A 65,013-nucleotide genomic window follows, 5' to 3' on the forward strand; every position below is an offset into this window, starting at 1 on the left:
AGTGGTTTCCTCTGCATGGGAATCGCCACTCGGATGGCGAGAGAACAGATCTTTCCATTTGCAGTGAAGGAAAAGCCACCAAGCACAGCGTGGTCTGATCCTGGCTCCGCAGCGGGTGCAGGTGTTGGATCCAGTCCCTGTAGGTCAGCAGAGAGATCTTATGCATTAGGAAAATGCAAAAAAGGAGACACCATAAAGAGCCAGACTTTCTTGGTGGGAAAACAGAGCTGCTGCCTAAGTCCTGCTACCTAAAACCCTCTCTCTCTCTCTCCCCTGCAGGCGGACCACATCATCTCGGAGCACCTCCAGCAGCCAGTGTGCTTGGAAGTGGATCCCTCTCACAAAGCCCTGAGGGTAAACGCCTGTGACTCCACAAATCCTTATCAGAAGTGGCAGTTTGGCAATTACTATGCAGACTGAAGGGAACACAGTGGAACCAGGAGCACAGCGTTTTCATCTGTGGATTCTGCAAGGACAGCTGTGTGACTGGTGCTAGCGACCACAGAACTGGAAGTCTGTTTCTAAATGCTAATTGAAATCCGTAATTTAAACCAGCATATTGAGAGGTCAGAACACCGAGAGCAGCACATCTGGTCTGGTGATGTCTGAAACAGCTGTGTTTTTCCCTCACTGTGAGAGACCGGCAAAAACTCAATTTTCTGTATTATTAAATGGAAATATTTTCTCAAGTTCCCTGTCCTACTCCAAGCCAACCTTTCTCAATTCCCCCCTGACAGCAGCATAACCAACAGAGATCCTTCCTGGGCTCTGTAAAGAGCAGATCAGGCTGCGTAGTCTCCCACAGCCTGGGAAATGGAAGTTTATCGACCACACATTACCTGGTCTGCCTGCTGGATCCTGTCCTGTAGGACCTGTTGCCTCACAGAGAGGAGCGTCAGGGTTCCCTTAGGCATCAATTGCTTGTCGATTGCTCATTCTTTTGGTAGCAGGAGGCAAACAGGGCTTGATAAGCTGCCCAGCAGCCAAGAGGCTGTGGAAGAAGCAGTGAGGATGCCTTGCCGGTTCCCTGTGGAGAGTGAGGATGTGTGCCTTGCTTAGCTTGGAGGAGAGGAGCTGCCAGGGAGATGAACCGGAGTTTCTCCTGCTTCTCGCTGGCAGCACAGACCAGGAGCCAGCCGAGGAGCACCTTGTCCAGGGTGGCCAGGCTGTCCCTGCCCCGGGGCTGGTGGGGCACTAGCTGTGTCCCCCAACCTCCATGGCTTTTTTCCCATTTTAGTTGGGAAGTTCCTGCTGTGGAGGCTGCTCGTGGTACAGCTGTGGTGCTGCAGGGGGAAGGCACTGCTTCTCCTCCACCCCTGCTGCCCTGTGCTGGGGATGGAGACTTCTCCAGCACAAGCCACTCTGGGTACGCAGGCTGAGCATTGCACTCATGTCTCATGGACCACAGCTGTGCCTCCACTGTCCCACGTTCACGAGCCTCTCCTACCTCCCCTTTGATTCTCCAGAATGAAAACGGCATAACATCACCTCTCGTGCAGCGGACCAATGCTGACAGTGCCTGACAGGCTCGGGCTGCCAAAATATTGACTGGCCCAACAGATTTTCCCAGTTGGCTCCTATTCCAACTGTCTTCCTGATTTTCCCTGCCTCGCTCAGTGTGGCTACCCTGCAGCCACCATCAGAAGAATGACACAGATGTTGTTTGTGCCGTCAGCTTTGATCAGGAGCGTGAGTTTTGTCGCATTCTGTTTGCTGACATTCAATCACTTCTCACTGAGCAGACACCAATCGGTCATCTGTCACGGTCACATCCCATTGCCAGGACTGTCACTTGCGCTCCGGCTCCCCATTCATGTCGCTGTTCACTTCCATGTCGATGTCGTGTGCTTAAAGACCGGAGCGAGCCGCCGGGGCTGCTGGCAGCGAGCGCTGGCCCCGCTCTCACACGCATCGAGGGGTGCTCAGATGGCACCAGCCAGCCCAGCCTGCCAGAAACAGGAGTGCATTTTCCAGCTCGCTCGGCACACATGGGAGGCACAAACCAGCCCATCCCCAGCACCATCTGGAGAGCAGGAGATCTCCAGGGACTGCGTCACACCTCGGGCTGCTCCGGGGTGTGGGGCTGTGCAGGATTTGAGGGGGGTGAGGAAAGGGAGGAAGGCATCACTGAGTCAGTGATTCTATGACAAGCGATGGGATGAGAGGAAGTGGCCTCAGGCTGTGCCAGGGGAGGTTTAGACTGGATATTAGGAAAAATGTTTTTCTGAAAGAATGAGGAGGCCCTGGCCCAGGCTGCCCAGAGCAGGGGTGGCTGCCCCATCCCTGGAGGGGTTCAATCCAGGTTGATGGGGCTTGGAGCCCCTGATCCAGTGGGAGGTGCCCCTGCCCAGGGCAGGACTGGATGGGCTTTGAGATCCTCAAGCCCTTCTCGGATGCTGTGACTCTGAGATGTGTCGCTCTTACGGGAACCGCAACGGGAGCAGCAGCGGGCGGGCAGCTGTCAGCCGGCAAACAAACCCGCAGTATAAGTTGGTACAAGCAAACCCCAGAACTTACACAAACCAAAGTGCGAATAAACAAGTCTGAATGGCACAATGAGGGCTGTGTCTGGTCTGTACAATACAGACTTGACATTTATTATTATTTTCACGAATAAATAATTGCCTTTATGTAGAACAAGAAAAGTCAAGATTATATTCAGCGCTGCTGGAGATGCAAAACCAATCCTTAAAAAAGTGCTTATGGCTGAAGGAGGCCACTGCGGCTGAAGCTGGCATCTACCTCCGTTCTTACCTCCTCTCCCTTTGTCAGCTGCTCTCAGCTTTCCCAGATGCTTTCTAGGGTGACATTTGCAAAGACAAATCTGTCTGAAAAATAGTTAAAAACAGACTGCTTAAGGAATCCAGCCACCCATGGGAGGTGTCCAGGATGCAGGGTGGGGAACAGGCGCCTTGGTGCCTTCTCATCTTTTCTAATACCTGCACATCAGCATCTGCACATGAATGCCAACATCCCTCCATCCCACCAGCGCGAGGTGGAAATGGGACATCACTAGCAGGAGGTGGCTGCCCGTGCACTGTGAGGTGCCGGCACGGATGGACAGCAAATCAGAGCACGCTGGGGTTGCAAACAAGTCATCTCTTTTATTATTCACACTGCCCTGGACCGTGCTACTGGAGGTGCTGCGCTGCCAACTCATTACCAGCACGGCTGACGGCATGGACCACGTGTGTGTCGGCAGCTCCAGAAGCCCCAGCCAGTTCAAGACACCCTGTTTTTTGAATACAGTTAGAAAAGTCAGATAGAAAATATGAGGATAAACTTGAAATCAAGTGATATTATATTTAGCAAACTGATTATTTATTTTCCTGCTCTATGCATGCCTCTGCCCACTCTCAACGTGAAGATGTTAAATTTTCACAGTGTGTTATGAAATCATATACAAAAAGGAGCAAAAGCCATGACCTCATGTAGTGTGAAGAGCCATGTCTCGGGGGAGAGAAAGGGAAACCCAAAACCAGAGTGAACGCTCGCCCGTTAAGCAATTGCCACCTCAGTTTATAAGTGCATCATGGATTCGAATTCATCGATCCGTTGTTTGGTGTTTCCTTTCCTAATCCTCCGGTAGGAGATTGTGTTGTATCTGGAATAGCTGTGTCTGGAGATATCATTTTTCTTCCCCAGGCTGGGCTGCTCCCCCAGTTTCTCTGCTGGGGAGTTGCAGACGGGGCTGGTCGGGGAAGACGCCTCCTTGCCACTGTCTTGCTGCTTTAGACAGGACGCCTCGCCGTTCTCCTTCTTCATGTCGATCACCTGGACTTCATCCTCTTCGGTGTCGTCATCCTCCTCCTTGACATCCTCCTCCTCGGCTGCGTCCCCTCTGGTGTCGGCGCTGGCTGCGAGGGTCCCTGCCGCCTCCGCTCCGGGGCTGCCTGTGGCCCCCAGCTCTCGCTCCCCGCTGCCCGCAGGCCTCCCCTTGCTGACCAAACCTGCAGCAACACAGAGGCAGCTCGCGTGAGGACGGGCTCAGCATCGCCCTCAGGCCCCCAGCACATGCGATCTTGGTGTAGCATCGTTCTTTGTGACCTACCATCCCCTGCCACCAAAGCCCCCATCCTCTGGAGACCACCCCGATGAGGAGCGCCCTGCGTCTCCAGGCTGAACCCCTCTCACTGTGGATGCTCTAGAAAGACTTCACACATTCCAGCACCTTTCCTTAAGGCCACTTGCCCTCACATTTTTTAACCCCCTTCTGTTTTGCACCTCCTTTGCCGTGGAGCCCTCCCTGCTCGCCTCCTTTAGAAGCAGAGGTGATAGATGCTGGTGGTCCCAAGGAGGAGCAAGCGGCACAGCCTCCCCCCTGCGCCTCCCTGCATGCACTAGATCTGCTCCTGCTCTCTCGGATCCAGGGCTTGCAGAAGTCCTGCTGCAGGGCCTTGCTGTCCCTCCACATGGCTTTTCCAAAGCTCTCCAAGATGCCACCTTGGGCAGGCACTGCACTCGACGTGTCAAACTCCCCAGAGCTGCTGGGTCCCATCTCCCCACGGCTTGGTGCTGGTGCCATGGGAGGGCAAGGGAAGGGGCTCCCACAGGCAGCACCCAGCCGCGCAGTGGGAGCCCAGCACACCCTTTCTGGGGTGCATCCCTCCTTCCGAGGTGGCCGACCAGGCCGAGATGGCCATCACCTATTTGTCCTGTTTGTCTCTTTGTTAAACGATGCTCTGCTGCTGCAACAAATGGTCTATTCATCGTTTTGCCTGTGGGGTCCTGAGTATTAATTAGAGTAAATTGGTTAGGTACTAAAAAGCTGCCTGCAATTTAGAGATAAAGTGCTCGTGGCTGGGGGGGGCCATGCAAGATCGTTTAATAGGTTTTATTGTGCACTCATAAAGCAACACAGCTGGTATACGGATGTCAGCTCTAAATGAGAAAGCCTCCCTCATGATTCAGCTCCTCACAACCCATGCTATGAAATATTATTTTGCCCCTGACAAATGTTCATGTGTTTTGTCCTGTTCCAAATCAAAGTGAAGTTTCCGTTCACAAGGCTTGCCCCACACATCTTTTAGAGCTATGTTCAGCGACACGAGCTTTGCCAGCACCACAACAACTCCTCTGGGTTATTAATCGGCTCTTCTCTGAGCGGGGTTCTCATATTTATGTGGTAGCTGACATATAGAAAAGATTGAGAAATACTCAACAAAATACTCCTCCTTTCTGAATGTATTTAATGATACCCTGCAAAACGCAGCCACTCCAAGGAGTGGCTGCGTTTTGCAGGGTATCATTAAATACATTCATCCACGGTTGTATCTGTTCAACACAATTTAACTCTCAGCTGGGGCTGGGTGGTGAGCACCCATTTTTATCATTTTCCCCTAGGAACAAGTAGAGAGATCGTGGAGCAGGTGTTTGGGAGAGCAGACAAATTTCTGCTTGATACTTGGTCATCAGGGGGATCTAAGCACTTCATGACTCAGGTAGGAAAAGAGTTTGGGTTTGGAGATGCACGTTTTTGACTTACAGGGGTTATCCTCTAAACTGCCCTGCATGGAGAGAAGATAAAGGTCTGTTGGGAGACCTCCTGGTCAAAGACCCACGGTGCTTCGCTCACCTGTGGTCATGGAAATGCACACAAACCTCAGGAAAGAGCACCAGATGTGTTTTTCTGAGGTGCAGCAACGCTACCGATGAGAAACGAGCCACTTCTCTCCAGAATAGAAGGGTCTCACCAAGTTTGACAAAAATCATAACCACCTGTACGTCACTGTCTTTGAAGAGAATTCTCTGTTACCTGCTTCCGATTCCTGGCCCTCCGTCCCCACATCCTGGTTATCGGCCGATCCCTGCGGTAGCATCCCATCGCTCTCCTCTCGCTTTTCTTTAGGAAGCAGAAAGCACAAGAAATGTGTTGATGGAGCAGTTAGTGAACCATAATTAGGTTTTAACGGTTGCAGACTGGCAGCAGATTTTCAGAGCAAATAAAAGAATCGATTGTTTCTTTAGTTGCATACTTCTCATCAGCAGCTCAAATTTATCCATAACTAAATCATTCTATGATTCTATCGTGATCTAGTGGGAGGTGTCCCTGCCCATGGCAGGGGGATAGGAACTGGATGAGCTTTAAGGTTCCTTCCAACCCAAACCACCCTATGATTCTAACTCTTACCCCAAGTCATTGTCAGAACCACCATAGGTGAGGGATTTTGACTAACACACATGGTATATCCCATCATTCACAAGGCTACACATCAAACAGAGCTTTTCATTCCAACCATTTGAAGAAAGGCAGCCTAGTACTTTACCTTCGCATTGCTTCTCTCCATCAAGATCCCCATGTGCCACGTTCTCTGCCGATGAGTTTCTACTTTCCTCCTGACTTTCTTCTGCGAGCGGAGCATCAGGGCTCATTTCTGCATTCGTGTACGGAACCGTCCCGACAGATTTTGCTATTTCGTCGATGACAGCGATGACCTGGAGGGAGCCTTTCTCCGTGGGAACACTCCCGTTGCACTCAGGCATGGTGGATGCCACTGGGGCTTCTTCCATCATGCTTAGGGTCGTGCCGTGCCCCCCGACTGGGGCTCCTGCACCCCAGGGTGGGGAGCGCGACTCCTCGTCCCTTCTTCCCTGGGGATTTCGTTCCCCTGCTCCAATGGCCAAGGTGCGTGTCCCCTTCTGCGGGCGCTGCAGCCGAGCAGGGTCCGCGGCCGCACCATCCGACGTGCTGAGGGCTTGCCAGCGGGCTCTGGCCACGGGGCGATCCAATCAGCACCTCCCTTGTTGCTGAGGCTTGTCCCGTTTCATAATTAAATGCACCATTTTCATTTACATAAACAAACAATCTGAAGCAAGGAAGCTTTTGTGCTGGCTGGAGAGCGGGTCTTTCAGCATGTCAGCCCCGTGGTAATAAACAGGGATTCTGTGCTCGGGCACAATGGCTCTTTGTGTCCCCGCCTGGTCACAGGGATTGTTCTGACCTCTAATCCCCAGAGGGTGACCACCTTCGCCCGCGCTGCTTCCACCTAACCCGCTTAACATTCCCCGTGGGGTTTGGGTGCTGATAAACCTCTCCGGGGCGCTGGGCGGACAATGACCACATTCTGCACTTGTTGGGGAGCCAAGGGGGTGGTTGAAGGGCGGCTGCCCCGCACACGGCACTCGCCGAGCTCCTCTGCCCCATCGCCTGGCGCGGACACGCGGGGTCCGCGGGCAGAGCCAGCTCCTGCCAGGCACTGAGCATCCGCAGCTCCCTGCCGAGGGAAACGCAACCCAAGGACTCAGCCCTCCCAGAGCAGAACTAGAGGATGAGAAGCAAAAGCACCAGCTTTTATGGGGAAAAGCATTTTAGCAGAGCTTGTAGCAACATGACAAGGGATAATGGTTTTAAACTAAAAGGTGTTTAGGCAAGCTAGAAGGAAGAAATTTTGCATGCTGATGGTGGTGAAACAGGTTGCCCAGAGAGGTGGTGGATGCCCCATCTCTGGAAACACTCACGGTCAGGTTGGATGGGTCTCCCAGCAAACTTCTTTAGTCAAAGATGCCCCCGGCTCACTGCAGGGCCTGTAAAGGTCCCTTACAACCCAAACCATCCTATGATTCTCTGGTAAGTTTAAGCAACGTTTTGTGCCAAGGTGTGAATGAGGAGACAGGTTCCTCCCGGGCAGTGGGACACTCGCTGCCTGCTGACAGCCCAGTGGGAGCCCCCCCCGGCGCTTCCCATTCCACATCCACAGAGCAAAGCCCTTCTGCAGAAGCAGCTTCTGGCCCCAGCAGCAGAAATCCTCTTTAAAGGAGCATCAGAGGGGCAAGGGATGAGATCAGCACTTATACCAGTAACGATTAGTCACACCTAAACCTAGCAGGAGAGAGAGGGGCACATGTCACAGAGGGGAGCAGGAGCATCACCCGAGCAGTAACGCGGCATTTTCTGACCGTGCTGAACTTGCCTCAACCCTGGCACCCAAAGCCAGGTTTACATAAGAGCATAATCTCCTGCTGTGAATGACTTCTTGTGTTTGCACAATACATTTTTGACATCCTTGGGCTTTAGGATTTGGAAATCCTCTTTTGGAGTTCAGAACTTAATTAGAAATGGACCCAAAGCCTTTCCACTTGTTTTGTTCATCAGTGAATTTGCATCCTTAAACCAACAACTTTCCATCATTGTTATGGGAATGAGTTTGTCCTCATTGATTCAGAAAAATAAATCTTTTGCTGGAAAAATTTGTCCAAGAAGAATGGATGAGGAGGTTTGAAAGTGAGTTGACAACGTGCAACTGTAGGTGCGTTTAGGAGGAGAAGGTGGGTGCCCAGCACGGGCTGATGGCGAGAGGCTGGGTACCTGGCATGGGATGATATTAGAGGCCAAGTACGTGGCACAGAGGAAGGTCACTTCCTATTCTTATCGAACTATTTCTGTATCCCTGAAATAACCCAAAGGGCCCTGCGGGTGATTTCTCATTTGACAGGTCCTGTCCACAGGCTTCTCTCAGTGTGGAAACTCTACCAATAAGGGTTTTAAGGCTGGGACTTACCTGAGCATCCCCGCTGTGCCGTTGGCTCGGGGCTGCACTGCTGAGGGTCCCCAGGAGAGCTGCGGGTGACAGAGGCAGCGCTGACACCGGCGCAGCGGCCGAGATGTAGCCGGGTGCCCGCACTGCCCACCGACGCCGTCATGCCTTGCGTTGTGCGGCTCCGCGCCCACGGGCAGGGGAGATGAGCATCCTCAGCCACCCTGCGCTGGGCAAAGCCCCTGCTGGGTGCAGCTGGCACAAATCCCACCCCAGCTCTCGACTGTGGGGCAAGCTCCCAGCCAGGAGTCACCTTTGGAATAACTTGGAGCTGAAAACGTGGCACCAGGGTTGAGAAATGGGGAGCCCTGCTGACCTGGGAGCCTTGGCAGCTCCCATGGTGATGGGGACAGGGATGGGGATTCCCATCTACCCAGGAACATCCTGCCTAATTTCTTGGGTGCGATATTAAAAGAGTTTTCGGTATTTCCTGGTGCCACCTATTGGACCCACAACCCGTTCTCGAAAGCTCCCGTTTTCCCCGGAGGACACCTCGTGGTCGAAGCACCATTTGCATGAATCTGTAATAAGTCATTTTCCGTGTGACCTTTAAAGCAAGAAGTTTCTGTTTGAGCCATCCTTTGTTAAAATTTCAGAAACAGCATCTGGGATTTCAGAGCCACTGGGGCACAACAGGGATTTGAAAGCAGAGAGATAAATCACTAGAGCCACAGCAATTCAAATTCCTTCCAGAAGTAGGAAGAGGCTGGTGGTGGCTGGGTGCCCCCAGGCTGTTTGTGTTGGATCATCTCTCAGATCCCCAGTTCCTGCTCTGCTCGCGGGTCTCTGGGAGCAGCTCATGCTGCCCACACACCGCCCAGGGGCACCGGAGCAGCTCTGGAGCAGAAGCCACAGAGCACAGGGTCGCCCTGGGTCACGGTGACTGAGAGCCTGGACGCTGCTCGGATGCTGCAGCATCCCCACCGGTATTTTTAGGCAGATAGAGCTGACACCTGGACTTGGGAAAAGGAAAAAGCAGCTGCAGATTTCTCCCACCTCAGGCAGCTATTGATAAACCCAGCTGGGCAAAAACACCTCTGGAGGCTAGGGAAACAATTCATTTCCACTGAAGGTGGTCTGATTTCTGCCTCTTTAAGCTTTTTAAAAATAAAAAGCGATTCAGGCTGCAGCTCTTTCCCCAAGCTGGGCATCACCAAAACAACCCCGCTCCCTGCTCTCCAGCTGCTGGTCGCGCTGCAATAATGATTTCAGTGACCGATACGGTGAGTTTGCTTTACTTTTGGTTATCTGTGCGTGGCTCAGCCACGGTTCTGTGCAGCCAGCAGTTCTCAGCTTTATCTACGTGTAACGTGTCACTTCCCTTTTGCAGGCAGGACAAACTGTGTCACCCACGCTCACTAAGTTTCGTGATCTTCTTCTCGGTGCTACGAAAGCTGGGTGCAACCAGCTGCGGCACCGGGGAGGTTCTGAAGCACCTGCACGAGAAGGGAAACGCTGGGGTGGGAGCAGCGCTCGGCAGAGCAGCATCACGAGGGCAGAAACAGCCATCCCTGAAAAGCACGCAGAAGAGCAGCCTCTGAAGGCACAGCCGCCTGCTCCGAGCCCCGCTGAAAAGGAGCAAAGCCCAGGGTGTGCAGAAACACAGTCTGAGCTGGAGAACACGGGAACTTCTCACATCTCTCAGCAGCTCCCAGGGCTGGACCTTCAACCTGCGAGGCGAGAGGTTTTGCAGGGTCACGCAGCCTTGAGGACAGAATGGTTTTCCACTGGATTTGAAATGTTCATGGCAGAAGCCACAGCCTGGTTTCATGTGTTTGTGGAAAGAAAATCTTCCGCAGAAATTAAAAGCCAGGAGAGCCCAGCAAAGAAAAATCTCAGAGACAACAAAGGTCATGGAAAAAGGGCAAGGCTAGCCAAAGAGCTGAAAGCCAGCACGAGGAGGGTGAATAGGTACTGGAGCAGCAGAAAAGGCACTTCAAGACCCTTGGAAAACACCTCTGTGATGACCCCAATCGGTGCTGGAGCAGCAGGACCCAGCACGTTTAGAAAAAGGGCCGTGTCTGCCCCCCGGAGCAGCCGAGCATCCTCCAGCCCCACTGCTGCCCCTCCACGGGGGCACAGCCAGCACCGGGAGGATGCACTGCTGCAGCAAAAATACATTTTGCCAGCTCTTGTGCTGCAGGTGCCTCAGCTCACTGCGCTAAATGAAGCTGAGATATTCAGGACCCGAATATTCCTCTCACTTCAAGTGAGTTTTCTCCCCGTTTAACCCAGGAGCGGGGGGCCACGGCTGTCTTGCCCGCGCTTGACACAGGGTCTTGAGTCCAGATCTGCCTCGTTCTGGGCAAGGCCGAGTTAGGCAGTCAGGAACCCTTGCAAGATCAGGCTGCGTAGCATTCAGCAAATTAATTACAGTTTTAAGTTTAAAAAGGAATTGCATTTTTTTTCAGAGCAGTGGCACATCTTTCCACAGTAAACTTGTGTTACCCCCATCATCCACAGAGCATAATAGGAGGAAAGTAATCTCTGGGCTGCCAGGACACCAGCAAACCCTTCCACCCCCTGTAATCAGTGAGAGCACCTCCTCTGCTGAGGGTCCACAGCACCTTCCACACTGACTGCTCGGGGCTCGAGAACCACGGTGTCACCACGTACACCCACCCTTGTTCTGCCACCGCTCCCCAGAGCCAAAGCAGAGATCCTTCCAGAGTGCTCTCTACGAGGAGAAATGCCCTTTTAAGACAGCTTTCTTGTTCAGTTTGCTCTCTGTTTGGTTTGCCTGAGCTCCCTCCTGCCCTGGGATGGCGATGGGGCTGATCTCGGTGCCCCCGGCCGCGGCCCCGCAGAGCTCGCCGGGCGCCCACATCCTGTTTTTGAACACGGCTGAGAACGTGTCGTCCTGTCAGCTTGTAGGAACCAAAATATTCGCTTGCCACCCATAGGAAAGCATTGTTTATTTGGTCTTTCTAATGCTTGTTGGGTGTCCTGGCTCAGTCAGCCTCTCCAAACTAAAAGCAGGCTCCTGTCCTGCCCAGAGCAGGGGTGGCTGCCCCATCCCTGGAGGGGTTCAAGGCCAGGTTGGATGGGGCTTGGAGCCCCTGATCCAGTGGGAGGTGTCCCTGCCCTTGGCTATCAGTTACCGGCAGAGTGCAGCTGGTCAGACCACAGCTGACAAACCAGGTTATTGCAGGGTTTACACAATGGCTGCTGAGAGGGGCAAAAGCAGCAGCAGCCAGCGCCTGCTTTGTTAATCTGTCTAATGATGCTGTCAGCGTGACTGACCATAGAATCATAGAATCACCAGGTTGGAAAAGACCCATCGGATCATCAAGTCCAACCATTCCCATTAATCACTAACCCATGTCCCTCAGCACCTCGTCCACCCGTCCCTTAAACCCCTCCAGGGAAGGCGACTCAACCCCCTCCCTGGGCAGCCTCGGACAGGGACCAATCACCCTTTCCGTGAAAAATTTTTTCCTAATGTCCAGCCTGACCCCCCCCGCCGGTGGAGCTTGAGGCCATTCCCTCTCGTCCTGTCCCCTGTCACTTGGGAGAAGAGCCCAGCTCCCTCCTCTCCACAACCTCCTTTCAGGTAGTTGTAGAGAGCAATGAGGTCTCCCCTCAGCCTCCTCTTCTCCTGGCTAGACCAGGGGGATCCATGCCTGCTTTGGAGACTGGGAAGCAGACTGTGGAGTCCACCCTTTCTTTTTCGGACGCAGCATCAAGGATGCATATCCTCAAGTGGCAACTGTGTCCCGGGGCAGTCACCTTGCACTGGGCAGCCCCAGGGTGGAACGGCTGGGGTGGGTCCCGATGGTCACCAACGTGCCAGGGGAGGTGGCCAACCCAGCCTGACGTCGTACTGCACCCACCGCAAACCACAGTTTGATCCCTGCCCTTCCTTTCAAAGCGGAGCTGCCCGGGGTGTCTCTCTGTTACACGCTCCAGGCTCCATCCACCTTCCAAGGGGATTCTGTCACTGGCTTTAGTAGAAGCACTTGCTTTATTAAAGACCTTTGGAAGACACTGACTTCGGTAACAGGAAATAAATAGCTATCGATTTTGCATTTAATTAAAAACTGTTATTAACGCTAAAGTGTGCTGAGGAAGTTCTGCACGGGCTTTTCACATCTCAGAGCCAGTCATTTTTCACTCTAATGAAGAGGTCCACAGTATGCTCTGATTAAAAATTAAAATAATTAAGAATCTCAGAGCATATTAAATACCATCAGTCACCCTGTTGTGGGGTTGTGCGAGGAAAGGAATAGTGCAGAGCCACCACGTTCCACCCACCAGCTGCTGCTGGGTGAGCCGCTGCCCTCGGACCCAGCCCACATTGTGGTCCCACATGCAGAGCCCAGAGGTCAAGGAGAACACGTGCAACATCAGACCCGACTTTCTTCCTCTTCCACTGCCCGGTGAAGGCCTGGAATGAATTTCAAAAGCTGCTTTCGAACACTGGCTCTTCTGCTTTTCCGTGGGAGGGTCCCAAAGCTACTGGTGCAGCTGCTTCCCTCCCAGAGCGGGGACATGGAGCCGCTGCTGGCCAGGCTGACGCTGCGGTTCCTGCGCAGGGAGGACCTCCAGGCAGCGCCGTCCCCGTCCCTTGGGAAGAAGCAATCATCATCCGTGCTTGACTGGTGGCTCAGGCTCTCTGCTGCTGAATCCTCGAAGGCACCGCTCTGGTAGAAGCTGTCCTCGCTGTCCAGAGTCATCGAGCTCAGCCGGCTGTGAGAGCTGCTCTCGCTGGAGAAGTGAGGCTTCGTCAGAAAGAGGGGTCCTGGCGTGCTGCAGCCACCGAGCAAGCTGGACTCTTCCAGCTCCAGTGCATCCAGCAGGGCATTGTCATTCACCTCCCCTGGGAGCAGAAGCCGAAGAGGAGTGTTATTCACCAGCGCCTGCTCAAGGCCGGAGAGCAGGTGGCAGAGGAACCATCAGCCCTGTTCCCTCATGGGAAGCTGATTCCCAGCTGCGGGGCACTCTCTGCCCTGCCTCCCAACATGCAGAATCAAAACTGCCCCCTGGGCAACCCATACAAAACCAACAAAACATAACTCTCCACTGGTAAGTCCAAAATAAGAATGGGGAAAAAAGACTTTGCCACCCGCACCACCGCATTTCGTAGGACCCATGCAAAGGAGCCTTTGGTCTGCACTAGCCAAGCAGTAGCCAAATTTATCACTCCTGGGGAAAAAAACCTTCCCAGGGGCCAGCCCCACACCTTCATTAACAGAGGGAGAAGAAAACACACAGCAATCAGGTTAAAGAACTGGCTTTTGCTGATCAGAGAGCGTTTCTGCAGGAGGCAGCGGCACTGCGGTTTCCTACTCGGAAAGGAGGACGCACCGTGCAGCAAGCGCTGTTCCTGTAAGAGCAGCGAGCGCAACTCCACCCATCTCTGCTGCAGGGTTTGCTGTGGAGGAGAAAGGGCTGTGTCAGTCACGGGTTTGTGCAGAACCATAAACCGCTTATAAAGAAAACAGCGTATTCAGAAAGTACAGCTCACCCTCAGGAAGCTCACGCGTGTCCCTCTGTTTACTGAGACCTCAGCAGAGTTCTTCCAGAGAGCCCAACCCCACACATGCCCCAGGAGCTTCTGCCGAGGTGCTGTGTGTGTTTGGTTTGAAAAGCAGAAACCTGAAATCTGGAAGGCTCTCCCAGCTGTCCCAACCACCCAAGAGCTGAGAGCCCCCTCCTCCAATCCCCCAAGCCTGTTTTACCAACTTCAGAGAGAAAACAACAGCTAGCTGGAGGGGAGCAGTGCTTAAAACCATCCCACGTATTTCCAAAAGTAATCTGCATCAATTTAGTGAGCCTTGGAGGGGAAACCAAGCTCATGGAGGTCTCCCTTGGGTCTCCTCGCCCCTTCTCATCTTCTAGGCTGACGTGACCAAGCTGCAGCCCCTGCAGACGAGCATTGCCCTCAGCATCCCCGCTGCAGGTTAAATCGTCTACACACCGATGTCTTGCAGCAAATCACCGTGTCCTGATCTCTGCCCTCACAGATGCAGTGCAAACCAAATAAAATAAACTATGGTTTAAAGATGCTAAATACCAAACCTGGAACCCCCCTGTGGCAGGACGTCCCTTGTATGGGCAAGGGCGCGTATGGCACGCTGCCCGTGCTGCTCAGCTCCGCAAGCCTCACCCCTTTGCCATGAGGTCTATTCTGGCATTTTAATCCAGTTTTCAAAGTACCACACTCCTGCGTGGAGGGCTTTGGGGTAGAGTTGCTGCAAGGAAAGAGCCCTCACTCGGGTCAACCAAGTCCTGCCTTTGCTAAGCCCTGGTCCTCGCGGTGCCCGTGGCACTGCGGCTGCAGCAGGGCGAGCGGAGAGGCACGGAGCGGTGCCAGCACCTGGAAACCAGCTCCCAGCCCGGCTGCCTCAGCCTCAGCAGGAGGGAAAAGGAGCTCTAGAGGCTGGAGGTGCTGTCAGCGTTCTGTCCCACAGGAGCCTGAGCTCTGCTTGGGAAAGCCTGACTTTCCTTTTTGCTAAGTAGAGTACATTAAAACAGATTGCTCTGCTTTACAGGGGGGGTGCTGCCAGCCAGATACTGCTGAGACAGGGACAGATCCAACCTGGTTATTCTAGATTGAAATATTTAGAGAGTTACAGAAACTATTGTGCAGAAAACACAAACAAAACAGAAATGATAGAAAATATTACCTGCACTGCAGCCAGGGGTGCCTGCCCCCTGCCAGGACCCACAGCTCCACAGACACCCCCACCTCTATTAGCCATGAACCCTCCAGAGCCCTCTGTGTTCCACAAAGATTTAACTCATGATTTACGTTACCTTCAGCAACTGCAGCTTGGTCTCCAGCTCCATTTTCTTCAGAAACATGGCCCCATTGACAGTCTCTAACCTGGAAAGAACAGGCGATGTTGGCACCAAAGTGAGGAGAAGCACCGAGCGCTGCCAGGGCTGCTGGACCCGGCATCGCCTCGCACCACAGCTTCCATGTGCACTGCATCGCCCTGCATCGCACCACCGCACAGCTTCCACGTGCATCACACCACATCGCGTCCCCACGCATGGCACCACAGTGCATGGAGCTGCGGGGTCCCTGGGCAGCGGCCGCATGCAGGGATGGGGAGCCCCTCGCCCTGCCAACCCCTGTGCGGGTCCTCAGCAACAGCGGTGTGGGTGCAAGAGGAGCGAACACGTGGCAGAGGCAAGAGGGAAAAGGACTGAGGGGGGACACTGGGGCACCTCCCAGAGCTCCTCCTGAGCCCTCAGCTGCTGTGAGAGCACAACTCTGCACTGCCAAAGCCACCCTCAGAGACAGTGTAGGGCTGTGGGGTGGCACGAGAGGCTTTCTTGGCTTCCAACGGGAGAGAATATAGAGCTAAAAATCATTTAAAGGAGGGATGCCTACCTTAAATAGTTCCCAGAAGACTTTATGAGGTCTACTATTTGCTTGTGACTAAAACCATCAGTGTTCACCCCGTTGATACCTGCAAGGATATCGCCTGTTAAAGGAACACAGAGTTAGAAATGAGCACCTGCAGCACACACACACCTCCCACATGCTCTGCTAGAGAAATGACTGGGTGAAGAGCAAGAAAAGGCCCCTTGCAGCAGGAGAAAACAGGAATAGTTACCAATTTGAAGGCCAGAAAGATGGGCAGGACTCTCTTCTTGAATTCTGCAGACGCAAGTGCACGCCTCCAGGGAGCAATCGTCTGGGTGTGGAAATCGGATAGTCTGTAGAGACCAAAGTGACATGAAAATGATTAAAAAATTCACAGTCTGTTTACACATTTACTTAAATAAGAAAGCTGTGATGAGCAGGGTGTTATCATGCAAGCAAGAACGCCAAAATGTTATAACCTAACAATTAGAAATTGCATTCTTATGACAGGCTGAGAGAGTTGGGGTTGTTCAGCCTGGAGAAGACGATCCACTGACTCCTGCTCCTCCTGAATGCCACACCACGTCAGCTGGGGCTGCCACGGGGCTCAGCTCACAATGAGAACTGAAAAGCAGGAAGAGTTGAACCTACTTTTGCTCTTTTGGTCTCTTAAACTCACTATCCACCCATGCCCCTCCACCCCCTCGAAAGTGCTTTTTATTCTTGACTTACACGTTTAAATATCCATTAAGTAATTCTGGGTATCGAGCTGCCATGTGATTATCAGTGCTGAGCTGTGCTTAGAAAAACGCAAAAGCAGGCAATAAAACCTGAAGATCTCACAATGACAGGAAACGTCTTCTTGGTTACATGCAAATATCAGCATTCAGCCACGTCTTCCTACCAAAATCTAAGATTGAAGCTGAGCTTTCTGAAAACCTGTGGCAGCCCCACGTAACCCAGATATAAGAAATCACATTAGATTTCCAAGTGTCGTGGTCAGCATGGAACCGATAGGAATGCAGACGGGGTGAGTTCAGAGCTTCTCTGGCCAGACCACTCCAGCGCGAGGACTTCAGACAAAAGCAGACCAACAATGAAACTTTTGGCTGAATGAAGAGTGCCAAGTGAAACACGACAGGCTCGGAGGACAAGCCTCTGCAGGTCTTGACTTACTTCAGAGCGGTGAGTCTCACCTACCAACACGACAGGCTTGAGCCAGCTTGAGCGTTACGCGCGGGACAAGCAGGATGGGGCTCATCACACTCAGCTGGGGCCACCTGAACAGGGGTGCTTCGGCGTACCTGCCAGGAGAGGCAGACAGCTCCAGGGTGGGACTGATGGCCCCAAGAAAAGCACTCCAACCAGAGGGTGATCTTCCCTCTCACGTACTTTCTTCTCCTCACAGACCGCAGAAGACAACTCAGCCGTGGTTTTGAAGGGGGTACCTTGCTTTTAGGTAGTTGCAGTGAGGGGAGGGAACTGCTCCCAGAACACCTGCTCTGCAAACATCTAGACACGTCGAGAGCCGCATAGTGTCCTTCCCTTCCCGAGACTCTGGTCTACAAATGGGATGTGGCAGAAGAAGCAGCATCACATGAGAAGCTCTGGCATTTGGCTGTCTCTGCAGTTCTCGTGAGCTCCCTGCCGATGGTAGACCTAGAGTTTCACATCATCTTAGTCCTCTTTGCCTAAATTTAGCTTGTAGTAATGAAATTACAGCTCCTAAATAATGGCTTATCCTTCGTATCAGACAGATCCTGCCTTTCCACAGCCTGGACCTTCCAGTGGAGAGCTAATGCTGAATGTATATTCAGGAAGAAAATATGCCAGGAACAATTATTTCTAATCAGAATGTCACATGTAATGAAAATCTACCCTGACCATTTATATGAAAGCCCAATAATTGGCTCAATTATCCTCCCTTCCGAACACTCTCCACTCTCACGAGCTGAACACTCATCCACTCATCAGCCACAGAGCGCAATCGGAAAAAGCTAAGCTTTCCCTAATACTCTATTTTCACTGAAAACACAATTTTCCCTTTGTGCAGAGGTAAGGCAAGTGCTTGGAGGTCCCAGAGACAGGCAGGGCTCTGTGGTACTGCCACAACCTGCTACCCCCAAAACAACATCTGATTACTCCTGGGATCCTTTTTCCTTAGAAATGGGATTTTAGCAGCCCTACTGATCCAAGTTACCTTTCTCTCCCACCTCCCATCAGCTGCACTCCTGATAAGATTCTGATTTTTCTATTTGATGACCCACTGTCTTCTAGATCTAACAGAATTTGTTCAGCCCCTCAGAAGTCGTGCTTAGCAGTTATTTATTAAAAAAAACATAATAATACTGTACATCAGAAATGCCTACGGCTCTCTAGACCTTACAGGAGGTGATAAAATGCTACTACAAGGTATTTTTTTTGGAGAGAGGTTTTTGATCCCCCTTCTCATATGAAGATATTCTCATATAAAGTTCTCCCCAAAAATATTCCTCTATGGAGGTAAGAAGGCATTGCCGTTGTTTCATACATGGATTTGGATGAGATCTCCCTACATTCAACAAGAAGGCCAGAAATCCTCATTTGTGACCTTCGCTATGAAAAAAATCCATCATTGGATCATTCAGATTTCACCAGAACTGACTGCTTCTCTGCTCTGCGCTGTCTTAATCCAGGTCTGAGGACAGGACACTTAAGAGATCGCACTGTATTTTATTTTTAAATGAATCAACTTGTCATGAAGTCTTACCTGGATTTCAAACCCAAATGTCTCTTTATCTTCTTTCAATATAGCAACGAGGTGTCTGCAAGAAGAATACACACAATTCCATAGAAACGCTGGGAAACGACACCGTGTATTTTAACCCAAATGATCACATCCCCATCACTGCCCCTCCCTGAGCTGACTGGGTATCAGCCTCTCGGAGGCTGCAGGGGTGACGCTCGCTCTTTCCTTTCTCAAGCCAAACATCACAGATTCACCCACACGTCCCGGGTGTTGGGTACCACTCCCTGCCTTGCACCCTTACCCCACTAAGGCTGCTGAACGGGATGATTCCCACAAGACACATTGCATGCAGAATAAGTAAATAACAGTGATCACAGGAGAACATCTTCATACCTTTGTGGCCTGGAGGAGTCACCCAAGGAGCTGGATCTCGTTAAGGCAAGCTGCAACCAGAAAATGGAGTGGAAAAAGGGTCAGTAGGTTCATGGTTCATTGAGGTACATGGTTAAAACCAGCAGCCTAGAAAAATGCTAAAGTAGACAGTGGCATCCCACCACCGCCTTGCACCATGACAGCCTTTCCCTGAAAAGAGAACACAGATTTTCAGAGAAAGAGGAGATGCAGTTAGGTCCAGGACGCTGGACTCATTCTCATGCTCAGAGCCACCTGCGAGATGCTGACAGCGAGCTCAGTGGCACAGGCAGAGGCAGCAGCCAAGAGCAACAGGCTCCGGGCACACCGAGCACTGCCTGCAGTGCTTGGAGAAGGTGCTCTCCCCGGCCAAGGAGCCTGCCTCCACCCTCGGGTTCCCTTCCAAGCAAGTTAGAGAGGAAACGGACACAGGAATGGGTCCAACATCAACGCCCGGGGAGGAGGATGTTGAACTGGCAGTGCTGCAAGATGAAGCACCCACACGGGTGGTAATGAACACACGTAACTGTGATATTACAAGGGTTTAGTGATAAACACAACGCGTGACCAAAATCTCTGAAAAGGACCAGCTGAGTTATCCATGCCACATAATCCCCCACATAAACATCATCTTGAATACACATTGGGGTTTTTTTTGCTTTTTCTACTTTAATTGAAAGGTTGCTCCAGAATCTCACTGATTATATTTCATATTAATTATTAAACAATTATTAATTAAATAGTACGAATGTTAATATTAAATGTCTGCATTTCTAGACAATATTTATTCATGGCCAGTTTATAATTATTTACTCTTGCATCAGCATTTGCCTTCACTTTGAGTGTCTTTTGCTCCCCTGAGTCTCCCTGTTGTCCTTGGGACCCCCACGTCTCCTCCCTGGCTTTGTTTTGGTGAGCTTTGTTTCCATTTGTTGAAGGAATCCATGTTTATGTTTATTATGTTGAAAATTAAGCCCTGGAAAATTCAAACTCCTCAGCTCTTCCATTTTCCCAAGCCTTTTAAATGTAAAATTGAGTATTTCCAAAATAAATAAAAAAAAAACAAGTACTCTCAGTACGTCATAACATCGGTATAGTTGTTCACCTCCAGAGAATGTCAGAGCATCCTCAGAACATCCTCAGTGGGAGATAATAGTACAGAAAACACTCCAAGTTTATCAGGAACACTCTTCCGCAGGCTGGCTGGGCAGTCTTGGTGTCAATGACTCTAAACTGAATGCTGAGCTACCACCAACCAATACAAAATCAAGTAATGTAAGGGCTTTTTTTGCATGAAGGTGATAATCACACAGCTTCCCAATTAGGTTTCAGAAACTCAGAAACACCTACTTCAGAGGGAGAGAAAGGTCTAGAACCAAAGTAATTTGGCTGGGAGACCCATGCAGCAATGCCAGCTGGAAGACCCTGTGGCGGGGAAGTGCTTTTCAGGGTGATGGATGTTGCCATGAAGAAGCAAGTGGAAAAACTCAGGTTGTACCCCAAGAAAGGTTTTCTGATGGCAAAAGTGCTTCGAGCAGGGAACTCTTCCCCAAAACTGCTGGAGGTGTAAATACTGGAAGCAGCAGACATGGGAAAGAGAAGAGAAACGACCGCTGAAGAAAAACGCTGCATCCTATAGAGCATTGGAGATGGACCTCGCACTGGTTCTTCCAGTGTCCACAACCCTCCTGTCTCGGTTTGCTTAGACAGAATCACAGAATCATAGAATAACCAGGTTGGAAGAGACCCACTGGATCATCAAGTCCAATCATTCCTATAATGCCCCTAAACCTGCACGGCAGCCCAGTGCTTTGGAACAAGAGAAGGAATATCCCTTCTCCGCAGAGTGAGGAGCGAGGGGCCAGCAGGGCCCGTGCCGTGGGCTGCTCCGTCCCCGCTGTGCGGGGAGCTCACGCCTGATGCCCAGGCTGTAACTCTTCTCTCACAGCCCCAGCAGAGCCGTTCACAGCAGCCTCCCCGGCAGCAAGTGCCCCTCCACGGGCTGCTCCCCGCAGCCGAATGCCCCCCAGCAGGACTGTTCTCAAGATTCACCTGGCTCTGGCTTTCCTTTGACTATCCACACTTGTACAAAGAAAAGGTTTGACTGCGTTTCGGTCACTGAACAAAGAAAAGTCTTAAGCGGGCAGACAAGATTTTTTATAAGACTGTCAGATTAAAACATGTCTCAAAGATTTCCTATTCAGGCTTCTCTGTGCCAGACAAGCAGACTGAAGCTGGAATCGCCCAGCTCTCCACAGCAAAAACAAGAGCTTGGTGGGAATCCAGCTGCAAACAGCAGAGATGTGCAAAACTGCTGTTCCTGCTGGGGGGAAGAGCCCGGAGGAGAGAGACAGCCCAGCCAGACCCAATATTGCAGTGAAACTCTGCAAGATCTGGATGGAAATAGCTCATGGTAGGTGCTTTCCACCAGCATCGCAGAGCAAAGGACAGCCCAGCCAGGCCACTCTGCCGAGGTAACCGCTGGTCCAAAGGAACCCCCCTGTCAGAGAACCCTCTTGACTCACAGCGCTGCAGTGAACAGAGAAGAGACGCAGCCGGGGCAGGATCCCAGCCACGAAAGCACTTCATGCACCCAAGCCCCCGCAGACACAATGTCGTTCTGCTCGCTCCTCTTGGGAGTTTCCCCCGCTCCTGGTGTTGCAAAGAGCTCATTGCAATCCCCAAATCGATCGGGCTAACGGTGCCCAGTGGCACTCCTAGCACCCCGAAATCAGGAGCAGCTCCGCAGCTTGAGTTTCTGCTCGCACCTTCAAGCACAGGCAGCGGGCGGCTCTGGGCACAAAGGAGCTCGAGCGTCGCTGGAGTGACCCCGTACCTGCTTGCGCCCCCGGGGCAGCGTCCCCACCGTGTTGGCCAGGTGCTGGATCCTCCTGTCCATCGGCAGAGCCGGCTCCCCACCATCACCAAACCCAGCGAAGCTCGAGTTCTGGTTCTGCTGAATGAGCCTTCTTAGAGCCATGGTGGCAGAAGAGCATTTGAAACGGTTTTGATAAATGCTGTGGCACGGCTGAGGAAACTAAAAAACGCTCGCTGCACTGAGAGATCAAAAAGTAGGAGGCCGGAAAGGCAGCCACATGACCTGTGGTTTAGGTGCAGGTTACATAAATCTGCTCTAGCAGATCACCAGGGCCCTCGGTATGTGTTGTGCTCACAGCAGAGTGACGAATTAGGCTCAGCAAGTAAAGAAATCTGCTTAGTTTTCCCATTCCTGCACACAACAATTCTCATCAAACTGCTGCTTCGCTCTGCAGTCATAGAATCATGGAATGGTTTGGATTGGAAGGGACCTCAAAGCCCACCCAGTCCCACCCCTGCCATGGGCAGGGACACCTCCCACTGGATCAGGGGCTCCAAGCCCCATCCAGCCTGGCCTTGAACCCCTCCAGGGATGGGGCAGCCACCCCTGCTCTGGGCAGCCTGGGCCAGGGCCTCCCCACCCTCACAGCAAAACATTTCTGCCTAAGATCTCATCTTAATCTCCCCTCTTTCAGCTCAAAATCATTTCCCCTCATCCTCTTGCTGCACTCCCTGATCAAGAGCCCCTCTTAGCCTTCCTGATCTTTACCAAATGATGGGTGCAGGTACACTGAAATGTGTGCAAAACACATTCTCCTATTTGTTCTTTCAGGCGTCTTAGAGCAGTAGAAGGACAGGGGATGGATGGATGGATGGATGGATGGATGGATGGATGGATGGATGGATGGATGGATGGATGGATGGATGGATGGATGGATGGATGGATGTCATTCCTGGCACTGCAGGAGAAGCCAGCGCCTCTCCAGCGCAGAGTATGTGCTGACTGGCAGTGGAGGGAGCAAGAAGGAAGGCAGCTCCTCCCCAGTGAGGTGATGTAGCAACGGGCTGGGCAAGTAGGAGGAAGAAACTAAACTTATTGTGTCAGAAATATGATTAAAATCAGCCATAAAAAAAAAAAAAACCCAAGAAACAAAACCCCAGAAAATTCCTGTTAAATTTTACTCATCTTTTAGCCGAATGGTCCGTCACCACGCTCAGGGTTTTACTTACCCAGAGTCTCTGCCAGGATCGTGATGTCATCTGCCATCCAAACCAGGTTGGTTGCTAGCACAAGAGGAGACACAGGTTTCTTTTTTTAATGACACTTATTTTAAAAACTCATTCTGCTTCTTTCACGTTCCTGCACACAGGAGCTGTCATCCTTTCTGTGGGTGGGCACCCTTGGCTGCGGCCGGACACCCATCCCTGTGCCTCCTCCCCCGCCGCTTCCACAGGCTGAGCCATTATCAAAAGGCACGCAAATCAGCTCTGAATTAACCTGTTGTGACAGCTCGTACCAGACTGCACTGCAGCCACAGGGTTAGCAGAGACAAACCCCCAAGCCCTCCGCTTGCTCTGGCATCTGGGTGGCCCAGGCACGCTAGCGATGCTTCACAAAGGCGCAAAAGAGAGCTTTATGGAGAAAAATGAACGTAACTTGCACGTTTTAATTACTTTTCTGTTTGGAAAGTGATAGCCCTGCTTGGCCATCATGAAGGTTCAGGTGCCAGCTAAGGTTAATTGGGACAAACTCTGGTTCCTTCTTAAAGTCTTCGTCCCCAGTCTTTGCCCAGCCCTCTGAACTGGAATTGACTGTTTCAGACACCAGAATGTGTTCCAGACATTCCTTTGGGATGTGTTCCTCCGTGGTGTTTGTTCAGAAAGTTGAGGGTTTTAAAAGCAATGTATGGCAGGGAGAAAGCTCTACCTTTTTTCCTGAGAAAAGCAAGCTGTATCTCTGTATCTCAGGGATGGCATCTGCTTTACTTGCTGAAGCGTGCTGAGTAATGCAGGGACCACAGTGACTCAAAGCCTCTTCTCCTTTTCCTGCTCACAATCACCCTGCCCGGCGCCTTTGAAAACAAACACAGTGTGTTTCAGTTCCTCAGGCAACCCACTTTGACGTTTCCAAAACCCAGTGACTCATCTCCAGCCAAGGTGACAGGAGAAACAAATAACCTCGCCCAGCCGAGCAGAGAGAAGGACGGTGGTGGGGCTGCCCCAGGAGCCCCAGGCCAGCAGCGCCAGCGGGCTCAGGAAGGATGCTCGGCTCCAGCGCTCGTCCTCTCCGCGTGCCCACGACAGGAGCAGGCAGGAGTCCTGGGAGGGGGCCCTGAAGAAGTTGTTCACAGCCTCCTGGAGAAGCAGAGCTCCTACCCCGCTCTTGGAGCTGCCCTCCACCGGCGCAGCTTCTGCGGCTCCTCAGCCGAGTCCAGCTCAGCCCTAAATTCAAAATAAAATTACACGCAGTGACGGAGAGGTGCCAAGCAGCACTGCCAGTCCATGTTGATCTTGCACTTTCAGCCTCTCTAACCTGCTGTTTCTTTTGGCAGATGGGCAACAGGGCGCTATGAACAAACCATCCTTTCATCCCTCTGCTCTCCTCTGAAAATCCCACAGTGTTGATGCTTTCTGGGCAGACACTGGACCCTGGGTCCTGCATACTGACCGTGATCAGCCCAGGGAGGGCTGATGGGAAAGGGAAGAGAAGAGAAAACACATCGGTGGGGCTCTCCTTTTCTCCTACCACTTTCTGTGGTAGGAGAAGAAAATCCTCACCTTCTGTCCTCAGACTCTAGAGAGCCACTCCTTTGCTTCTCCATGGGGATCTACTCCTCCTCGGTTGGTCGCTGCCTCTGCCCTTCCATTCCCAGAGCTTCCCATCTCTTTACAGGAACCTCAATTCCCAAAATTACCTGCAGAGCTGCTGTGTGCAGAGGCACTCCCTGCCACACATCAGAGGAGGTCCCGACTTCTCTGGCACTTCCCAGGGAGCAGCGCTGGTCCATAATGGAGCCAGGTTTGTGCCGATGACTCCGGTGGAGCTGGTGCACCTAATAACGAGAAAACAAAGAATTAGCCTTTGCTCTTTTGAGCCCAGATCTTCCACGGGGCAGTTTCTCATGAACACCTCTCCCCACGTGAGAGCCCTGGTCATTTTGCTGGGGTGCCAAGTGCCAAGCCTGGTGCCACCCTGGGATGCAGCAGATGGGCCAGCAGCTGCTCCACCTTCCACACGGGTAGGAAATGGGGATACCCAGGGAAGCAGGAATTTCTCAGGCTGCTGGGGTGCAGCGTTTTGCTCTCCAGGGTGACATTCATAGCCAGAGGATGGCAGACAGCGCTCACCGATGAGCTCCTCTCCAAAGCCACCACTTCCCTTACAGCAACCGGAATCCGTGCTCCACAGCCGGCATCACACCTGGCAATTAAAACTGCCTTGGAATGTGCAATTACCAAAAAGTGAGAGCGCACTCACAATCCTGCTGGCTGTCCGAAGGGCCGAACTCACAAGAAACCTCCTAGAATACGATGTGTTTAAGAAAAAAATGAAAGTCCACAGCAGCCTTCGCAAGCCAGGGAAGTCTCAATACTCTTGGGAAGCAGCGTGGTGGGTTTCATTTTGACATGCCTTAAATTCGAATAACACCCAACTTAAATCCCTAGGCTATGGTCACACCTGGGGGGAATTTCAGGCGAGTGAACACTTCAGGTGTGTGTGGGTCTCACTTGGATTTACCCTGCTGAAAACCCAAATAGCTGGAAGAGTGTGATCCAAGGACTTTAGCAAAAGGGAGCTCAGCCAGAGTTCACACGAGCAGGTTCTCCCTACAAGACATCACCCTGTGCCTCAGCAGGGAGAGAAGCTGCTGCTCCCCAGCCAGGGAGGCCCAAGGGCAGAGGGAACGCTCTGGGTCAGCACTGGTGCTTCCCAGCTGCTCATCTCCCTTACAGAACAAGGGTTTGGCGCAGCCGCAAGCAGCAGGGGGATGCTCCGTGCATCAGTGTCTGCTCTGCAGCAGGAAGAGTGCGTGCGGGGAGGAACAGCGAGCTGACTCACCATCAGTGCAGACACCCCAGAGAGAGCAGGCGGGATGCCCCTCCAGACACCACTCACCCCCCACTCTGCAGCACATCAGCCGGGAGCAGCGATGGGACGCGGTGGCCAGCAGGAACCTGTCCTCTCCCAGTCTCTACAGAGATGCAAGAGCCCCAGGCTCGGTGGCAGCTCCCCTCTGGGCAAGGAGCTGGGGGACATGCGATGGCCCAAGGGCTTCTGCTCCTGTTTGCAGCCCCCGCTGCCCGCAGGACAACTCAGACATAGAGCCACTCATAGGGCCACTCTGTCAACAGAGACAACTGTCCTCGCCCCCTTTCCTCTCACCAACAAACATGAACAAGAAAACAGATTTACATTTCACAGGAATGCAAGGGCAGAATGTGCTTCATTTATTAAAATCGCCACGTCTTGCCAAAAGGATACCGGTATGTAAAATATGCATACAAAATACAACATTGAAACAGATCATTTACATCCGAGGCAGCTGTGATTTCCAGCGATAGCTTCAGTGATAGTTTTAAAACCAACTTGCCGCAGTGTCCAGCAGCTCAGGTATTTCACAATACGAAGGCCGAGTTTTATCATGGTGCTGCTCTACTAAGTCCTAAAATATTACACTACGTCCAGACAAAATATTTATGCTTCTTTAAAAAACAGACAACTCGGAACCTGGTTCGTAGATTGACCAAACACTACACATTTCTCTCTGGGGACCGAAAACCACAGCAGATTTAGACACAAATGGAGTAGCTACATACAAAATACAATCAGTCTTTATGCCAAAAATACATTCGGCGCCTTTGGTTACAACTTATTGCACATTTCTCGTACTCTGTAGAAATATATTGTACCTCCTAATGCCGATTTCCCCTACATTCATAAATTGTGTTGTCTATGAAAATACAACACGGGTGTCTTTCCCTAGCAGCTGCACAGGGACCACAAGAAGATCTCCCTCTGCCCAGCTCTGAGCCCTTGCTCAGAGACAAATCTCTAAACCAATTTATTTCTAATTCCTAAATCTATTATCAAAACCAGAAATGACCTAACAGTAACTAAAGTATTATTACAGGGCTCTCCGCAGGGTTCATTACAGGGTTCCATCAGGGAACGATCTTGGCTAAGTGCAAATGACTATAAAAATAGCAAAGTACAAAGAGATTACAGTCTAAATTTCTCATTGGAGGGAGCGTTTAAGGAAACAAAAAAAAAAAAAAAAATCAGGTGCTGGAGAAAAATATTAATTGACCTTCCCTTTCAGTTCAAATTCCATGCGTTAAGTTTTAGGTTGGTATTAGAAGCGAATTAAAGAAAATTAGCACCTCCTCTAAACAAGAAGCATCCCTTAGGAGAGGTTAAATGTAGTGACTGCTCTTGAGCATCCCTAACTTTGAAATTTCCTATGAGATTCAGAAATTGTGCTTTAAATGAAGATTAGCAGGAACATCAGTAACCTCTCAAGAAACCAAAGCCTCCCTAAAACCGCAAAGAAATGCCTCAGTGTAACCTCTGTTCTCAGAACAGAAGTCTATACTGAGGGAAAAGGTTACCAAAACAAAGACTTTTTGGTGCTTTTTAAAGGAGCTTACAGCTATAAATATCTCATAGCCTCGTGCAGCAACACCAGCCCCTTGGCTCAGTTATGTTTAACTTCAGCTCACTAAAATGTGCGCCTGCTCTCAGCAAGGGCAGGAAAAAGGAAACCAGGGCAAAAATATTAATCACAGAATCATTAACATTGGAAAAGATTGTAAAGGATTTTTTTTTTCTATGTTGCAGTCTACAAGAACAAAACTTCTGCTTCCAACTCAGCATCAGGCTTTGGATCAGAGATCTGCAATGATCATACCTCAAACAGCTTCGTACGCATCGACAGAGCTCCCCGGTGTGGTTCATGCAGCCAAAGCACAGGAGAATGACGTCTCTAAAATGACTGATTATGTGTCAGAAAGCATGTTGGGGAAAAAAACCTACTAGCAATCGAGTAGAAATATTCTCCACCACTCAGCTACCAGACCATAACACAAGGCAAAGCCTTGCAGTATTGAACACTAGCAGGAATGATCCAAAGTTCTGCAAACAGCTAAATTCCTTTACAGCCTACTTACAGGGTAATCAACATCCCTAAAGATGTCCGTGACATCCAAGAGCGTGTATATCCAGATGAAACATGGAGTACTGAAACTACCATCCACCCCACTCAGTAAAAGTTTAACCTATTCTAAGAGCCCCAATTCAGAAGGTTTTATCCAAAAGGCTGACTTTAAATACCATAATTCGCTAACAGCTTACTTGCATCGAGCTGCGTGTGCTACGCTGAATTTTTGCAAAGCTTTGCTACTCTGGAAACATCTATGGGCTTGATTTCCACAGACCACCTGGACGTAGAAACATTTAAAGAACTATATTATTATGAAATGTGCAAATTTGGCTATTAAAAACATTAGAATACCATATTCACATGTGCAGACATCTCACAAAATGCCAAAACAGCAGTGAATTTAGAGAAAACTCCCCGCTTATTAGCTTGCAGCATTGTGCAAATATGATTAGAGATGTGAATACTTCTCACCAACCTGGGGCCAGCACAGAAATCCCCACAAAGCCTCTGAACAGGCTGCATTGGCTTCATACAAGGACAGCAGCGCTTTAAATTTACATTTTAACAGGTTGTGACAGACAACAGCAAGCAGTAACCCAGTCCCAAGCACAGGTATGTCTGAAACACTCATTTCAGGTGCCAAAAGCCAGGGTGGTGAAAGCACATTAATCTCCCACAGCCCCAGGCGCTGGTCCAGCATCCAGCCCGGAGCAGGAGCTCTGCCAGCCCCAAACACCGCAGCGGTGTCCCCGGTCGCGAGGACATCCCCGAGTCCTCCACCAGTGCCAGGCAGGCGCACGGTTCCTCACCACTACAAGAAGCTCTCTGCTAGGTTTCAGCTGGTTCCCAAGAACTAATTTTTTTAAAGCTTCCCCCTAATACATCAAAAGGCACTAAAAAACATTAGCAGCGACAGAATGGCAAGATGCTGTTAAAAATATATATACTTCTGCAGTTCAGGTAGAATTTCTCCAATTCCATCCCTACGCATCTATCAGAAAGTATTGCCTCTATTGTTTCTCCTATTAACCATTAAAAATCATCCCTTGATCAAAACATTCAATGAACAAATGAACAGAGTAAAATAACTCCAAATTCTAACTATTACACTGTATATGAAATCAAGACAATAAAAATAAGAGTGAATATAAGATGGACTAGATGCTTTGTTCACAATATACCTGCCAAGTGGAATTTTCACCTTTATTTGCTCAGGTAATGATCAATATAGCATTTAAAATGCATTGCACTGACAGCCCCTTTTCAGATTCCTGTGTAAGAATATGTGAAAAGCTTGACTAAATTTGGCCTTTTACTTGGTTTGAGGATAAAAACATGTGTTTTCTCTCGCAGACGGGCTTTAACCAACACCAGCAATTTCTAACGAGTCCGGGGCTTGACTGGGATAGAAAGTGCAATAGCAAAAGGGATTTTCACACTGTTGCGGTGCCTGAAGCTCCTCTCTGCGATTTGCCCAGTGCCGAATTCACTTTGGAAAACCAAAGTGAGTCAGACTTGCTGTATAAAGTACACACTACAAGTCCAAAGCTGCCCGTTCCAGCGGCCAAAGATGAAGCTCGATGTGAGTGCTCTGGCTCGGGCACTTAAATACTGAACCACGTTATGTGAGGTAGACCGAAAAGAAAAATACTATCACATGTTGAAAGATGAACAGCAGAATTCATTCCCCTCTTGCTCTCCATCAGGCTTTGGAGTCCTCCTGCACGCCGAGCTGTGAAATTGTCTTCTTAATGCGCAGGGCGGTGAGGCGGGCGGCGCTGTTGGCGTACCAGCACTCCCGCATTATCCGGCCCATCACGCGCAGCGCCTGCGAAGCAGAGAGTAACAGAACAGGCTAAGAGTGAAACCATCCCCTCCTGCTTTTAATTTGTTAAGTGCAATACTAAAAAATAAAATACAGCTCTCCCAAACGGTAAGACAAGAGCGATGTCATAAATCAAGATCTATCGTCCAGAGAGCTCACCATTTTGTGCCAAGGCAGGTTTCCAGGTATTGATCTGGGAGCTGGAAAAGAGCTAAATATCTGCAACATGTTCCAATTCAGGAAAGCCTGGGCACTGAGTTCCCTTTGTCCCACTGAAAAATTCAGTCTTAATTTAAACACATTTCATAATGAACTGGAAAACTGCTTTTACCTCACAGCTCTGCCACTGGTTGGGAATATTTGGTCTGAGCTTCTGCTCACAAACCACTTTTCTCATATCTTCTATCGAAGGATCAGAAGGCACAACATCATAGTAAGGCAACTGGTATTCCTCCATGACCCCTACGAAAGATTGTGTGTAGGTGACACAAACTCCAGAATTGTTTGAAAGAGATGAAAGAGAGGAGAGGAATATTTGGGGCCACCTTGAACAATCACTCCACAAAACTTCCACTGCCTCACGGTGCTGAGATATCTGAGAGGGCAGGGACACAAATGATTATTTTTTTTTGTTTTATTGAAGATAAAGGCAGTCTGGATCGTGAAATGAAAATGCCAGAAGCCTCACCTCCAACAGAGCACCTTCGGGCTATCTCCCAGTACACCAGCCCAAGAGAGTATATGTCTGCGCGCTTGAAGGACTCAAAGATGTTCGTGTTCATCACATCATCAAGTATCTCGGGAGCCATGTACCTTCAAAGGACACAGAGGTCAGTTTGCGCAAGGGAGCACATACAAAAGATCACAGCTGTGCTGCTGCACACCAAGGCAGGCAGTGCCAGAACTGCTGGGAAAAGGGGGATAAGGAGGAAAAGGGAAAACCCTTTTGATTCCAAGGGAAAGTGAGAGAGCTGGCCTGGGGGATGAATTTAACGCTGCAGCTGCCTACAGCCGCACATACCGTGCAGCCGCGAGCTCTGCACCAGCCCAGGGCTGGAATCTGCCTTCCACACCCACCCGGCGAGGACGGAGGGTTGTGGTCAGTTGCCAACACTTGACAGATGCCAAAAGCAGAGGGGGAATGTTCTGGTTTGACCTAAACCAATTCTCTAACTTTTCAGCTAAGCCTTTTCTAAGTAATTTCAGTTTCTGCAGGCTAACATGTTTTTCAGACTGTGACTGTCTTGTCAGGTGGGAACGCCTGATGTTTTTAGTTATCACCGAAGTAACAGGGCATCAGTATGCAGGAAGGTCATTGCTTATAGTTAATGCCACGGAGACCAAGGCCATCCTTGAGTTGGTGGAATGCTGTAAGAGGCCAAAAAGGGTCGCACCTGCAGGGAGGAACGGACAGGAAAGGTGACCCAGACTAGTCATTAGCATATTCCATCCCATACATGTCATACTCAGTATAAAGCTAAGGGATCATGAGGGTCGAGCCCTCTTTTTTAATAGCCGGCATCCAGTAAAGACCTTGTCCACCTATTTGCCCCTCATCCTGATCTGTGCATTCCTGAATCCAGCTCTTGCCTGCCACTAAGTCCAGCCCGGGACCTTCCCTGCATCTTCTCTGCAGCATCAGTATGACATAGGCTCATTAGGGAGGGTCGATTTCACATATTTGGATATATTTTACTATTTTTTATTAGTGGAATTGTCTTTTTTATTATTATTGTTTCATTAGAGGTGCTTTAGCTTCTAGCCCAGAGGTCTCTCCCTCATTTCCTTTTCCCTTCTCCCTATTGGGGGGGACCACAACTGCCCTGCGTTTTCCTGCAGAGCCTAAATCAGGACAAGGAGTCACCAGTGGAGCAAAGGGCCAGGAAAGCTGAGAAAGGCAGTCTCTGTTGAGAAAAGCCCATCCTTACCCACCTCCTGGTCCCCACCCTGGGGTTCTGGGGAATGTCAATGGTGTTCAGCACTGAGTCGTGCTTCACCGCCAGCCCCAGGTCTGCGATGGCACAGCTTTCATTCCTCTTCACCAAGATGTTCTTAGATTTCAGATCTCGGTGTGCGATCGCTGGCTTCCCTGATTGAAGGAAAAGAAAGTGCCATCAGTTTGGATAACAGCAGCATAACGTAACACGCAAAAAAGCAAAACCAGTTTTATTCAATTTTGTTACTATGCCCCGTGAAAAACATTACAGCCTATTTTGTGCTAACGAAAGCCCTGCCAAATGCAATGAAACTAAAAAGAAAGCCTTGAGGATGTTTTTGTTCCAGTATCAGAAATAAAACACAAAAAGAAAAACTGTAAGTTCACTCTCCAAATTTATTTAGAAAGTGGTTCATCAGAGCAGCTAATTCAGCACAGCCGCTCCCACTCGAAGGCATGGACAGAGCGCAGAGAGTGAAAGGGGTAAGGTGATATCCCTGCTCTCTGTATACACACACCACATCAGTTATGACAATACTCTTTCTGGCAGTAGAAAAGTTTGTAACATGCTTACAGTACCACGTAACCTATAAACGTTTTGCAAATAACACTGAAGCCCCATCCCTGGAGGGGTTCAAGGCCAGGTTGGATGGGGCTTGGAGCCCCTGATGCAGTGGGAGGTGTCCCTGCCCATGGCACGGGTGGCACTGGACGGGCTTTGAGGTCCCTTCCAACCCAAACTATTCTGTGATTCTATGAATATGCTGGGAGGCCCTGTGGGAGGGCAGCACTTGCCTTGCGTGCCAACAATCTCCATGTGAAGATGCGCCAGCCCACTGGCCACCGACAGCGCCAGCCTGACCATGCCCTCCACTGTCACTGTGCCTCTGTTCAGGTAGTCGAACAGTGACCCTTGCTCGTGGTACTCAGAGACAAGCCAGAGTTGTGTCCACGTCCCGTTATCTGCCCAAAGGAAGCTTGATTAAAACCAACCAGCCAGGAGAAGCCTTCCCCAATTTGTGCTCAACTCAGGCAAAAAAAACCCCAAGTTTGCCGGCTGCCACAGGAGGATGTAGCTCAGGACAGCCACGAGGCTCAGTGTGGTGTTCCAGATGGGAGCAGGGGCAGCAAAAGCAACTCTGAGACAAACGCCCAGGACACAACACGCAATGCAGAGCCTACCCTTGTTATCGGCAGCAATAAAGCCCAGGATGTTTTCGTGCCTCAACATCACCGTCTGATAAATTTCTGCCTCCCGAAACCAGGACCGTTCATCTCTGGAGGAGAAGATTTTCACAGCTACGTCTTCTCCACACCATTTTCCACGCCAGACTTCACCAAATCGGCCTTTTCCTACGATTTCCTGCAGGACAATCGTCCTGGCAATTGTTCTTTGTACCAGCAGAGGCAAACCTGAGTTATAGAGAAGAGACAGGAATTTGTGAAATCATTCAGCAGTGACCTTTAAATCCCAAAGCTTGATATTTTCCAGTGGTCCATATTCATTACTTTGCTTTTGGTTTTCAGCTGAAAGAGTGGGGACTGAGATGAGATTTTGGGAAGAAATGTTTTGCTGTGAGGGTGGGGAGGCCCTGGCCCAGGTTGCCCAGAGCAGGGGTGGCTGCCCCATCCCTGCAGGGGTTCAAGGCCAGGTTGGATGGGGCTTGGAGCCCCTGATCCAGTGGGAGGTGTCCCTGCCCAGGGCAGGGGTGGGACTGGATGGGCTTTGAGGTCCCTTCCAACCCAAACCATTCTATGATTCTACGACTCCCCATCCTAAGAGCATGACCCTGCAAGGGAACACTAATTACCAACTCTCATCTCAGTTTTGCATTTTTTTTGCTTTAACAACTCTTCAATAGCAATGGAGGCATTATAGGAGACAGAATATCAGACATGGGTAAGATATTAAAAAGGCTGGGATTCTGCTCAGAACAAGAATATGGACTAACGTTATTTTGACACCACTATAAAAATGCCAGGAGTTGCATCCTGACTCATTTGGTTAAATTCAGTACATTTTTTAATCAGCTATGCCACGTCAGGCAGCAATGTTCTGTTCCATGCTTGAAAATAACTTCTGAATTAACTTTTTGAACCCTGCCATTCAAACAAGGGACTGAACTTTTGTAATTTGACAGAAAAAGAGCACACAAAGCTCTGTTGCCACTGTAAGGTACAGCCACACATTGGGCCAAAACCTCCCTTAACAGAAAATTCATCATTGGTACAAGAGCCAGAGAAAAGGCTCCTCCATCAGTATCCTCTGCCCAGCAGGCAATGTTCTTTATCGCTCTGCGAGCAAGATGGCATCAAGAACAGTTTTTCTGAAAGTTGGCAGCGAAGCACCTGCAGCCGCTCCCAGGCGAGGGCAGGGCAGCTGGGCAGCCCGCACCTACCAGAGCCGGAGCCGGAGGTCGTCATGTCATAGATGAGATCCTTCAGCGTCTTCCCAGAGTTCACCAGGTTGCACTCGGAGAGGGGCTCCTCCACGTTGGGCTGCTTCATCCTGCCGCGGGCGCAGCGCCGGCCCTGGCACGTGCACGCCGCCAGCACCGCCACGAGGGACAGGACGCAGACTGGCACCGCCACCGTCACCGCCAGCGCCACCGGTCCCGTGCCGGCCCTGCCTGGTGACTCCGATGCTTTTGGAAGATACAAAGGAGAGGAGGATGGAAGGAAAAAGACAGTAAGTGAAGGGCTGTGGAGCGACAATATATTAAGATTTGATGATTTCCCAAAGTCATCCTGATCGGGACTGGCAGGAGTGAGACAGACAACCTTTCTGTAAGTTACGGAGAATCCACACACACACTTTTTCGCAGGTACCTTGGGCTCAGGTTAGCACTGTCATCACCAGTGAACTCCACCACCTCAGACACATCACCCCACGAGCAGTTCCTCAAGGAAACACCACTGAAGCAGAAAGGGCCAGCTCTCCGCAGCCAGCTCTCTACAGTGGCCAATTTGCTGTGGGACAACGCTACACAACTGATTCTCCATGGGACCACTCCACACAGCCACCTCTCCACAGGGACAACTCTCCATAGGGAAGGTTAGGGGCTCGCCATGTAGAGTTGCAGGAAAGCTGGCTGCAGAGAGCTGTCCCACTGGGGGTTGGTAAATGAGAGCTGGCGTAGACTCACAGTGGAGACTTGGAGCAGCACGTGGCTGATGAGAGCACGGCTGGAGGGCAGGTGCAACACAGGCCATCACCCGCACCCAGGGACAGCGCTGGGAAGCTCCTCATAACAGGCTGACATTTCACCCTCCTCACAGGAGTGTCTGATTGTATCCCCACTTTTCTGTTACTAAATCCACACAAACTTCAGTTTTAACTTGTTCACATTGGCAAAATGCTATTCATCTGCAGTTTGCCAATTTCACCCCTCCTGCTGCTGAAGATCAGGAGCTGGGACCAGCAAGCTGTGGGAGCCCGACTGTGGCGCAGCCTGGTGCCAGCACATCCACCACCATCCTGACCATCAGCAACTCACGCTGTGCACCCAGTAGCACGGACAGCAGCTCCATACATGGATAATCCACATCCAGCAACAGACACCGTCCCCACTGTGTAACTGCCTCCTTTTCTCCAGACTAAACAGCCCCAGGTTCCTCAGCCACTCCCGTAACACCCGCGCTCCAGACCCTTCCTCATCTCTGTCCCCCTTCTCCGGACACGCTCCAACCCTTCAGTGTCTTGACAGTCCCACAACTGAACCCAGGATTCAAGGTGCGGCCTCACCAGCACCAAGTCCAGGGGGACGATCCCTTCCCAGCTCCTGCTGGCCACCCCATTTCTGCTGGTGGCCACACATTATCCATTGCCAGGGGCTGTAAAAGGCATACAGACACAAGATATTTATAATAAAATGCAACTCTTTCCAGCAACTGCTTAAAAACTACAGAACATGAAATGAGCAAAACACAGAACTTTATGTTTCTTTGGCCAGTGCAAACAGTTTCAAAAGGAAAACATTCAAGAAGCTCTGAACAGCAAAACCCAAACCAGTGGGAAGAGACTCAAAACAGCATCTTCACAGACCGGCACACCAACCCCACACCCTGAACCGCAGCAGCAGAGTTCCCCGCTGCAACCAGCCGTGACAAGCATCCCTACTGGGAAGTACTTGCTCTTGGCAGCAGGTGCTGCAGGGATCGAACACCAACAGGCAGAGAGCAGGCACAGTCCTGGTGGGACGCCCTTCACCCACAGCATCTTCTGCTGGAGCATCGGTTTGCTTCATCAGCACGGAGCTCACCGCTGGCCACAGCCGCCCTTCTCGCAGCACACAGTAACAGCTGTCCCCTACCTGCTCTGCTCCTGCCACCTCCTTCCTTCTCCTCCCTCTTTTTCTGTACCTCCCTCCATTCCAGAGTAAATTGCTTAAAGTTCTCCCCTTCTGTTCTCTTTTTCTTTACTTCCAAGCCTGTTTGCTTGCAGTCAGGATGTCACCGGCGGCCAACCTGCACAGGCGGAAGAGAATAACAGTTACTCTTGGCTTTCTTTTTACCTTAAAAGCATATATATACCTACAGACATACATGAAAGTTCCCAGCAGCTCCTGAAATGGTGAAGCAGCTCCAGCAGTGCTTCCAACAGCAGAAAAAGCTGGGTTCACTAAGGGCACAACATGTTACTCGGCTTGGCTTTCCCTAGCTGCCCCTGCAGCCCTTGCACACTGCCCCTCACCCTGCCCTCAGGCCACAGTTCCAGACTGGCAGCTCAGGGGCCACAAGCACAAAGCATCAGGGTGCGGAGCAAGGCGAGTGGAGAAATGGGCTTTTCCACAAGCACACCTTTCACTGCAGGACACGCTCCTGACTCAGGATGAACCTAAAACAGTACTTGTTTTGAGCGGGTTTTAATATTAAAGCCGTATTCCTGGCTATGTCTACCCTGCCTTGCCATGCATTCTGCAAATCCAGATTCAGTTCCTGGATTTGCCACCAGAATTAAGTCAGACAAGCACATGGTGTAGGCTTCTGGGAGATGACAATTCGTAACATGTACCATTTGTACGCTGTAAACAGCTGAAACAGCTTTTATGGCAGAGTTTTATAAGGCTCATTAAGAATGTTGTTTGTCTTTTAAAAACGGCAACAAAATTGTTCTTATCAGAAAAAAAGGGTCTCTGGTTTTAACAGCAAAGGGATCTGATCCATTTGCACTGAAAACACACGGGCACAGTTTGCGTCGCTACAGAACCACAGTGCCGCCTTTGCCAGAGAACTGCAGCAGAACTCCATCCCTAGGGATCTTTCCCTCCTGCGAGGCACTTGGGGAGCCAGGGGAGCAGCGGGGCCGGCTGGAGGATGCGGCAGGTCTGGCAGGGCCAGCGAGCTCCTTTCGACAGGAGAAACCTTGGCTGGAGCAAGAGGACAGAGGGGACAAGGACAAAGACACTCATGGCCATTCTGGGGACGCAGAGCGAGACGTCAGAGTGAAGCAGAAGCAAAATTCAAAGACTGGCTCACGCTCACGTGGGAGGTGACACCCTGCATCAGGAATACAAGCAGACACCAACTTTATCACTTATGCAGCAACACCGGTTCAGAATCAAACCAAGATCAGTGATGCTTACAGGCCTCCTCTGAGATGCTGCCAAGTGGAGAGAGCTCGAGCGCAGAAGGCAAGTCAGCGGTGAGGCTGGAAGCTGCGGCGTCCACGTCACTGTGCAGGGGGTCCTGGGGGATGAAGAGATCCTGGCTGTCTAGAAGAGTTTCTTGGAAGTAGTCAACGGGAAACCTCCTTCATCATCCTTTAGTCTACTGGCTGTACCATGCGATCAAGGCTGGTGGCAGCTACTCAAACCATTCCCAGTTCTTCACAGAGTCCACGTGGGAGACTTGAGAAGCTGTGATTCCCGTTTTGCAGTTGGTTGGAGGCTGTTTTCTCTCCCAATTCCTCGCAGCAGGGTGTTCTGCAGCCAGCATCGAGCCATGCCCACTGCTGGGCTTGGAGACCATGACTCCGTGGGAATCCACAGGACTTCCCACAGCACAGACCATGCACGGGGCAGGTGACAAACAGCACAAGTGCAAAATGCACCACACACCAGGTACAAACAGTAATTAAAGGTGACACCACCAGTGAAGTGTAGTAGCTTTTACAGCAGTTGGGCAATGTTAAACTCTTCAGGAATTAAGAAAATCCCTCCTGACTACCTAAAACCATCAAATCAACACCATTAATCACAACATTTTGCAATCCGATTTCAAGTGGACAGTTCAATGACCTACTAATCAAGAATAGAAGCTGAAGGCATGTTGCCATGTATGAAACAGAAATAGCACATCTGCAATGCTTAGCAGTTTCACAAGAAGGTGCATTTATATTCCGGGTCGTGTAAACAAAAGAGTAATTTTAAACAGAGAAGAAAAAAAAAGATATTTTCTTTTCCCCTCCAATGCAAACGACATTCTCACACAACATTTGCCTCACTTTTGACATATAATGGGTACCATAAGACTTCTAAAAGCCCTGAACTTTGCATGTTAAATTCCTAGGTTACTCGGGGGGAAAAAAATTACATATTCTTCCCAATGTAGTACAAAAACATATTGCATCAGATGGGGGGCTCTAGTCAGAGATACAGAACTGGATCTTAGGGAGAAATGTTTTCCTGTGAGGGTGGGGAAGCACTAGCACAGGTTTTCCAGGGAAGCTGTGGCTGCCTCATCCCTGGAGGTGTTCAAGGCCAGATATTCAAACAGTGGAGTTTATTAGTTGAAGGCTGGGTTTTCTCATTTTCTGAGTTAATATACACCTTATAAAACTCCTGGTGCAGTAGAGTCTGACTTCTCTAGCACTAACATATCTGCATACACCATTCTCCTAGGAGAGCTGCAATGTCTTTGGGCATTTTCAAACAGGTAAATGAAGAGGAATTATTTGTTCATGCAAACCCTACAAACAAGATTTAAAAGAAAAAAAAGAAAAAAACCAAAAAAACACAACAAAATATGAGAAGCTTGCCCAACAATTAGTCTAACTGGCACCATTTTTCTCTCTTGGCAACAGAAAAATATCCAAGGGATTATTGTCTTAGGAATTCTATTCTATTTCCCTTTCTTTCATCCCAGTGTGGGTGACAGGAGTGCCAGTTGTGCCTTTGTACAGTTTGGGCAATAGGAATAAAGAAGAGAGCTGGAAATTACTTATTATACAGTGTTAATCCTTCTATTAGCTTAATCTGGTTCCACAAAGCCTCTCTTCTCCTCTGACTCATTTTTCACTACGCAAACGCAGAACAGAAATCACACACTTCTCAGGTGAAGTTCTGGAGCTGCTGCTGTGCCAGGTCACCCAAAACAGAGCAGAGGGGAGACATTCTTGCTGTGCACTGCCTTTTGCTGGAATCACAGAGGTATTTTGGAAGGAAAATCCCTAAAACTTTTAGAATTAAAACTTTTACAGAGAGTTCCTCGACATGCTGCTGTTTCCCACTGACTCCCGGCTGTGGGGCTGCACACACTGAACACATCCACGCATGTTTTCTCAGAGGGGCTGATATTTCCTTTCACCAGTCCCTGAAAACAACCTGGTCAAAAAGCCTAGAACCCTGTACAGAATCGCAAACCCACCCACACCAACCCAGCCTCAATTTTCAGCATCTGCAGAGATGGAGAAACAATATCCAGCACCTCGAGGTATTTTGAGTTCAAGAGTTTATGAGTGGCGGCATGAACTTTTTTCCCTACACACCTACAGGCAGTTTATCAAACCAGACAAAGGCACCTGAGCTCAACAAAGCCCTGTTTACTCTGTCTGGGAATAAACATAAATAGCCTCAACCTTTGGGCTCCAGTTCAACAGCAGCCGAATCACTGCCTCTACTTAAGGAGGTAACTGAGGCCAACATCAACCTTGCTGCTTTGGAGAACAGATGGGAAACAAGTTCCTCAGCCCATCCTTACTCTTCCCAGGGTCAAACACCACTCTGCACCATAAACAAGCGGAAGCATCAGGCTATGAGAAACTCCACCAGTCTCCTCCAGGGCTGGAGGCAAAGGTCTGCCATCTATACAGAGGCTGGTGAGCGGTATAAATCCTGCTCATAAGTGAACTGGGGGCAGAGATCGTAAGCATCACCTCCCAGATCTGAAACACAGCCCGACAATCCTGTGAGACACAAGGCTACAACTGGAAGCCTTCTAGATCTTATTAGCAACTCCTCAAAAGAGTCTGCTCCATGCTGAGGGGCAGCGAGTCGACTTCTCCTACACAGTGATTCACAGAAAGGGTCATTGAGGACGTGGCACACAGGTGCTTTTGTGCAGCCCTGTGACGACGTCCCACTGACAGGAGACACCCTGCCGGGGCAGTCACTACACGAGTTCAAATAGTACAAACCTGGAAATAAAGTCAGGAATGGAGAAGAAAAACAACTACTGCCAACTGATCCTGCACTCGGAAACTCGGCACCTGTCAATGCAAAACTCTAATGACATCCCTGCCAACAACGATGAGGATATAAAAAGCAGATATCCAGGTTGGACCTGTCCTTAAAAATGTATATTTTCACAAATTGCAAAAAAGAAACCAACCAGAACTCCTCAAAGCCAGAGCTATCCGCGGAGGACCAAGAGCTCCGCTGCTGAACGAGGCAGGTAATGCCATCTACAGTTTTACTATGGAAATTCATCCACAGACAATCAAATGAACAGATTGCTTCCTGCTCCCAGAGAGCCTCCTGCTGCAAATCATCCGATTGTTTCCCAGCCACTCCCCGTACCTGTACAAGACAAGCCCACAAAGAAGAGCTGCGGGCCAGCCTTGTGGCCCCAGCTGATGCTGCTGCAGTAACCGGGATGGAAGAGCCAGTTCAAGCTCCAGCCTCACCTGACAGGGATGCACAGCACACTGGACCTTCTCAAGGCTTCTCCTCCTCCACAGGATTCGCTCTTGCCTAAAGGCAAACTTTTCCTATACACATGCTCTACTTTTACACCAGGCTCTGCATAAAGGAGATGTATGCAAATTCCACATTGAGATGTCAAACTGTGGGTATTGTTACTCTTTAAAAGAGGATGGTGGGATGTGGGAGACTTAAACCTGTAGTGTGACAAAGCAGGTACATTTTAAAGATGAGAGAGCCTGTGTGCTGCATCAAGCACTAACAGACCTACAATGGCACGTGGTGATACGCCAGAGGAAGAGGTGACACTACACATGAACCTCTGGCCAAGGAAGCCTTTACGCCAGTGTGGGCCAAACACAGCAAGTCCCAGCTGCGTGAACCCAGCCCATACTCAGTGGTTGGAACAAACTTTTACAGTGTCAGAATGATAATGGACTGATTCCTAAGCCTGGAGCTGCCTCCATGGTGCCAGAGCAGCTGATGGATCCAGTGCTGGTCACTGACTATGGTGCCTCCATTCTTGCCCTGAGACAGAGATGAGCCCAAGACCTCAACTTGGATGCCCAAGTTCCATACAAGATCCAAAGTGAGAGAAGAAGAAACGCGAGCTGAGCAAGGAGCTGCCTAAAAACTCGCTTTGGAAGCAAGTAGTTCTCTATGCAGAGGGACGCACCTACAAACGCAGCCGAGGTAAGGGCATTCCAACTGGCTTTCCTTGCCACGACCACCAGCTCGGCAGAGACCCCCCTGGCTCAAAACATCCTGATGCAAAGGGCACAGGTGCTGCAGCAGCAGCCTGGGATGGTCCCAGCTCATGCAGCCCCACTCCTTCATCTACACATTCAGCAATGGCCCTTAGAAACCTTATTTTTACTGAGACCCAAATAAAGTTTTATATATTAATATATTACTATATTGATGTTGTAATATATTAATATATTAATATAATATGAATTATTACAAGAAGAGCTGGCAGAAAAGACCAGGAAAGAAATAACGTTGGCACCATTAATTATTCATCTAACATGAACTCCCCCCAGATGTTTAGAGCAAAGGGCTAAAAGTTAAGTAATTTTCTCTGGTACTGAAATAGAAACCCAGAGGTTTTGCAACTACCAGTTCAAGTGCTAGGACAAGAGCCACGCGTCCACTACTCCCTTATAAATAGCAGTTTTGACCCAGGATTCCTTAAAAAACTCCAACACTGCTTCTACCTAGGCTGGCTCCTCTGAGAGGCTGTTGGGAACAGACCTCCCTCTGGCAGCACCTGGCATCTGCGTGTCTGCACCAAGAGACGCTGGTTCCACAGCAGCTCCCCCGAAGTCTGCCCTCCTGTACCTTCTAGGATACAGCAAGGCCTCCCAGGAACAGCCTCTTACACTCCGTGACGTACTACATGATAGCAGCTTAAGTGCAATTTATAATTGTTAATTATGTATTAATTTGCATCTTTCTTACCTGCAACATCTCTCACCAGGACAAGTGCATTGAAAGGTATCATCTGATAAAGTAAAACATCTTACAGCTTTTTCAGAGAAGCCTGGATTAAACACAAATCTTGGCAAGCAGAGTCAGATAATTAAACTTTAAATAATATAAATATTTATTTTTTAAGAGCACCAAATCAACTTCATTACACAACTCTGGCAGACTCGAGGACCACACCAGCTGTGTAATGCTCAGAGCTCCTGGAAGCATCAATCTTTTTCCTCCCTCTAATTGGGAGCACGAATCCTACACCTTCTTGTCCCTGCTGGGCAAGAATCAATGACACTAATCGAAAGCCAAAGAAAAGCTGCTAAAATGAACTGCACAACCCCAAAGTTCAAGACAGACTAACAACATTGCTGAAACAGCATCGGCCCGAGACTTCCCCCAGCAACAACTTGGTGTCCTTCAGCCTCTCACCTGCAGCAGAAGGCCCTCTGTGCCGTATGACCCACCTCAACAACTGGGCACACATCTGCCTTCCTGACCACCAAGGAGCCCCTACAGATCCTTTGCTCCTAACGCACAGGCGCCCACACAGTAACTGCTCAGCAAGGCAGATCACGATGCCGTGGCACTCGGTGACACAGACTGGCCAAGGACAAGGAGAAGAGCGGCTCTCGGACACCCGACTGCCCCATCATGGGTCACAGCTCACCACAACCCAGAGACTGGTCTCTCCAAAAACACAGGAGGCATTTTCCATATACAGCTCACAGTGGGTACCTACAACCACCACCTTTCCAGATCCCTCTGGCCTGAGTTCTTACCTGAGCCACCTGAAGCAGGTCTTTTAGATTGCATGCAGAGAGCTTTGAGGCTGTAAAACCGGCCAGTCTAGGTCATCACTATAGCCTTGTGACTTGTGAAGCACCAGTTAATGGCTTTCAGCTCCTCTAATTCCCAGATCATCTCCCTAACATCTAGACTGATGCCAATGCAAAGCACAAACTCCCTTAAGACATTCCAGCCCACAAAACCTGTGAGGTCATAAGCCTGCTTCCTTCAGACATTTCACCTTCGTGGTTTATGCCAATACCTTCAGAAGATGCAATAAATTCACTTTTCCCCAAAGAAAGTTGCGGTTTGGAAAAACATAGCTCCTTTTTCACAGACAGCCTTCAAAACCCCCATCAGCTGGACCTCAGGGCTGCACTCTCTGCACAACATCTGGAGCTGTGACACAAGCCTTTGAACAGCGTTGGGCACTCGGAAAGCACTTACCGACAGGCAGGCGGAGAGTGATGTTGTTGCAGAAGTCAGTGTAGCAGCACTCGGTCTTTGTGATATTCTTGGAACTGTGGCAGAAGACCTGGGCGTTCAGCTCCGGGAGGGAGACGCAGGACTTGATGACCTCCTCGCGCCCGTTGGTCAGCATGACCGAGGCCCAGCAGGCACCTTCCGTCTGGCAGGTGAAGTTGGTGTGCTCGCACAGCTGGCACACGCACTGCAGACCTGAAAGAGAGGGGTCCGGATTTCATAAGAAGACCCAAGGGAATGGCAGGAAGATGTGCCAGGGGAGTGTTAGTGGACATTAGGAGAGGTGATGGAGCACTGGAACAGCTCCTCGGGGGAACAGTCATGGCACCAAGCCTGACAATATGTCAGCATGAATCTGCTTTCTGATTCAGTAACACCATTTGTTTTCTTTACAACAACCTTCCTCTTGTGCTACCCTTCTGAAATAACAGCTTTTGGTGTTTATCTTGAGCTCAGACCTGCAACAAATTCCCTTGGTACCGTATGCTCATGTTTATCCTGGGTGCAGGCTACGCTAGGAACCACACCACTGCCTACCTGCTTCAGCTTGCTCTCAGTACCATCCATCACCCAGCAACCAAGCAGGTGAATCTCTTCCTTAAAGACATTACCGTAGTCCTGGAAGAGATGCCAGGAGCAAGACTCATCAGATCCAAACAAATAAGAGATCTAGCAGAAGAAAAACAGACACATCATCACCAATACTGCAAAATAAAAGTATTACTCGAGGAAATGAATATAAGACTGTCACAAGTGTCTTCAATGTTTCAGGCATGTCATGATGTTGTTTTTCTCTCCTCTTTCTCATGGTCTAAAAATAAAGTGGGAAATGGCCTTTGCAGTGCCATCCACAGCAGGGAACTGACAGTTCCATCCATATTCCCGTAGTTTGCAGATTAGTGGTTGGGCTGGACCGCATTCATTTAAACTCCTGCATCGCCTTTCACCTCACTGATGAACAGAATCACAGACTGGGCTGGGCTGGAAGGGATCTCAAAGCCCACCCAATTCCCTGTCCTGCCCTGGGCAGGGACACCTCCCACTGGATCAGGGGCTCCAAGCCCCATCCAGCCTGGCCTTGAACCCCTCCAGGGATGGGGCAGCCACCCCTGCTCTGGGCAGCCTGGGCCAGGGCCTCACCACTCTCACCATGAAGAATTCCTTCCTAATGTCTAATTTAAATCTTCCCTGTTCCAATTTAAAGCTATTTTACTTTACTGGACATTTTTTTTTCTTTCTACATTACCTACAGAAAGGTTCTGATCCCATTTCTCCTGTTATTTCTGAATACGTTGGTCCAAACTGACTCATCTAATCTACTGCCCACAACCAAAAGGTCACAGCGTGATGGAAGTCATCCCCGTTCCCCACAGAGGTGTTTCTGTAAGATGCCCTACACAAAAAAAGAACAAAAAATAAAAATTGGGGGGGGGTCAAAATTCTCAGTACAACCCAATCACACTCTTACTGCTTCTGAAAGCAGAAGTATTTGGCCACCAGAGGAGAAGCTGGCAGCAGCAGGGAAAGGAGCGTGGGGAGCACCGTACTTCCAGAGTATTTTCACGACCACTGAAGACTAGAAAGTCCTGGAGACCAAGGCAGCTTGACAAGCATTCATTCCCTCTTCTCCTTCAGAAACTCTGAGCTCACAGAAATCATGCGAGACAGGCACACGGACTTCTGACGGGAACACTGCGTTGTGTTTGGAAGAGGTGGAAGATCATACAAAGAAAAACTTGTCCACACCCAAAACATTATATCCTAAAAACTTTTTTATGTGTGTTTGTCCAACTACACTTGAACTGTTGCCTTTTTTAATCATTCCTTTTAAATAAGCTGAGAACTACTCCCCTAGTGGGTACAAAGCCATCAGCCTGGGCTTCCCAACCCTGTTCCTACCAGCTGTCCCATTCCAGTCCCCATCCCCTCATCCTTAGGCAGCTCCAAACACCACTGCCACTCAACCCTAGGAGCACCTACAGCTCCCCTCAGTGCATCCTCTGCTGCCACTGCCACTGCTCCTCACACTCACTATTTATACTGTGCCAGTTCTCAAAGCCCCGTGGACGCATTCTCCCACCCCAAACAGGTCCTCCTTCACCCTCACCCAGCTCCTACTTTACTCCCCTGCTCTTGATCTCACTTTCTTTCCCTGCAGTTGCCTGCACCCAGGATCAGCCACTCTAGACAAGGTTTCCTAAACTCCAGGCTGGAACAATCGTGGACTGTCAGGTGATGGCTGGTGGAAATCAAAAGGGACAATACTGCGAGAGCTGAGAGTAAAACACCGATTGGCAAGAACAAAAACTTTACACATGTCTGGTCCTAACAGGTTCAAAGGGGTCCTACCAAGAGGTGAAACCTGCCCTCCTTCCCCCTTCAGCCTTGTATTTCAGATGTTCCTAGTATTGTGTCTTCTGTCATTGCTCACCCACAGTTAAACACTGGGGAAAAAAACAGAACAGTGTGGCCGAATCCATTCAAAGACAAGAGCAGAGTTTGAGCCATGGGCAAGCCAAGAGTCTCCTCCCAGAAGACTGACATAGACCATTTCGAAATATAATTCTACAAAAAACCTAGCTCCCCAGATACCTGCCTGTGCTAGTGGCTAATTTCTCATGTAGAGAAAAGGACAGAAAACTCAAAACAGATGCAAACACTGAACCATGTTTCCAGAAGCACTTATGTACACCAAAAAGCCCTTGTTAACAGAGAAGAAAGCTGTTCTTAAAATATAACCATGAAAGCACCGTTCTCCTGCACCTGTGCTATTTCAGCCGCCTCACCTCAGCAGAACCAGAAGAGGAGCTTGGATCCTTGGGAATCATAGAATCATAGAATCACCAGGTTGGAAGAGACCCACCGGATCATTGAGTCCAACCATTCCTATCAAACACTAAACCATATCCCTTAGCACCTCGTCCACCCATGCCTTGAACACCTCCGGGGAAGGTGACTCAACCCCCTCCCTGGGCAGCCTGTTCCAGTGCCCAATGACCCTTTCTGTGAAGAATTTTTTCCTAATGTCCAGCCTAAATCTCCCCTGGCGGAGCTTGAGGCCATTCCCTCTTGTCCTCTCCTCAGTTTAGAGACCAGAGGGATAACAGCCCAACAGTGAAAGACCTTCCATGTCTCCCACACTTCTCCAGCCAACACCAACCCACACTTCCCCTCCCAAGGAGCCATTTCGTGGCACGAAGGAAGAGGAAATGTTCGCACATATTGACTGAAATTCTGCAAGTCTCTACACACAGCAAGAAATGCCTGTTTCCCTCCCCACGGCGGGAGCGTCGCTCTTCCCCAGCTCTGGTCCTGGGGATGGTCCCAGCAACCTTAGTAGCAAGGCACAGTCTGGGGACTTCCACCATCATGGAAACTGGAGAAGTGGAATTAGGGGAAAGGATGAGAGTGGCAGGAGGAAAACATCCTCCCAAAGTCTCAAAATGAGGCATTCTTTAATCCAGTAATGAACGTGACTCCTTTATTTACTCAAGGACAACAAGCCACTTAAAGCACTGCATTCTCTGGTTGAGAAATCAGGAGAAAGTGAACAAGTGAAATATGCCAAGGCCTGAGAGGGTGAGCTATGTCAGGCATCCAAACTTGGTTACCAACGGTTACCGCTGTCCAAGCACGTAATTCGCCAGCAGTCATTAACAACCTTGCCCTGCATCTCCCAGAGCAGCGTTAGGGTCCTGCGAGCAGCCGGCTGGGCAGCCGGGGCAGGGCTGGGGCAGAGCGGGAGAGGACGTGCTGCGGGCTGCCCTCCACGGGGACAGCAGCTACAAAGAGACGCCGCACAAGGGAAGGGTGCAGTCCTGTGCCTTCCCAAGAGAAGCCTGGCACTTGCAAGACCCAACTGAACAAGAGGAGGAACCAACAGCCAGCCAGGGCGATTGGGAAGTTGAGAAAGGAAAGCAACTTTCAGACACAGAATCATAGAGTGGTTTGGGTTGGAAGGGACCTCAAAGCCCACCCAGTCCCACCCCTGCCATGGGCAGGGACACCTCCCACTGGATCAGGGGCTCCAAGCCCCATCCAGCCTGGCCTTGAACCCCTCCAGGGATGGGGCAGCCACCCCTGCTCTGGGCAGCCTGGGCCAGGGGCTCCTCATCCTCACAGCAAAACATTTCTGCCCAAGATCTCATCTCAATCTCCCCTCTTTCAGCTGAAAACCATTCCCCTCATCCTGTCCCTGCACTCCCTGACCCAGAGCCCCTCCCCAGCTTCCCTGGAGCCCCTTTCAGCACTGGAAGCTGCTCTAATGTCACTCCACAGCCTTCTCTTCTGCTGGCTGAACAACCCCAATTCTCCCAGCCTGTCCTTGTACAGGAGGTGCTCCAGCCCTCGGATCATCTCCATGGCCTCCTCTGGCCTCACTCAAACAGTTCCATGTCCTCCCTGTGCTGAGGACTCCAGAACTGGACACAGGGCTCCAGGTGAGGACACCAGAGAGAAACAGAGGGGCAGGATCCCCTCCCTCGTCCTGCTGGCCCCACTGCTCTGGATGCAGCCCAGGACACGGCTGGCAACATAGAGCACAATGAGCAGGTCTTCCCTGGTTTTAGCATTTTTAAGACATCAGTACCTCTGAAGGATTTTCTTTCTGCTCCTATTGCAAAGGGAGCTGAGACTTCATTCCAGTTTCTTGGATGAGACCCACTATGACTCAAGGACAAGATGACTTGTTCTTTGAGGTAGAAAATAACCTGCGTGATGTAAAAAGCAACCTTTTTCTCCTTTTCCTTTTCAACGCAACTGTAGGAAAACAGGCAGACCCACTCTGCAATCAACTGACTTAATGGGAGGAACCGAACCAGCATCCCATCCACAAAAATTTAACACAAGGATGCACAACAGAAGAGGGGATTTTGTATGCTTCCATCCCTTTTTCCTACAGTGTCAGTTTTAAATACACGGATCACTAGATAACTAAGGAACAAGAATGACGCTACATGGGAACAACAGATGGAAGAATGAGTTTAGACACCAGCTTAATGAAAGCAGCTAACAATTAAAACAAGCAGATAGATATAGTGCAACGTCAAAAACTAAATGGAAAGAATTGAGCACATAATTGGCATAAGCTGACTCATGCTGCGGGACTAAAGAATAAACTAAAAGATGTGGTGAAAAAAAGCTCAGACTTGCTATCTCGTATAAACCACACACGATTCTGTGTTTCAACACAGACTTTTTACAACGCATTAATTTTCTACTAAGTCATAATCCAGGCCTACTCACAACAGCAGTTTCTTCTTGTGACTACAGGGCAATAGAGCATTTTAAAATTACACTGGAAAGCAAATATCTAAGTGGCCTTACAGCAATTAATTGTCTTAATTAATGGGAAGGAAAGCCGAATACCCAGAAGGTTTCCATCCTCTATCTGTACAGTCATTGTGTACAGCCAATTCTAGACATACTCCCATTTTACTCCCAGATCAAGGGATTTGTGGCTCGTGTGAGCGCAGACACTGCCCATTGCTGGATCTCGTGCCTTGGGCACCCACCTCGGTGTGAGCGAGGAGGCATCACCACACCGCAGGACGCATACGTGGACCCAACTCACCAGCCGAGCCATTGCCAGGAGGCAAAAGCCTTGCTATTGTAAAGAGAGGGCTCAGAGAGACCCTGGGAACTGCAGGCTGGCTGTTGCCCATTGTCTGGTCTGTGGATTGTGATGGAGCTGGAACAAAGTCTGGAGCTGCCGCTGGTAAAGCCACGCAGGGTCGGTGTGGGTTCCTCGGCAGGCATTCCCTGCCCAAGTCTGCACCTGCTGGTCACTAACCACTGCAAAGAAACTTTGCTGCCACGAGGCAGAACTGTTTCCATCTTAACCTGAGGTCAGAACCCGTTTGTCTGGCAGCAGCTCAGAGAAAGGTAGGGGGAAACGGTCAGCTTCCATGGGGAGAGGCCGTTACCTGCAGGGTCTCACGGAGAACTGTGTTGTCTGCTCCAGTGATCTGGCAAGGGAAAGGCACAGTAAGGCAAAAAGATTTGCTGAGGAGATAAAAAGCAGAACTGACTTCAGAGCATCGCAAAGGAGTCTCACCATGCTGAGGGGTCAAAAGCCAGAGGAGAGAACATACAGGAGAAGAACCAACTTCAGCTGTGTATACGCAGTACCCAGCACAGCGTCAGCGATCACCACTCAGAACAGTGACCGCCGTGCCTTTCTGGGTTGCTCTGGAGAACATCAGCTCACCAAGAGAAAGCAGGAGGAGATCAAACACCCTGTTCTGCCATTTGGAATTGGTTCCCAACACCCACTTCTCCCACTTCAGGAGAACCAGAAAGAGGTCCAGGACAGATGCTGAGCCCACCCTTCTGCCGCCTGCACACAGCCATGAGCGCGGCCAGGCCAGGAGGGGCAAGAATTAACTTGCAAATATCGACTGAAGCTCCAAGGTTTCTTTGTGCAGCAGGAAACACGTACCCATCCTACAGCACCACACCCATTCCCCTGAGCAAAGCGGGATCTGCCTCCTCCAGCCAGTCACATCCCTGAAGTGACAGAGCATCACACATATTCTGATATGACTGATATCTAAGAGGCAAACACTAGAAAGCTGTAGAGAAGACAGGAAAAGTCATTATTCCAGAACTGAAAAAAAAGGTCTTAGAAAAACATTGAGGGGCTGGAGCGCATCCAGAGAAGGGAACAGAGCTGGGAAGGGTCTGGAGCCCAGGGGTTCTGGGAGCAGCTGCGGGACCTGGGGCTGTTCAGTCTGAAGAGGAGGAGGCTGAGGGGAGACCTCATCACTCTCTGCAGCTCCTGGAAAGAAGGTTGTGGAGGGGTAGGTGCTGGCCTCTTCTCCAAAGTAACCAGGGATGGGATTGAGAGGAAACGGCCTCAAGTTGTGCCAGGGGAGGTTTAGATTGGATACTAGGAAATACTCCTTCACAGAAAGGGTTGTGAAGCCCTTGCAGAGGCTGCCCAGGGCAGGGGTGGAGTCCCCATCCCTGAGGGGATTTCAAAGCCGTGGGGATGTGGTGCCCAGGAAGAGGGTTCAGTGATGGACCCAGTGGCAGCACTGGGTTCAGGGTAGGACTTGATGGTCTTAAAGGTCTTCTCCAACCAAAACAATTCTGTGATTAGAGATTAAATAGTTCCACTGTTTTAATTTTTTAAATATATGCATGGGAAGCAATTTTATTAACGTGTCCAAGTGCTGTGGATAGGATACCTCAGAGGATACTGGGTACTCATGTCCTCTGCTCCAGAAAAGCTTAGCAACCATCTCAAAACAATCCAGTAGCCAGAAGCTGGGGCCAGGCATTTAAATTAATATGAACTGAGCAGGACAAGGGCAGCAGGATCCAGCGAAACGATTCCTGTTGCCGTAAGCTGCCAAGGAGACATTTGCTAATTTCTCATTAGCCGTAAACAGGAGAGGTACAGGAGAGGTGCTTTATGAAACATAAGCTATGCGGCAAAACACCGAGATACCGTGCAAGGATTTTGGGCCATACATAAAGCTGAGAGGGAATCTGCTGGTCTCGGTCTGTGAGGCACTGCAGGAGGATCCAGCGTAGGGGGGAGGGTACAAATTCCATGGGGTGGCAGATGTGATAACATGGTGCTGACAGCACTTACCGACTCCATGTATGAAATAGCTTGCGTAAAACGAAGAATCCCTACAATTGAAAGGTGACTATTGCCAACACCTGAATGCAGTTTGGAAAGGTCTCCTCTGTCCAGATCACCCGGAATGTCTTTCCTACTACCACACCGTTCCCCTCTGGCACAACACAAACAGCTGGTACTACTGAAGAATGAAATTTGGCTTTGAAGATGAAAATTGGAATGGTTTAGAATTACTGTATTTAAGAAGAGCAAAGTATGTCCAAACAGCATTTGGAAACCTAAACTGTCTTCTTTCACCCCACTGTCACTGGGTTTGCCCCACTGTATGTCAGTCTGAAAAGTGGAGGAGTGAGTGTGACGCACATTCTGCAAACACTGCTCCCGTTAGCTGGGATCTGCTTCCTGGTAAACATGGAATCAAGAAAATATCAACTTTTTACTGTATTTTATTATTTTTGCCCCCACTAAACTTACGATGAAGCAAGATCAGAAAGAGGAAATGCCAGCTGCAGACCGGCAACTGGACAAGGCGATCAGTGTAGGGCTCTTCCAGCTATTATTCCCTTTTGACTTGCAAGGATTGTTTGCTCTGGAAAAAAAAGTATCCTCAAGGCTGTCCCAGCAGTGAAATGCCTCTGAACAAAGGTCTGGCAGAGGTGGGGTTACATCCATCCCTTCAGCCACAGGGAAGTGGGGCAATCCTCGCATTCTGAAGACACCAGGAGTACAGCATCTCCAAAAGCATCCAGGATGGGACCACTCAGGATTCAACCCCCCCTAAAAAAAGGTATTCACAGCATCTAAATTCAGGGATCCAACTTGGGCTTCAGTGAGGACTCTGCTTGACAGCTCTAGACATTCCAGGGTCACTCTGAGCCCAGCAGCACTTGAGATAACGGGAGGAAATTGCATTTTCTAACTGAGATGGAGTTCTTAGCCAAGCATCTCTTCCCTATCATATGCTCACTGCTCAACGCTTTCATGTCACAGTTCCATTAATCACCAGGTTATCAGAACCTTCGCAGCTAGGCAGAAGCTGAACTTCCAGCCTAAGAGAGCAGACATGGAAAAAAGCCCCGAGCCTCTCCTCCCCAGCACCTGATAAGGAGAAGAACACAGTCACAGACCCCAGCTCCGAGGGGCTTCGGCACGATGGCCAAGAGCCTTTTAGAGGGACTAGAGCCTACTCCGGAACAGCAGCAATGAATTACATCCACTCCCTCACACACAACCTCATCTACACGATCTACTGGCAGATGCCCTGGTAGATCACGGAGTCAGGTCATTAAGTGCTCAGAGCTCTCATCCATATTGCTTCATGAAAGCTTTTTATTATTACAGCCTTTTACTCAAAGCCAGGAAGACAGCTTCTACGACCCAGAGCATGGAGAAGACAGTGTCCTACCGATCATTTGTTACAAAGCAGTGAATTACATTGCACAGTGAAGTACAATTGCTTTGCTACCGTGCTCCTTTCCAAGGACAGACTATTTCTGGTGCTTGACGACTCGTTGTCTTTTCAATATTATCAGCTCATCAGGACTAAGCAAACCAAATTATTAAGATGAAACAAAGATGGTTTTTGCAGAATGGGGCTCCCTGGACCTGACATCATACACACTGACACGGATGTGCAGGCAACAGCCACCACTGTGCTTTACGGACCTCAGACTTTGATTCCAAGTTCCCATTCTGCAGGAAACATTGGAATAAAGAGAGAGAGTTAAGAATCAGACTTAAGACTCACAGGGCATTTTCAGCAACTGTTTATAACTCAATACAAGGATATTTTCCAGCATGGGAAAGACAAGATGACAAAATTGTTGGAATACAGTACTATTTGTGTAGCAAGAGTCCAGCTTTATCCTATTCTCATGCACTTACCCCCATGGAGCAGTTTTCAGCGGCAACCTGTTCTGCCCAGAGAGTGTATGTGATACCCGGCTGCAAGCAGCAGTCGCTTGTACGCATGGTCACACCCACCTGCTTCACAGACACCCCTGGCACGCATCGGGGTAGCTGGTGGGTTTTGTGGTTTGCTTTTGGTAGGATTAAAATGCATTTGAGTGGGAAATAAAACTCTCACAAGCTTAGAACGCATCTAAGGGCTCTCTTAAGAAATAGAGAACACAAGTCAGTGCTGAGCGCTACGAGACGCTCACGCGCCACTGCCAGGTATAGCAACACGGTTCCTTACTGCAATCCACACCCTCAGCTCCCGTTTATTTAGAAACACCTCTGCACGCTGAGTACTCCCTGCTTTCCCCAAAACAGAGCTGTGAAGAGCATACAAAGCCTTTGATACAACACAGACAAAGGCGATGAGGAACAAAGGTGGTAGGAGCCGGGGCAAAATACTTTTCCTCTTAATCCTGTAACTATTCCCAAATATGGGGACACAGTGAGAGTTCCTCAGCAGACCTCCACCGCCCAGCACAGCATCTCCAAACTTGCATGGATGAGAACAGGGGGGAGAAAGTTCACCAGAGCACACTTAGCTGTGCACCCTGAACAGACAGGTATGTGACAGACTACGAGAAGACACCTGGTCAGTTAAGCAGATGCAGGTAAATACCTGACACTCAACAGCAACTGAGACCTGCAGACCCTTTCCATGTCCCTGTAACCCCCTCGGTGCCCTCTCTAAAGCAGATGTCCACCTGTCCTGGGCCATCCACACACCTGAGCCGGACACCAAAGCTGATGGGATAAGAGAAACAGAGGACAATATTATTGCAACTTAAGAAAGCAAAGCAATGCATGGCTGTTTTATATAAATGACAACCAAAGCCAGTGAGACTCATTAGCGTATGGAACGGTGACACTTCAGCTCCATTCAAGCATACCAGGGAGCAACACGAGTAGCACGGGGCAGCCTGTCTCTATGGTTCACTTCCAAACTTAAACAGACAAAGAGAAGAGCTCAGACAGATCAGGTTTTATCCTCCTTAAGGGCAACAGGGATTTACCAGCTATATAATACTGTTCAAAAGTACATCAACAGCCAAGCTTTGTTACTCCTCTTCCAAAAGAAAGGATTATGTGGGAGCGGGCACAGTCCTCCCTCTCGGCTTGGGGCTGGGGTCACCCCTCTGCAAGAGCATCACACTGGACTGAAAACATCGAGAGAGCTAAAACCACGAGGAGAGAACTAACTTGGAGAAAAACCTAACAGAGCAGATTTTAAACGTTCTATTATACACTGCCTTGCCTCACCTTAAAGATAACAGCTGGTTTACAGAGCATTATCTGAGAGCACGGGTTTGGTTTTTAAGGGAAAGACTGCGGGGAATGAATGCCTCAAAGCGCCCGCTGCATGACAGAACAACCCGCATCAGAACTGAGCTGCCGCGCTTTGTGCCCCTGCCCAAAGCCCTCCAGCAGGCTGCGAACCTTGTCCCACCGGGGATGGGATGGGGATGGGGATGGGAATGGGATGGGGATGATGGGGATGGGGATGATGGGGATGGGATGGGATGCCCAGCACGGGTCTCTCGCCCACAACCAGCATCGCTCAGTGGGCAGATCGGGCTCCGAGCACCGAGGGCACGGAGCAGGGCTCTGGGGGCACGCAGAACACCCCGGGGCGAGTGGGCATCGCTCCTGAAAACCCACCCGACCCAGAGCCCCCAGCGCGTGGTACCCGACCGGCAGCGGACACCGCTCGGGGCTGGGTAAATCCCAGCTGAGCTATTTCTGCGGGACACACGGTGATCATAATTACACGCATTAAGCGCCTTAACCTCCCACGAAACCAACGCTGACCTCGGTCAGAGGGCGGTGGGCGCTGGGGAACGGGGGGTCTCCCGGGAAAGGGGGGTCCCGGGTTACGGGAGGGGTGCTGGGAACGGGGAGGCCCTGGGGAACAGGGGATAACGGGGACCCAGGGGATGGGGGATCCTGAGGAAAGAGGAGTCTGGGGAAAGGGAGGTGTGGGGGGAGCAGGTGGTCCTGGGGAAAGGAGAGATCTGGGGAACGGGGGGTCCCGAGGAAAGGGGGAAGGTCGGGGGGCGTCCCGGGAAAAGGGGGTCACGGGGAAAGGAAAGGTCTGAGGAATGGGGAGGGGATCCGGGGAACGAGAGGGGTCCGGGAAACGGAGGAGTAACAGGGGGTGGTGGCAAAGGGGGGATCCGGGGGAAAGGAGGGATGGAAGAGGGTCCCGGGAAAGGGGGGCTGAGGGGGGTCCCGGGGAGAGCGGCCGGCGGGGCCGTCCCTACCTGCGCACAGCGACACGGCGGCGCCCAGCAGCGGCAGCGCCGCCAGCGCCAGCCCCATCCCGCACACACCCCGCACACACCCCGCACACCCCGGCAGCACCGCCCGCCCCGCCCCGGGACCCGCCTCCCCCGGCGGCTGCGGGCGGGGCCGCGCGGGGCCGAGCGCGGGGGCCTCGGGGCCTCGGGAGCCGCACAGGGGCCGCTAAAGGAGCTGCTGGGAGCCCCAGAAGCTGTGCCGAGGTCCCCGAAAGTCTCCGCAGAGAGGGGGCTGGAGAACAGGCCTTATGAGGAGCGGCTGAGAGAGCTGGGGGGGTTCAGCCTGGAGAAGAGGAGGCTGAGGGGAGACCTCATTGCTCTCTGCAACTACCTGAAAGGAGGTTGTGGAGAGGAGGGAGCTGGGCTCTTCTCCCAAGGGACAGGGGACAGGACGAGAGGGAATGGCCTCAAGCTCCACCAGGGGAGGGTCAGGCTGGACATTAGGAAAAAATTTTTCACAGAAAGGGTCATTGGTCCCTGGCAGAGGCTGCCCAGGGAGGGGGTTGAGTCCCCTTCCCTGGAGGGGTTTAAGGGACGGGTGGACGAGGTGCTGAGGGACGTGGGTTAGTGATTGATGGGAATGGTTGGACTCGATGATCCGGTGGGTCTCTTCCAACCTGGTTGTTCTATGATTCTATGTTTCATGGGGAACCCCAGAAGGCTCCAGGCAGGCCCCCAGGCAGCCACACTGGGACCCCCTGAATGGCTCTGCTGGGAGCCCCGAGAGGCTCCACTGAGACCCCCAAAAGCCGCCGCTGGGAACCCCTGGGCAGCTTCACTGGGACCCCCAAGAGGCTCTGCTGGGACCCCCCTAGAAGCTCCACTGAGATCCCCAGGAGGCTCCCCTGAGAGACCCCAAGAGCCTTCACTGTAAGACCCCAGGAGGCCCTGCTGGGACCCCCCAAGAGGCTGCGCTGAGCCCCCCAGCAGCTTCCCCAGGACCTGGGAGGTTCCGCTGGGACCTCATAAGGCTCCAGGGGGGCCCCCAGGGCAGCTCCATGGGGACCCTCCAAGAGGCTTCAGGGTGAGCTCCCCGGCAGCTTCGATGACACCCCCAGAGAGGCTCCCATGGGATCCCGGAGTCAGGGATTACGAGTTGTTTCCAATCCCCTATTAATATTTAGAATCATTAACGTTAGAAAAGAGCTCTGTGGTCATGCGGTCCAACCATCAGCCCAAGCCCACGGTGCGTGCTGGACCCCCACAACACTCCCTGGGAGCCCCAAAAGGCTTCGGTGGGAGCCCCCGGGTGGCTCCTGTAGGACCCCCAAGAGGCTCTGTTGGGACCCCTGGGGCAAAGGGAGCAAGGAGTTACGGATTGTTTCCAATTCCCTACTAATATCTTATAATCATGGAACCATTAGTGTTGGAAAAGAGCTCTAACCTCACCCAGCCCAACCCCACTGTGCCTGCTGAACCAAGTCCCAATGTCTCTTGGCATCTTTCCCTTTGCTGCTCCATCAGGCTACACCAACTTTTCAACCAACAGATTTCAGCATTTCTTCCATATCTTAGAAGCACTGAATGGTTTGGGTTGGAAGGGACCTCAAAGCCCCTCCAGTGCCACCCCTGCCATGGGCAGGGACACCTCCCACTGGATCAGGGGCTCCAAGCCCCATCCAGCCTGGCCTTGAGCCCCTCCAGGGATGGGGCAGCCACCCCTGCTCTGGGCAGCCTGGGCCAGGGCCTCCCCACCCTCACAGCAAAACATTTCTGCCTAAATCTATTAGGATCTATTCCATATTGAGACCCTCATAAATCCCACCATCACAAGACGAGCATCCCAAAAGCTCTCACACACCACAAACCACCAGGATGCTTTTTTGGCACCATTGTACCACCAAAACTCGGAAGCCTCAATAATACCTACATGTAGCATCACACAAATCAACAAAATTTAATTAAAGATTTAACCAAGGCTATTCTATCAGTGTTTAAGGAGCAGAGGACATGTCCGAGTTGGCTTTAGGAAGCTGTTTCACATGATCCATTTCTCTGTGTTTGTTTTAAGTTAGAAGCACTAGCAAGATCCTCATTTCCCACACATTGCTAGATGCATCTCTAGATTTTTTTATTACTGCCGTGCAATACCTTGTTATTATTATGACATCTCTGTCAAGCCTTTTAGGCTTCCCTAGGAGGTAATTCCTAGCAGCAATGTTTTTCCAGCTTCCTGAGCACTGAAGTCAGTGACATTAGTCACATCAGCCGCCCGTGCTCTACCCGGTGTTTCTGAAGGCGCTGAGAGAGGATCCGTTATTGAATCAGAATGCCTGGAGGGAAAAAGAAGAAACCATCACCATCTGTTGATTTTATCCATAGCATTTTCCTATTCAGGTTTACTACACTGGCCGTATTCCCCAGGGCTTTCCCAGCTCCCAGTCCCAGCCGATCCCCTCCACCCCGCTCCGAAGCTTCCCCACAGGATTTGAGCAAGGGTGGCTCCAAACGCCTTTTTCTGAGGCAATTACAGTTCGGGGGTTCCGGCAAGGCCCTGGGATTTGGGAATTCAGTGCATTCCAACACTTTGCTGCTACCATTAGGAAATTAATTTAGGACACAGCTTAATTAAGAGTCTGCGGAGTGGGGACCCAATCAGCCTGGATAAGAACTTGCCAGCAGTCAACGCTGAGTGCACGGACGCAACGATGCTCAGGCTCCATCCCTCTGAGCTGAGGCACCGCAGGGAGGCATCTCTGCAGGCTCGGGATCCAGAGCATAACCTTCTAAACCATCCCAGAGGAGGAGTGCCCGGCTGTGCAGGAACAGCAGCGATGGAAGCCTTCACCTGGGAAGTGAGAAAGCTTTTAGGAAGTAAATTAATTAACCAACACCAAGACACAAACAGAGCAAAGATGAAATGCAAGTAGTCTGGGATTAAGCAGCCACTAAATAAGACAGAATTCTCCATATACATCCAGGACTTTCATGTCACCCTGTCATCACTTAAGTGCAGTGGGAATGACATCATCTTATCAGCTCCAGCGTGTTGGTTATTTCATAGCAAATGCTAGAGTTAACTGTGGTATCACACTGAAATCTAACATAGAAGTGTATTCTATTCCTTGCTGCTTTATCACTCAGTCAAGAGGGATTAGAAAATACATGCCAAGTTCTAATTTTCAAAAAGTGTAGATTTGTCTGTCAAAGCAATAACATAATAGAGGAAAACTGGGCAGCTCCTTCCCTTCTGAAAGCAGTGTCGGTGATGCACTCTGACTAGCCAAGCACCTGCTAAGCCATAAATTCCGTTCCCATTGGTGCTGCTTGTGGGAAAGCCGTAACAGAAAACCAAAATCCTCACCAGCATCCAGCTACTGCTCGTCTTCCTAATGAAACCAGACACACATAGAATCATAGAACTGCCTGGCTGGAAAAGACCTTCGAGTCCAACCATGCTAAAGCATCCCTGAGCACCTCACCCACCCGGCTACTAAACCCCTCCAGGGATGGGGACTCCACCTGGGCACCTCTGCCAGGGGCTGGACATAACAAGACCACGCACTGTACACTTAACGCTGTTCCTGGCAAAGCCGTGTTTCCTTCCTTTCCTTTTGAACACTGACAAATAATTTACTTTATTTGCTCAATGCTACTAGAAAATGTAAATACATCCCAGTCAGACTCACTTCATGGTGTGTAATTATTACTGCTGCTTTTGTGTTCAATGGAAGACGTTAGGAATTATGGAATTAAGATAGCTGAGGTTATTCTTCAGTTTTAAAAAAAAAAATTAAGAGCACATTTGAGTGAGGCCCTGGCCCCATCCCTGGAGGGGTTCAAGGCCAGGTTGGATGGGGCTTGGAGCCCCTGATCCAGTGGGAGGTGTCCCTGCCCAGGGCAGGGGTGGGACTGGATGGGCTTTGAGGTACCTTCCAACTCAAACCAGTCTGGGATTCTGTGACTCCCCATCCTAGGAGCATGGCTCTGAAAGGGAGAGAAGGAACAGTAATTACCAACTCCTGATTACTCCTGCTCTCTCCTTGGGTGTCTGTCCTGGTGTTAACAGCCAGGGCTCCTTGCTTTGATAATTTCTCTGGAGCACGGCACACACGCTCCATGATCCCAACAACAGTGCCGAAATCAGACTCCGTTTGTCCTAATTAGTTTGTCCTTAGTGTACCATGGATTTTATTAAGCAAAATTTGTGAATGTTAATGTTTTCCAGCTCGATTTTCAGAAAGGTAAAGTGCCTGACCTGGCACTGAAGTTAACAGGAGCTTGAGTTATAAATAGATAAAACCACTTGTCTTGTACCAGCACCTACAACAAATTACACACATTTGTTTTGGGCATTTCTGTAGGAGACTTGGTGTTGTTAACCCTCACATGCCCATCACACAGATACAGAGTGGTTACTGAAGCATCAAAGCAGGACAGGGCAGAACCTCAGCTGCCACTGAAAGAAAAGCTGATGGCCACATCAGTCTGATTTCTGTTCCTGCTCCCCACCTTCCCCATCATGACGTGTTTTTAAATCCACCTACATTATTCCTTGCATAATGCAGATACTGAGGCAGGGAATGGCTTTTAGTGTGTGATGACAAATGATGGGAAGAAACTTGCTAAACCAATAGATTTGGGGAAGAAAACAAAGCAATCTTTCTTCTTGCAGTTGGAGACACGATAGAACAGTGACCATTCATTCAGGCAAGAAACTTTCAGGGAAGTATATACTTAAAATCTAGTTCCACTGGGTGGAATTTTTGCTACCCACTTCAAAGCGAAGAGAATTTATCCATCTGAATGTAGCGCCCACCAGTCTGAGCAGGTAGGAAAAAAGGCTGCATCCATCCAACCTCCACCCCGAGATGAGATTAGATTTAGAGGTCAAATGCTCTCTCCAGCTTTTCCACACACCACACGGCAGTGCTGCCGAATGTACCTATTTTTAGATATTTAAATGGCATTTCAAAATATTTAAACAATCTAATACTGATCACACCGTGTGTCTTCAGAACAGACTTATGACCTTTTGTTTCCATCTAGGCCATTAAAAACTAATTATCTGGACACTTCATTTGCTATTATAGTCTGTATTATACGGTGCCTGCGAAATCTGGAACAACACATTGCAAATTGTCAGGTTTTAACTTCTTCCTTCAATAGGTTTCACGTTAAAAAACGGCAATTATAACTATTATTGATGCAGTATTACGAGCTGCTTACATTTTAAAATTGGTTCAAAACAAAACCATGAACCCATTTGTGTTCTGTCAGGCCTTGTGTCCACTTGGCTCCCCGTGTTTGTTCGCTCTCAGCCTCCGCCTCTCCTTGGTGCCCACAGTGGGGGCTGAAGCCATTGCTGAGGCAGCAGCTCTGCTCACCCCCTCCTCATGAACCTCCTGCTGCGAACATTGGCCTTTTCCTTGTTTTTTCAGAGATTATCAACATTGCTCAACCCCACAGCCATGGATCTGGGAACAGTTTGGGATGCTACAAGAGCAGAAAACGCCACCACCTGAAGCTAACCTGAACCCCTGCCTCTTAAAAGCAGGTTTCTTGCTGTAGGTCTCGATCAGTGGAGAAGAACAAAGAGCAGCATGTGCCCTCCCTCCTCCTGCTATCTCCAGACATCAGAGCCAAGGACGAGGTCTGTGTGAGCGGCTGAAAAAGCCCTTCAGGAACCTCTAAAAAGCACATGAAGGGCAGGGAGCAGCAGGAGCCGCTTACTCACATCCTACTGTTTTCCTGGAGTGTGCAGCGATGTGCAGGTTTGGGTTCCCAGTTATCCACCATCGCTGCTCTTTCACCCTTTGTCTCCAGCCTCCCCCAGGCCTCTGACACACCAAACACCAGGAGAAACCGCGGGAAAAACAAACGAGGGATGGAGTGGGATAAAAACCTCACTGCACTTCGAGGCTGTTTTGAGGCAAGCGCTCCCGAGGTGGGTGTTTGCATGGCATGGGTCATAGCAGGACAGAAGTAGCATATCCTGGGGATTTGAGAGTCTTTGGAAATGGGCAACTCCGTAAAACCCTCTGCCAACTGGAAGTGCTTCTAGGGTTGGCCGGGAAACAAGAATCTCATTTTGTAATTTGTTTTGCTCCACATCGGGACAAAACTAAGACCTACTGAAATTGTGTGCAAGGAAAACAAAACTACGTACAGAGACACCCCAGAACGGCCAGCAGGTCACCCCTTGCTTTGGCCCTCTGCGTCCACTGGCCGTGTCCTAAGTACAGAGATACCCTGCAGCCTCCACCTACCCAAAAATGCTATGAAACCTTCCCAAAATTGCCATCAGAATGATACATTTCTGTAGAAACATTACATCTCTGGCCAAAAAAATCCCCGCGCTGTTCTAAGAACCATATCACAACTCTGTAGTCATGCTCCCCCCAACCAAACACAGCTTTCTGCAGGTCTGGAATCCATTAAACGGCAGCCCATAAATCTACTGAAAAGTGCATACTCATCTCCGTGGGTGCCTTTTTGATGAGAAGAGTCACAATGGACCTTCTTGGAACCGCTAAGCATCCTTCAGACATGAGAAGTGTCCAAGGAGTGAGCGTTAGCATATTAAAAAGTTAATTCTCTAATGGACTAAGGGGGGCTGCCCCTCTGCTCCTCACCTCTGCTCTCAGGGTGACTGGCAGTGTCGTCCTTTCCGGCCACCTCCTTTCTGCCACCTCCTCCTCACCAGCTTTTCTCCTCCATGCGATGTTGCCAGTGTCAAGGCAGCAGAGCCTGAGCAGGATGAAGCTGCCGACTCGGGGGCTCCTGGCTCCTCTTCCTCACCTTCTGCGCCCTGAGGTGTGAAGTGCTGCGCTCTGCTTCCTCCCTGACCCAGCGCAGCGAGGACTTGACCTTCCCTCCATCAGCCACCCGTGAAAAGCACGAGCAGAGACCGCTGCTCGGAGGAGGACGGGGGCCAGCGATGCTCCTGTACTGGTGTGGACCAGGATGCATGGGTTTAGCCTTCCCATCGCTCCGTAACAACACCCCCAGCGTTTGGATCAGGCTGAGGGGCATCAGGGCTCATTTAACGTGTCTCCATGGAGAGTTCCTGGTGGCTCATTTCAGACCCAGCTCCTGTGGGAGCAGGAGGAGAGGAGACTCACCAGGACGGAGCCGACCAGCAGGGGAATCTCCCAACGAGAAATCCTGCAGCCTGTGACACTCACCCCGTTCCCAACAACGGCAGCAAAGCTCCGGGGGCTGCACACAAACACCCAGACCAAGGGTGCACGGATGCGCTGAGCTGACCCGCAGCGCGGCCCTCAGAGCTCCCACCCCTGGGAGGCATCACGGCATCTCAAAAATCTCTCAACTCAGTTAAGCAAGCAGAAAAACACGGAAACCAGGTAAAACCCTCAAGTCACTCCCAGGGCCAGATCTTGATTTTTCACTTCTACACCGGTAAGAGATGCAAATCGCAGTGTGTTCTGCCTCCCCCTCCCTGCCCTAACATTACCCCTCACCACGCTTAACCACATCCAAGTGTGTCCTTTGATATTGCTGTGAATGCCACCAAAATGGAAAAGAAGCAAATGTAAAGCTCTCCAAAATGCCCACAGGAAGAAGAAAAATGCAGGTGTTGAAGCTGAACACACCATCAGCTTTTAACTTTGTTGAAAGGACACATTTAACACAGACACAGAGGCATGAAGTTGAAAACCTGAGGCCATCATGTGAATCATAGAATGGTTTGGGTCTGGAAGGACCTCAAAACACATCCAACACTGCACCATGGGCAGGGACACCTCCCACTGGATCAGGGGCTCCAAGCCCCATCCAACCTGGCCTTGAACCCCTCCAGGGATGGGGCAGCCACCCCTGCTCTGGGCAGCCTGGGCCAGGGCCTCCCCACCCTCACAGCAAAACATTTCTGCCTGAGATCTCATCTCAATCTCCCCTTTTGCAGCTAGAACTGTTCCTCTCATCCTGTCCCTGCCCTCCCTGACCCAGAGCCCCTTCCCAACTTTCCTGGAGCCCCTTTCAGCACTGGAAGCTGCTCTCAGGTCTCCCTGCAGCCTTCTCTCCTCCAGGCTGAACAACCCCAACTCTCAGCCTGTTCCATACGGGAGATGCTCCAGCCCTGAACGTTGTTGAATTGAGAAGCTCAGGAGTTCCGCAACAGTGAAACTCTTGGGCGTCACTCTGGAAAAGGAGTCAGCATTTTGGTGGGGATGAGAGCTGGAAAGACAAATTAGCAATTATTGATGTCAGGCAATTTTTTAAATCCACTTCATATCATCTGCAAATGAGCTGCTTCATCCCTCATGCAGCTCACAAAGGCAAAAAAACCCTGGGACAAAGCCCTCGGGACGCTTTGCAGCTCGCGCTGGAGCCTGGCAGGGAGGATGGAGTCAGCAACCCACAGCCACCATTGTGGGGGGAAGGGGACACCTTTTATTTTTTTTTTTTTAGAAACAACCCCAAGGAGCGAGTCTCCCAGCCCGGTAGTGGGCAGGCACTTCGGTGCTTCGTGTGGCAGCCCATGAGGAGCCCCGAGAGCTCTGAGCAGGCTGGGGCAGGGTTGGCCTTGGGAGCACACGTCCCAAATCCCTGTTGCACACAGCTCTCCACCTGCAGGATCAGGAGGCAGCAAGATGGGTCTGTAACCTGTGAGAAACTGCCCTTCCCCCAGCGCAGCTTCTCCTCCACGCGGAGCAGAGGTCCCCCCAGCTGCCTCTTCCACCAGGACAGGCAGAGACCCACATCAACGGTGCCGTCGTTCTTGCGTTTCCTGGCGTGCTCTGGTTTGCGTCTGGGCACGGTTTCCTGGTTCAGAGTAGAAGCGTGGTGGGATTTATTTCCTTCCAGCTGGGGATAAAGCCAACGCGCTGTTCCCAGTCGAGAGCATCCATCACAGCACATCAATAGCTCTGCATTTGATAAAATACTCACTTTTCCCACACAGGTTTTAGCTTTAAGATGCAAAAATGTATTGTTGACCTGCTCCCTATAAAAAACCAACAGCACCCGTAACATTTTTGTTTCCCTTCTCTCCCCCATCGATCTTTTCACACAGCAGTCGTTTCGCCCTGCGGGGAAGAGATTCCCTCCTTGTCCCTCTCTATCAAAACAGTTTAATCCAGATAAATAAGAACATTCTAGAAGGTTCAATGTGGATTTCTCACGGAAAATCCCAGCGGACAAGGCCCACAAAGAAAGTTACAGAGAAGCAGGAGGAAGCCTTCAGTGGCTTCAGCACAGCAACACGGCCGAGAGTGGCACTGGGCAGCTCTCCCCATGTGTTCCACTCCAGCTCCACACCATCCACACTGAAAATGCGTGTCGCCAGACACACGAGTGGTTCAGATTCCACCACGGCACCGTATGCTCCATCTCCATAGCAATAAATGCAGCGATGCCCTTAATGCTGCAGATTATATAGAAGCATTCCAAATCTCTTTAGAGGATTAGAAGTTATGGGGGTATGAGAGGGACATTGATTAATAAACATGGTGGAGAACCGGTGTGGGAGATGGAAGGAGTTTTCTTTGCGTACCTCGCTTGGAAACTCCCCCACTGCCCAAGCCTTCGCATCTCAAGGGAAAAAGCAGCCATAAATGTTCTGCAGTGGCTGTCCAGACACTTGAACACCGAGGTTCAGAGACAGAGCATGCAGCTGATCCTCACACCAGCTTTCACCAAGGGTTTCTGTCCCTGCTCCTGGGCACACCACCCTGCAGCTCCCAGGAGGAACATCAAAACCCCGCTGTTATCTCGGAAAGCACAGACCCAGACCACCCTCAGCAGCAAACAGTCATTCGACAAGGACCATGCCGAATGGCTTATCCCTAAGTCAAAGGATAGAAATTGCTAAGAAGTTACTACTTATAATTATTTTCCACTCAATTTTCTTGACTGAAGTTTGC

At 50.4% G+C, this 65,013-nt stretch overlaps 4 protein-coding genes across 4 annotated transcripts in view; 1 reads left to right on the forward strand and 3 right to left on the reverse strand.

The window, feature by feature from the left end:
- The window catches only part of GALNT5 (polypeptide N-acetylgalactosaminyltransferase 5), a 12,406-nt gene extending 11,690 nt beyond the window's left edge, over window positions 1-716 (forward strand). The window contains exon 10 of the mRNA XM_069861826.1: window positions 280-716. Coding sequence (XP_069717927.1) covers window positions 280-420 — 141 coding nt within the window. The 3' untranslated portion in view covers window positions 421-716. The remainder of the gene's footprint in view (window positions 1-279) is intronic.
- Window positions 717-2,909: 2,193 nt separating this feature from the next.
- ERMN (ermin) lies at window positions 2,910-7,095 on the reverse strand. The gene is made up of 3 exons (XM_069861705.1): window positions 6,267-7,095; window positions 5,756-5,842; window positions 2,910-3,950 (listed from the first exon to the last, which is right to left on the reverse strand). The coding sequence occupies exons 1-3, from the start codon at window positions 6,511-6,513 to the stop codon at window positions 3,520-3,522; spliced, it is 765 nt and encodes a 254-aa protein (XP_069717806.1). The 5' UTR covers window positions 6,514-7,095; the 3' UTR covers window positions 2,910-3,519.
- Window positions 7,096-12,479: 5,384 nt separating this feature from the next.
- Window positions 12,480-22,254, reverse strand: CYTIP (cytohesin 1 interacting protein). Its single transcript, XM_069861601.1, has 8 exons — window positions 21,828-22,254; window positions 18,974-19,023; window positions 18,602-18,656; window positions 16,103-16,205; window positions 15,877-15,970; window positions 15,294-15,363; window positions 13,842-13,908; window positions 12,480-13,353 (listed from the first exon to the last, which is right to left on the reverse strand). Exons 1-8 carry the CDS (start codon window positions 21,969-21,971, stop codon window positions 12,881-12,883), a joined length of 1,056 nt encoding a protein of 351 aa, XP_069717702.1. The 5' UTR covers window positions 21,972-22,254; the 3' UTR covers window positions 12,480-12,880.
- Window positions 22,255-26,234: 3,980 nt separating this feature from the next.
- ACVR1C (activin A receptor type 1C) lies at window positions 26,235-55,209 on the reverse strand. The gene is made up of 9 exons (XM_069861603.1): window positions 55,151-55,209; window positions 43,307-43,537; window positions 34,130-34,375; window positions 32,913-33,143; window positions 32,526-32,693; window positions 31,727-31,883; window positions 30,483-30,607; window positions 30,126-30,256; window positions 26,235-29,797 (listed from the first exon to the last, which is right to left on the reverse strand). The coding sequence occupies exons 1-9, from the start codon at window positions 55,206-55,208 to the stop codon at window positions 29,672-29,674; spliced, it is 1,473 nt and encodes a 490-aa protein (XP_069717704.1). The 5' UTR covers window position 55,209; the 3' UTR covers window positions 26,235-29,671.
- Between the last annotated feature and the right edge of the window lie 9,804 nt (window positions 55,210-65,013).

The sequence above is a fragment of the Phaenicophaeus curvirostris genome, chromosome 7, assembly GCF_032191515.1.
Source record: "Phaenicophaeus curvirostris isolate KB17595 chromosome 7, BPBGC_Pcur_1.0, whole genome shotgun sequence".
Lineage (NCBI taxonomy): Eukaryota > Metazoa > Chordata > Aves > Cuculiformes > Cuculidae > Phaenicophaeus > Phaenicophaeus curvirostris.

What these genes read in the sequence shown, in the direction of transcription:
- ERMN (XM_069861705.1), bottom strand. Translation starts at nt 6,513, where the DNA reads ATGATGGAAGAAGCCCCAGTGGCATCCACCATGCCTGAGTGCAACGGG. An exon ending in TGGAGAGAAGCAATGCGAAG is followed by an intron (nt 5,843 to 6,266) that starts GTAAAGTACTAG and finishes TGCTTCCTAAAG; the next exon opens with AAAAGCGAGAGGAGAGCGAT. An exon ending in GGGCCAGGAATCGGAAGCAG is followed by an intron (nt 3,951 to 5,755) that starts GTAACAGAGAAT and finishes GTGTTGCTGCAG; the next exon opens with GTTTGGTCAGCAAGGGGAGG.
- CYTIP (XM_069861601.1), bottom strand. Translation starts at nt 21,971, where the DNA reads ATGGCTCTAAGAAGGCTCATTCAGCAGAACCAGAACTCGAGCTTCGCT. An exon ending in TGCCCCGGGGGCGCAAGCAG is followed by an intron (nt 19,024 to 21,827) that starts GTACGGGGTCAC and finishes TTCTGGTTGCAG; the next exon opens with CTTGCCTTAACGAGATCCAG. An exon ending in TCTTCTGGGAACTATTTAAG is followed by an intron (nt 15,364 to 15,876) that starts GTAGGCATCCCT and finishes TGTTCTTTCCAG; the next exon opens with GTTAGAGACTGTCAATGGGG.
- ACVR1C (XM_069861603.1), bottom strand. Translation starts at nt 55,208, where the DNA reads ATGGGGCTGGCGCTGGCGGCGCTGCCGCTGCTGGGCGCCGCCGTGTCG. An exon ending in CCCAGGGTGGGGACCAGGAG is followed by an intron (nt 30,608 to 31,726) that starts GTGGGTAAGGAT and finishes TGTCCTTTGAAG; the next exon opens with GTACATGGCTCCCGAGATAC. An exon ending in ACCAGTGGCAGAGCTGTGAG is followed by an intron (nt 29,798 to 30,125) that starts GTAAAAGCAGTT and finishes TCTGCTTCGCAG; the next exon opens with GCGCTGCGCGTGATGGGCCG.